The sequence below is a fragment of the Podarcis cretensis genome (genome assembly GCF_951804945.1).
Source record: "Podarcis cretensis genome assembly, chromosome: 5".
NCBI classification, from domain to species: domain Eukaryota; kingdom Metazoa; phylum Chordata; class Lepidosauria; order Squamata; family Lacertidae; genus Podarcis; species Podarcis cretensis.
The window spans coordinates 80,677,366-80,749,454 of NC_137174.1; the positions used below are offsets into that span (position 1 = coordinate 80,677,366).

Here is a 72,089-nt window from a genome sequence, read left to right on the forward strand (position 1 = left end):
ACCCCCTGAAATGCAGAAATCTCAGCTAAAGCATCCATGGCAGTTGACCATCCAACCTCTGCTTGGAAACCTCCAAGGAAGGAGAGCCTTCCAAGGGAGACCGTTCCACTGTCCAACAGGTCCGTCAGAAAGTTATTCCAGATGCTTCATCAGAATCTCCTTTCTTGTAACTTGAAGCCATTGGTATGGGTCCTAAATTCCACAGCAGGAGAAAACAAGCTTCTTCCCCATGTGACAGCCCTTGAGATATATCTCCTCTCATAACTCAGAACCTTTTTCGGCTCAAGGGTTCCCTTCTGGGCTCCCTTCCAAGAACCACATAGCAGTGATAAACAGGGCCAGAGGCCAAAGCAGCCAAAGCAATGAATGCTCGTTTCTACAGAAGGCTCATTTCTGCGCACTTTGCACATCCTCTCTGTATCTTCCATCCAGGCTAGCCAGAGGCATAGTCAGGGTTCAATGACAGATTCCAGCCTTGGGGGGAAACACTTAGGGTGTGAAGCAGGTTTGGGGAGATGTGTGGCCTGGCCAGAATTCTGAGGGCCAGATGGCGAGATCTGGAGGGCCACCTGCCTGAGGTTCCCCACCTCTGATGTAACTGGTGGCCAGTGTGTTACAGATCTCAGGGAAGGATGAGTCAGGTTCAAATCCCCACTCAATCCTGAAGCTCCCTAACTTACCTTGGGCGTGGCACTATCTCCCAATCTCACAAACCTTACCAGGGTTGTTGTGAGCATAACATGGGGCGGTGAAAACCTTAGAGGAAGGGTGGAATAAAATTGTAATAAATTTCAGCAATAATCGTAAGGATTCAAGCTGCTTCTTTTTTTTCATTTCCATCTATTTCTCATCAGCATCCTCAGTTTTCTAGATGCCATCTTTCCAAGGTAAGCAATGCCCAAAACGCTTCTCATAAACATCAGAGCAAAGCACAGCAATGAGGTAATCTTAAGGCTTCAAGGTTTGTTTCCTTGGCTGCATAGGCAACACTTATAACAGTTTTGTTTCAGTTTATTTAGTATCATCATCATTCAGCGGGGGGTGGGGGGGGGAGAGAGAGATGCCACCTTTCCAAATAAACCATGCCCAAATCACCTCTCATAAACATAAAAGCCCTGTAATAAGATGATTATGCATCACAAAACATATTAGTAACCTTCCAAACCAATTAATTAACAATTCAATCCAGATCTATCTGCAAAAAAGGGGGGTGGAATGTTGAATCAACATTTCAAATAGGCCCATCTTGTTCTGAGAGATTCAACATTATACAATACAGTATATTAATTATATTCTGTTCTTACCCGGAGGTTGCATGTATCCTCTTATCCAAGGATCCAGCCCTTCTTTGCTTCAGCCTCAGAAACTTGAAGATGATTCACCAGACCCTAATGGTTCAAAGTATCTGTTGCTGTTTATAAATGGCCATATTTTATGTACAATTTTTGCTATCTTAAGCATGCAGGAGAACTTTGGCATTTTGGTGCACAACCCCATATTTTCTGACATCCAAATTTCCTGCCAAAGGAACTGGCAAGCTGGGTGTGTCATGTGACCAATGGTCTTGACTTTATTAGTCAGCTGTGCACAATTGACTCATTCAAGGGTGTTAATTACCAAGATGTGCGGAATTATGTTAACTCTCGGTTCACTTAAAATCGACAGGACAAGGAACCTCACCTTCCGCTGAAGACTACTAATCAAATGCAAGTCTGTGACTCACACACACACAAGCATCTTTGCCAATGGCACCGCCATGTTTAATTAACCCACCATGTTCTGGCATGCACACGCAAAGCACACATGTACACACACAGCATACTGCGGCAAAGATGACAGTGTGATTAGCAAGCAGCTGCTGCGGCAAAGCAAAATTAATAACAGTTTCTTTAAAAACCACACACATACACACAGATCTATGCACAGTCAGTGGGAAAAACCGGTGACTGAAACATGCCCAAAACAGAATAAACTGCCGTGTGCACTGGAATAAATGCAATGTTGCTTTGAGAGTACTTTATAGGCACGAGCCCATGTTCAAAGGCTGCATATTTCTTAGCAGCAAAAAGTAGAGGCTGGTTGTTCGAAGTGCTGCTCAGTTTGCACCATAGGCTGACATACTTTCAAGTGAAGGGTAGACAGAGAGGAACCTCTGATCTTCCCAGACTGTCCTTGCACAGACCTATTGATATTCTTTCGCTTTCGGGCTGATACTGTCATAAAAAGAGCCTTCTGAAATCAGGCCAGGGGCCCATCCTGTTCTCACAAAAGCCAAAGGAGATGCCTGTGGGAAACCCGCAAGTGAGACTTGAGTGCGAGAGCACTCTCCTCTCCTGCAGTTTTCAGCAAACAGTATTTACAAGCATGTGGTCTCTTGACCGAAGATAGCCATTGTGGCTAGTAGCCGTTGAGAAGCCTTATCCTCCAAGAATCTGTCTAATCCTCTTTTAAAGCCACTCAGGTTGGTGGCCACCACTGCCTCTTGTGGCAGGGAGTTCCATAGTTTAACCAAACACTGTGTGAAGAAGTTCTTTCTTTTCTCTGAATGTATCTCCCAGCATTCAACTTTGTTAGATGTCTATGAGTTCTAGTGTTATGGGGGGGGGACTTTTCTCTATCTGCGTTCTCCATGCCATGTATAATTTTATAATTTCCTGCCATGCCACCTTTTACTCACCATTTCTCTAAGTGAAAAAGTCCCAAATGCTGTTGCCTTTCCTCCTGCAGGACTTGCTCCACCCCTTGATCATTCTGCTTGCTCTTTTCCTGCTTCATTTCCTGCTTCCTGCTTCATCATCCTCACCTTGAGGAAGGAGACTGCTCTATGTGTGTAAGAGCAAGCATGTCTCAAACGCCTTAGTTAGATAGAACTAGGATCTATTTTTCTATGAAGGATCTACTTCCTGCAGTAAACAAAAAGCTTTGTTAGTCTCCTAAATTTGGGAATCTGAGTGAGATTATATGTAAGGTAAAAAGGTGCTCCTTCAACAAGGATCCAGTGTGCTCTGTTCAGCTTTTTTGAGCACGGCAACACCAAACACCAACACTGTTAAACGCTGGTGATTTCATGCCCAGCTTGGAAGCTTTGCAAAGGAAATGCCTAACCACTGTCAGAAACAAAATGGTGGCCAATATGGCGCCTTTGAAATCAACTCCCATCATCCCTGACTGTTGACCATACCGGCTGGGGCTGATGGGAATTATAGTCCATGGCCTCTGAAAGGCAGCATGCTGGCTAACTCTTCTACAGTGGCACCTCAGGTTACAGATGCTTCAGGTTACATACGCTTCAGATTACAGACTCCGCTAACCCAGAAATAGTACCTCGGGTTAAGAACTTTGCTTCAGGATGAGAACAGAAATTGTGCTCCGGCGGCGCGGCAGCAGCAGGAGGCCCCATTAGCTAAAGTGGTGCTTCAGGTTAAGAACAGTTTCAGGTTAAGAACAGACCTCCGGAACGAATTAAATACTTAACTTGAGGTACCACTGTACTGCATAGAGTTTTGGTCCAATTCACCAGAGTGTTTTTTTCTTTTTTAATGAACTCTTATCACCAGTTCTTATCCACAGACACAATGTTCTATGCCGTGCCTTTAATAACAGCTTGATGTGCAGGCATTAGCAGGGAAGAATGTTGATTTCCGTGCTATGAAAAGCATCCCCTGCTTATTTCTGCGGTTCTGGCTGCTGTTAAAAGCACAGGGATAGGCCAGGTGGCAACCCTACCTGTTTTGCTACAAAGCCATGCTTCCCGCTCCAGTCTGTTTTCCTGCAGCCTTTAAGGAAAGAGCAGGAGATGCCTTCGGCACAGTTCAAGTAGTGAGGAGCATGTTGTCAGCAAATTTGCCATTGACGCATCATTGCTATGCTTGTGAAGCGACTCCTGGGCACATCCACTGGAATGTATCAGGAGAAACACCTTAAAGCATGGGTAGGCAAACTAAGGCCCAGGGGCCAGATCCGGCCCAATCGCCTTCTCAATCCAACCCGCGGACAGTCCGGGAATCAGCATGTTTTTACATGAGTAGAATGTGTCCTTTTATTTAAAAAGCACCTCTGGGTTATTTGTGGGGCCTGCCTGGTGTTTTTACATGAGTAGAATGTGTGCTTTTATTTAAAATGCATCTCTGGGTTATTTGTGGAGCATAGGAATTCGTTCTTCTTTTTTTTTCAGAATATAGTCCGGCCCCCCACAAGTTCTAAGGGACAGTGGACAGGCCCCCTGCTGAAAAAGTTTGCTGACTGTGATGGCCTGGGAATCCGATTCAGAGGCTGAACCGGAGGAATCCCAGCCTGCACAGGAGTCCCCGCCTCCAGGGCCAGCTAAACTGGAGCAGGGCCTTGATTCTGAAGCGCCTGCACCTGTGCCGGATCCTCAGGAGCAGGCACCAGGTGAATCCACTCTGGCTCCGGAGGTGGTTGAGGACTCAGTGCCTACAGGTGAGTCTCCCCCTGGGTCCAGTAACCCTTCAGCCTCTCCTGAACTGCAGAGGCGAAGGGCAGAAGGCGAAGGGAACTGGTTTCTCCCAGGAGGAGTGCTCGCCTTAAGGCCAGGAGAGGTGGGTCTCCTGGGGGCCGGGACCGCCCCTGGCCTCAGAGAAGATAAAGGCCAGTCAGCCCGGTCCCAGGTTGCGGGAGCAACGTCGTTGATGAGCTGTTTCGGCCAGCATCCAGTCCTGTTTCCCCCAGAGTTCCTGTCCTTGCCCGGCTTCCCTCTGTGGACCCTGCTTCGCCCGAGGAGGACTGTCTGCCGACCCTCAACTCAGGTCCTGGACCTCGTCCCACGGTAACCTCCCCCCCCCCCGGACCAGCACACTGACCCCTGCCTTAAAGGAAGGTGGGTTAAGGAATATTTTGTTGTGAAAGTTTAGGAGGTCTCATGCTGGCCAGTAACATGACTTTTCCATTACAGTTTCGACACAAGAACATTTATTAAATGAACAATGAATTGCTACCATGGGGTATAACTACTGGATGCAATAATTTGCCATCTTGGGATGTGCCTCCTGTAGCTCATTGGCAGAGCACAGGCTGTGTGGGATGTAACATCACTGATGCACTCAAATACAACATGTCCTGTTTGCCCACAGTGGACACACAGGGGAATGTTGCTCCAGCCAGGAGGACTTCCTGTCACACCTGGTCTGGAGCATCCTCCCCCTGGGTGTGACCAGGTAGATGGGAGTGACCCTGGCAGACCCTATAAAGGGGCTAGTCACGTAGCCATCTTCCTCTTGACTCCCTTGATCCCTTCTCTCCATTTTGCCTTTTGCTGTCTGCTGGCTCTCGGCCAGCAGCACATGGGCTCATCCCTCACAAAGGATGAACCCACACTTTTCTCTGTAACTGTCAACAACAAGTCTGCCTTCAGTACCATACTGTGAACTGAATGTAAGTAAACCTTATCATTACTTTTAAAAGAAGACTGTTGTGTCATGATTGTTTTTAAGAGGGAACTAAAGGAGATATACCAAGAACAATCCAATCTGGACAAACCAGACTGGATTGCTTAAATCAAATGATTCTCACTAATCCATCAACTAGCTTCTTGCAGTGTACAAGGGAATGTGCTCTGCTACTAGCTCACTAGCATGAGTGAGGAAGGATAATATTTAATCAATATATCCTCTCCTGCTATTGTCAACATTCACACAGGCTGTATATGGGGAATATCCAAGGTTTGATCTCCAGCATATCCAAATAGGACTGAGAAAGACCCCATTCCAAAACTGTGGAGACCTAAGACCAGTCAGTGCAGATAATGCTGAACTGTATGAACCAGTGGTCCGATTCAGTATCTTTTCCTTTATTCCATTCATAGGAGAGTACAGGAGAGTGCTCAGATCAGAAGGCTGAAAGGTATGGAAGCACTATATAGATGTTACCCAGCATGTAAACAGTATTTAGATACGGACATTTCAGCGAATGTGTTAGCTCAGCCCCACGTTCCACCCTTGCGAAAACACCAGACTGCAAGGATCTTGGAAGCCTCTCTCTGTTTCATTCCTCTTGCTGATTTTGTTTCTGTGCTTTGGTGGTAGAAAACCACATCAGTGCACGGCGCTTGCATGTTCACAGGCAGACAGGAGCAGCTGCTAATGTTTTGCGGGGGAGGAGGAAGCTTGCTTTCTGATATACAGTTCGGATGACTGTCTCTTGTGAATCATGGCCGGTGTATTGTTTTCCTCCTGAAGTCATTCCCTAGCTGAAGGTCGTCTCCAAGTGCACGTCTGCCCATACACACAGCCTTGCATGGTGGGTGAGACAGACGGATCTTGAGGGCTGCAATGCAGGAACGGATGTGGGTCTTATCTCTCTGGTTCCATTTCCAGAGGCTTGCTCTGCCACCAAGTCTTCCAACTGATTAGGTCAAGATGATGAATAAGCCTGCAAAACATAACATCGAACTCCCCTGAGATGCCTCGCTGTTTCCAGCCAGGACAAAAGCATCTGTGTTTTTAAATAGTGAGACCGATGGTGCAGGAAGTTTTGAAACATGCTTCTTCCTCTTAGTGGTTCACAGGACATACACACAGAAGCTTTTGCCTTCCACCCTCCAGAAATAAATTACACAGGTGATTTCCATCCCAAATGAGGGGCACTTCTAAAATACAGTGGTACCTCTGGTTGCGAACGGGATCCGTTCAGGAGGCCCGTTCGCAACCTGAAAAGAACGCAACCCATGTCTATGCGTGTGCGGGTTGTGATTAGCCACTTCTTCTTCTTTTTTTTAATAATATTTATTAAATTTTTAACAAAAAGAAGAAAAAGAATAAACAATTAACAAAAAACACACAAAGAAAATCCAAATACAATACAAAAACCGAGATTTAACATAAAAAGAAAAAAGAAAAAGAAAAATCCCTTTCTGATATCTTACAATCATTTACTTATTTTCCTGACTTCCTCACACCTCCCTTTTTTGTCTTCCATTTAAGAATTTGTTCAGCAAATTCATACCCTCTTAATTTATCCTTAATTATTTGTCCTCACATATTCTAACTTCAAATTTTCATCTGATATCAATCCCTTCATACATATTCTTATTTTTCCTTATTGCTAGAACCACTTCGTTTCATTCCAACGTCCTTAACATTCAATAATTTTACAGTATTTCTGTAAATAGATTTTAAATTTCTTCCAATCTTCTTCCACCGACTCTTCTCCCTGGTCTCGGATTCTGCCGGTCATTTCCGCCCGCGATTCGCCACTTCTGCACATGCGTGTGACGTTATGCGCATGCGCGAGCAGTGAAGCCTGGAAGCAACCTGTTCCGTCACCATGGGACGCAACCAGAAAACACGCAACCTGAAGCAAACGTAACATGAGTTATGACTGTACCTTTTGCAATTCTGATATGTTAGCCAACTGCCACCAATCTCTCAGATGATGGGTTTTTAATCTGCAGTATAGGTTTTCCTTCTCATGCAGGTATTCTTCAGACGATACGTAGGAAGTTTGTCATGGTCTCCTTTTAGATGTGGTCAGGATTGACTATACAAATGCTGTATCCATCGAGTTTCAGGTTGTTGGCTCTCATCCAGTCCTTTACCGAGGCAAGGCAACAGTCCAGAACATCTACTGCCACACCCGCAGGTGTAAAGGAGAAGCAGAGCTATGCCAAAAGACAGTTTAAGAACCTAAGTTTAAGAACTGCTGGATCAAGCCAATGGCCCATTTGGTCAGGCATCATGTTCTCACGGAGGCTAACCAAATGCTTGTGGGAAACCTGCAAGCAGGAACAAGGCCGAACTCTCCTGTGGTTTCCAGCAACTAGAATTCAGAAGCAGGTGGGCTCTGGTGGTGGAGCACAGCCATCGAGCCAGTAGATGTTATCCTCCATGAATTTGTCTAGCCTTCTTTTAAACCTGTCCAGGTTGGTGGCCCCTGCTGCCTCTTGTGGGAGAGAGTTCCACAGACTGCGTGAATAAGTACTTTCTGTTATCTGTCCCAAGTTTTCCAATGCTCAGCTTGGCTGGATATCCACGAGTTCTGGCGTTACAAGAGAGAAAAACATTTCCCTATCTGCTTTCTCCATGCATAATTGTCAACACTTCTTTTGTGCCGCTGCTTTTGCCCCTCCTTTAAACAGAAAAGTCCAAAATGCCACAACCTTTCCTCCAAGGGAAGTTGTTGCTCCATACCCTGTATCAGTTTCCCGAACCTTTTCCCAGCTCTACAATATCCTTTCCAGAAGACTTGGTTAAGTATTCTGCCTGTAAGTCATCTTGAGAGAGAGGCAGAGAATGGATAATGATAAGGCCACGAATTCTTAACAGCCCCCTTGACAGACAGCAGCAGAAATAGTTTTCCACCTCTCTCCCGCCCAGCTTGTAGCTGAATAGCTGCCTTTCCCCAGAAGCTTACAGGTGAATTGCCTTTTTTCAAAGCCGCCTGACAGCTACCTTTCTGCCAAGTACTCAGCAGTGTTCTTGACAGGGCCATGTGAACAAATGTGTCACATCTCCTTGCTTGCCTCTCCATACAGCCTGACAGTTCATAAGGGTAAAATGCCAGGTAGACCTGACATATTTGTTCAAATGTCACTGCCGAGCATAATGTTCAGAACAGAGGATGCTAGAAGCATGCAGAAGGGAGGGACAACAAGCTGGTCACAGCACGCAAAAGGAGCATGATGGAAAGGTGGCAGTTAAAGGGGAAAAAGAACACACTATTTGCCTTCCTCAGTCATAAAAGCAGAGGAAATATGTACACCATGTTTTTTTTTTAAAAAAAAAACGAGGAAGGGCCTCGTGGTGGCGAAAGCGAGCAAACACAAGTGTCGCATGGACTGGCATGGTAAAAATGCTAACTTCATTCTTAATAAATGCAATCAAAATGTTGACTTCAAAATGTGGCCTTTCTTTTCTTTTCTTTTTTTTTACCACCCAGAATCAACAGACATTGTTTGCAGGTAAAAATTTAATGCACAAATTAAATATACAGTACAGTGGTACCTCGGGTTAAGTACTTAATTCGTTCCAGAGGTCTGTACTTAACCTGAAACTGTTCTTAAACTGAAGCACCACTTTAGCTAGTGGGGCCTCCCGCTGCCGCCACGCCGCTGGAACATGATTTCTGTTCTCATCCTGAAGCAAAGTTCTTAACCCGAGGTACTATTTCTGGGTTAGCGGAGTCTGTAACCTGAAGTGTATGTAACCTGAATGTACCACTGTAGAGCAAAGCCTGTAAAGAATTGGAAAGGGGGTGGCAGAAGTATGCAACCTGTTCAGTTATAGGGTTGCCATTTTCCATTTGGCTAGGGGGGCTTTGCCTTTAAAAGCTGTGTTAGGAGTAGCAGCAGGAGTCAGAGGCTAGCACCTCCACCAGCGCCCAAGGTGAGTGTGCGCGCATGTTCGCCAGGCCCTCATCGCCAGGTGGGGCATGAGCTTCACCCTCCACTAGCCTGTCCCTCGCCCCTGACGAGCAGGCCCTTGCGTGCCAGATCTCTGCTGGGAAGGCGCCTGTTTTAGCCCCCCCCCCCCAAGTGCGCCCAGGGCAACAGCCCACCTGATACCCCCACTATGCATATGTTTGCTACAAGAGCGGGAAACCTAATTTTAAGAAACTGTATTCAATTAAAGTAATTCGGTTTGATTTGTAATAATTTGGAAAATTAATAAAGTTTTTTATATAATATACTGGTGTGTGTGTGTGTGTGTGTGTGTGTGTGTGTTTATATATACATATATATGTAATACTGGTCTGTGGGAGTTGTTCTCATTTTTATGAGGTATTTTGAACCACCCTGAGGTCTATGGATGAATTTAATTCCTACAAATTTAATTATTTATTTAATAATTAGCAATAATTGAATTTATACTGTAACTCATGCTGAAGGCTATCCTCGAATGTTGGGTCTTACTCCCAAGTACTCCCTTACAGTGCAAACCTATACATATTTACTTAGAAGTAAACCCCACCGGGTCCAATGGAATTTACAGGGAAATACACCTGCAATCCTCTAGTTTCCCTCTCTGTAAAATGGGGATTCTGTAGGCTTCCAGCACAGGGATTTTGTGCGAGGGAAATTCAATGGCAATCCCAGAGATACTTTGCCGATTAAAGCAATAGCAACCCCGCAGCTTTCTCTATGCAAATAGTACGAGATGAATGAGACGGGAAGGTGCGTTGAGTAAATAACGATCAAATTACCCCTTTCGTATTTGCACCTCGATACTTCCCAACAGGACAAGGCAACTAGTCATCAGTGCTCGGGGGGTTCTTTGTGTGCCAAAAGCGAATATGAAATCTGCTCATTCATTTCTCACGAACAACTTCCTTGCACGGAATCGCTTTTCTCCAAGCCGTTTCTCAGCTTCGACTTTCGTCCCCACCCTCTTTGGCCCGGCTCCTTGCCTTATTGCGACGGCAATACAAAGATTTAACTTGGGGGGGAATGGGTGGGTGGTTAGGTGGGGAGATAGCTTTCTGCTAAGCCAGCTCCTCCTATGTCAAGGTGACAGCGACAACCCGTCGCTCGCTCCAATTCTCCGTTTCCCATTTCCCCCTCGCCAGCTCGAAGACAGAAACTAACATGCTTCACTCTCGTTTCCCCCGAAATCCGACCCGGGGCTGTTGCTCGGCAAGTTCAGATTGCCCAATCGCGGCGCAGGACGATGCGGCCTCCCGTTCCCACGCCCAGTTTCCTCGCAGTGCTCGGTTCAAAGGCGCCTCTCGGGTTACCGCAGGGTGTGTGCGCGCGCGGGGGGGGGGGGAGGTTAGGAAGAAGAGGGGCGGGTGCGTGGGGGGTGGGCGACGAGGGTGTGAGTGTGTTTGCACGTGTCTGCAGCGCCTCTTGCCGTGCAACAACTTCGCCCTGCCCGGAACAAAGTGCCCCTTTTTTCTTGCAATGCAAGCGGTCCCGGTTCTCCAGGGCGCTCCTGGTGTGCGTGAGAACGCGCACAAGTGCACGCGCCTCGCTTCCTTCCCCCCCTCCCCACCCACAGAGATTAGAATCCCAGCTATGCAAATAAGCGAAGCAGCCAGTCCCTCCTCCGCGCCCGACCTTGATTGGGTGGGCTTGGCTTAAGGCGAGGCAGCAAAGCGAAGGGAAAGAGGAGGAGGCGGAGCCGGGCTTGGAATGCGAGTCAGGGAGAGCTTTGCAAATAAAAGCAGGGGGGAGGGGAAGGGGAAGGAAGGCAGGCGAGGCTTGGCTTCGCATGCAAAGCTCCACCCCCCGACGGTGCAGCTGCCCGGGCTGAGGGCTTTTCAGGAAGCGGTACTTAAAACGGCTCCAGAGGAACATGTGAGAAGCAGTCGCCGCTGGAATCCGAAGGGCGAGGAGGAGGAGGAGGAGGAGGAGGAGAGGAGCTGCAAGGGGAATGGGCGCCGCTGGGTCACATGCGGGAAGGGGCCGAGCGAGCGCCGCTGCCCGAGCCTGAGGTGCGCCGCCGTCGGGGGCAGAGCGGGCTGAACGCGGGGAAGGAGGGACGCCGGGGCTCCTGCTCCTGCCGCCGCCTCCGCCTCCTCTTCTGCCGGCTTTTCTTGCTCCGTCGACGCCGGACCAGCAGCTGCCCTTTGGCTCGGGCTGGGCTGCTTCGCCTTGGGGTCGGTCGCCTTTGCTGCAGTCGGCCAGCGGAGAGGCGAAGCGAAGAACAGACTCCGGTAACTTCCTTCGAAGCTTTTGCTTCCTTGCTTGCTTGCTTAAAAAATGAAAGGAAGAAGCTACTTGTCGAGGGGCGCTGAATTAAAGAGGATTTGGTGCTCCTTCGCATGTTAATTTTTTTTTTTAAAAGGGGGAAAGTCCTTTCTTGCTGAGATGATTATTTTTTCTTTATGCGCATTTAACTTGGAAGCGAGCGCTCTTGTATGCAAGTGCGGCTGGGCTTCTGAACAAGGACCGGGTTGCAGAGCAAACGGGCGAGCAAGGTGAAAAGTGCTTCCCCCCCCCCCAAAAAAAAGAAAAAAAAACTCGCAAATTCCAAAATTAAGGACTGGGTTGCGATACTGCGGGTCCTACTTCCGAGGAAATAGTGGGCGATCCTAGACGTGTTTTTCCCCCGAAGTGGGAGTCCCGCGGACTTCCACGGGACGTGCTTCGGAGTTGGTGTGCATTGCAGTCCCCTGGGGGCTTCTCTGTCCGGGGAGGTGGGGTGAGTACATCGGGCTGGGGGGGAGGGGAGGACTTAAAGGGCCGGGCCGAAGCAGACGGAGGGGAGGGGGTGTCGATCCCAGCCGTAGAGTCAACTCTTCAAAAAACGGAAGAGCTGTCGACTCCCCCTCTGGGCTTCCTGGCCAGTGAATGAAACCAAAGCGCCTTGCGCAGGAATTGGAGCGGAGCCTTCGGCTCATTGCAGGCTTGCCAAGAGTTTTTTCCACGCTTTCAGTATTGTGCATTCATTAATCTGGAAGGGTCGCCCACTGCTCCGCTGCCAGGATTAGGCCCTCTACCACTGCCACATCGCAGTATCCAGATCGCCACTGTTGCACCATTCGGGGCAATTGTGTGCGAGGGTGACTAATCCGCGTTACGTTTCTGTCCTCTGCAAACAATAGAGCTTCTCGGAAGGTGGTGCCCCTCCTATAGCTTGGGCAAAAACCTCTCGATGACCTTCCTCGATCCTGGTGTTGCAAAGCAGGGAAGGGAAGTGAGTGACCGTTGAGCTCAAGGAACTGGTGACAGTCTCTTTTCTGCACTTCCTTTTTTGCTGGAGTCATCCTTGGCTTTAAGCGCCACACGGACTGCCAGGCTGTGGGATTTGCACTGAAGGGGGATGGGGAGGCAGGCTAAACTGCAGTCCTAATCGGAATTCAATAGGACCTACTTCTGAGTAGACAAATGGAGAAAGATTTGACTTGGCCGTAACTGGCTTGAGAACATTCTTGTATGTCTGGACCCATTTACCTGGCGCAGAGTAAGCTTCTCATGAAAAAAATGCTGTTTATCTGGGCAGAATTTCAAGTAAATAAAGGCTGGCTTGTTCCACGATGAAAACGGAAGAATAGGTAGACCTTCACCCAGATGCTTAGGGAAGTTTTTAATGTTTGATATATTGTTGTGCTTTTAATATTTTGTTGGGGGCTGCTCAGAGTGGCTGGGGCAACCCAGTCAGTCAGAAGGGCGGCGTATGCCTAATAAAATCATTATTAGTTTTATTAGATGTGTATAAAGCAAACCTTGGCTTCACGAGCAGTAAGAAGTCCCGATTCTGAATATTGCACCAGTTTAACAGATGTTCCTTTGTAGAAGCCAGACTAAATCTGTTTCAAATATATATTCATACATTTCTGTATCCCTCAACTCTCTGTGCACACATTATATAACTTGTAAGGGTCCTATCTAGCAATGTAGATACCCCAAACCGAGAGTTGTCTTAACCACCTGGAAATGCGGCTCTTGATCTTCCAATTAAAATATTCCCAGGCGCTGGAGCATCGTGGCTTCTGTGTACAGTGTGTGTGCCCAACCCCATAGAAAAAAACTTTTTTTTACCCTTTTGGAAGCTGCAGTGCCGGAGAAAGTCCTGCAGGTGGCAGGGCAGCTTGTCGGCTCCTTCGCTGCTTAGTCAGAAGCGGCTGGTGCGTGTGATTCAGGCGGGATGACTGGCTGTTTGTGGGAATGCGAAACTACCTCAGAGGCTGGGGAGAGGGAATGACGAGGCAGTTCCCAACCCGCAAGTGGGGCGGCGGCGGCGGCGGCGGCGCGCAGGGCGACCCGAGGGATGTGCGTTTCTCCTAAGGTCTCTCCTGAGGAATCCGCCCTTCTGGGGAGGAGCCGCTGCAAGGACAGTTTCGCATTCTCACATGCTCTTCTTACTCATTCGGTTCCGAGCTGCACACGGAATCTGGTCAACTTCCAGTGACTTGGGTGCCGGGAGGGGGAGAGATCTCCCTGCGTTTCCCTGAGGGAGAGTCTGTGTATGTATCTGTGGGCACGGGGTTTGGGAAGTCAGTTGGCATAGGTGTGTGTGTGGGGTGTGTGTGTGTGTGTGTGCCATGGGAACCAACTCCTAGGGGCAGAGGTCCCTTTGCCCCTGCCCCAATAAAATATTTGAGGCGGCCAGCCCCCCACCCCCCACCCCCCGCCAAAATTGATGGGCATTGCCAATCAAATGGTGTTCATGTGTTGCATCTTGTGCACTCCGGGTGTGTGTGTGTGTGTGTGAGAGAGAGAGAGAGAGAGTCTGTTTGCATGGGTCTTTGGGAGACAGAAAAGAGATCAAGACTTCCATCTGTGTGAATAGGAAGGAGCCACAGTCTTTTGCCAGTAAACAAGAAAAGGTAGATCCCACCCTGTTCCAAGGATGTAAGTGAGGTAGGGCGAAACAAATGTTGGTGTTTTTAGGTAATGATGTTTACTTGGCTTCAGTCTTCGTATTTACTAAGGACTGCTCACATGCTGTAAACGGTTGTGTTGTGTTTTTTGGGGGGTGTGGGAGATGTGATTTTTGTGTCAACCCTGATCCCGGCTAGAAGGGAGAGGTTAACCTCTTTCTTTCTTTCTTTCTTTCTTTCTTTCTTTCTTTCTTTCCTACCCATCCTTCTTCTGCCCTAGGCACCTGTGTGACTCGGAAGGAGACCCTCAAAACGATGGAAGCCGAACTGGGACCTCCCTGCGCAGTTCAGCCGGCCTGCTGCCAGGAGGTGCCGGGCTCTGCTCCTTCAGAGGCCTTTGCTATGCCGGCAAGGATCTCTGGAAAGATCCCGCCGGTCAGGCCTTGCTTCAAAAAGAAGGACGTGCAGAAGCTGCTGGACACAGGGGCACTGAGGGCTCTGCGGCCCATCATCACCACCTTGCTGGGGTCTGGCGCCCTGGATGCATTCCTCCGGCGCAGAGGACAGAAGAGCAGCCGTAGCAACTTGCATGGACCTGTTGCAAAGAAGGTCTTGGGGATCGCGGCTCCCTGTGCTCAGCCAGACAGCAGCATGGCGGTTCTGGTGGCAGGGACTTCGGACATTCAAGGACAAATATCAGACGGGTCTCCTGACCAGGAGGCCCAGCCTGGGGAGCAGAGTTTCCCCTCCGTTACCTCTTCTGCAAGCGAGCCATTCCAGGACCACTCCTTGCATGCTGCCTCCAGCGATGCTGCTGCCTTTCTTTCCTGCCCTGACAAGATACTTGAAGGTTATCCTGTGGTGCTCCAGGACAACAACAGCTTCATGGGTCAATGCCACTTGAATCCAGTGGACAAGTTTGGAGATGGGCTTTTCCAGGACAAAAGCGAGGAGGCGTCCCTCGACCTTGTGTTTGAACTCTTGAACCAGCTGCAATATCACACCCACCAGAAGGACGGGGTGGACATCTGCGTGGATTTTCTGCAGGGAGTCTGCCTCCTCGGCAGCGATTGTCCCAGGCACCACACGGTCTTGCCCTACCACTGGCAGGTCAGGAGGACAGCCACACAAGTGTGGCAGAGTGTGACCACTGACTCCCAGGAGCAAATGGAAAGGCTCTACTGCAATCCGGACAACGACAAAGTCAAAATGAGATACCGGTGAGTGATAAGATGCCCTTCTTGCCTTAACTGTCATTGTGTTAAATGTAAAGGAATCTTAGCCAAGACTGGGGAACCCTTTTCTCGAAAGTGCATTCTTGCATATAGCCTCTATTACCTTGAATTATTGACCTACTATAATTCTTTTGTCTGACTTTTAATTAGTAGCTTTTTAGGTGGCACGCCTTTAATCTCTTCAAAAGTACCCATGTAATCTCAGGTGAGCTGATAACTGAACAGTCCAATTTAAACATGCTTTCATTTAAAACAGGGCTGGGGGGCCATCTACGTTTTGGGATTTCCACCTCTCAGCAGCCCCTACCCAGCATGACCAAAGTTCAAGAATGCTTGGAGTTGTAGGTTAAACAGCATAGTTGGGGGTTTTTTCATTGTGTCCAGCACCCAGCATTCATGGACCTCAGTGGAAACTGCCCAGCTAGATTTGAGAGGGTGCTTCTAAACCACAGCATGTGGATGCACATCTGATAAAGGGTTATTGGCCTATGTGCTTGAACTGTAAGAAGGCTGAGTAGACAGTAGGAAATAGAAGAACAAGTAAGTGGTGTGTTTTTTCTGTGTTACAATCTTGCTAAAACTTAGGGGCAGTAGAAGTGTGCTTTTGATGCATGTAAACAGCCATGGCGTTTGGACTTTAATCTTGGGTATTGACTAGTCCAGAGTAACTACAGACCCTTGGTATCCACACTTGCCACAAGAGAAGTGAACTAAACTTAACGCACTGGAATAGTAGTCTACAGGGGAAGGGGAGAATCCACACATTACTTTTGAGTGAATCTTGTCCTATATGAAGAAAAGGAGAGCCCGCTGGGTCGGTCCAGTGGCCCATCCCAATCCCAGTATCACAATGGCCAAACGGATGTCTATGAGAAGCCCCAAAGCAGAAGCTAAACCCAACAGCACTCTCTGACTTTGATACCTGGAAACTTAGTGGAGATAGAACCTAGTCACCATCACTAGTAGCCACTGAGACTGTTATTCCTCATGAATTCAAAATTCACTTTTAAGACAGTCAGTGGCTCTTGTTGGGATCAAATTCCATAGTTCATATGCCGTATAAAAAGGGGGAAAGTATTTTGTCATCACTGCATCTTCCAGCATTCAGCTTCACTGGGTTTTCCTGACTTCTAGTATTAGGAGAAAAACTCAACCAGGCTGATCAAAGAGAGCTGGCCCATGTTACATGTTTTTAAAGGCGTAGTGAATCTGTTCCCTTGATTCCAAAGGATATATGGCTATTTTCAGACCCAGCCGAGTTGGTGATTGACACATACAGCTCCGTGTAAATGGAGTACATCCTTGAGAAGAGCCAAGCGGGAGGAGGTCGCACCATATTTTCAAGGTGGTCCCATAACATCTGTAAAGCGAGCTCAACCACCTCGATCCACAGCCAAGCCACCAACCCAAAAGATGTGTGTTTGGAAAACACCACCACCCCTAGGAGCACTCACTCCACCATTTGGGGTCTGGCTGGCACGGTTGTGTTTTGGAAACAGAATAATAAACATTGCTTGGATTTCTTCCTTTTTTTGTGCCACTTGCTGCTGCACACAGGATGGAAGAAAATGTCAACGGAGCAGTTGTTCCTTTTATCTTGCAGAGCTGAAAGAATTGTGGAATGTCCTCTTTTTAGCCAGCCTGCAAAGGCTGCCAGTGGAAGCCCTTGGAAGCTAAACTTTATGCCTTCTCTTTCTCCCTCTCTCCCTCCCCTGCTGCCTTCCTGTCAAGGTGGCATTGCTGCATCTCGTTGATTACTGCACATGCCTGGGCTCTTGCGAAGGAACACACAGTGTTCCGGATTCAGTCTGTGTACCTGCATCGTTCCAAAGGAACTGTGCCAATTAGGGTGTTCTGGCACTTTTGAAATATGAACCAATTCCTTGTCACGCAAAGTAGTTGCAACTAGAGCAAATGGGTGGGGGTTGGGAGGCGTAAGGCAGGTTCTACAAGCATTCAGCCCTAGCCCTGGGCTCCTTGCCATTCAAAGTAACTCGAGTGGACGCCCTGGTATCCTTTGTGACATCACAAGGACTCCTGGGGCATCCTGCTGGGATTGCCTCATTGGCATCTGTAAAGAAACCACTGTTGCCCCAAGCAACTGGCTGCGTTGCTTGTGCTGTCAGGCTGGTCCTTCAGGCGCTGCCTGCAAATTCCAGACTCTGGCATGTGCTGCTGAACTGAGGCAGCAAGGGAACTCCTACAGGACTTGTGCTAACAAGGGAGGGAGGCAGCAGTGGGTTTTAAGTTGCAAGCAGTGCAGAGTTTAGAGTTGGGAGGTGGGGGGGAGGCCTGTCTAATAGCAGGAACAGCTGGGTGGTTGAACAGTTGCCTGAGGATGTTGTGGAATTTCTCAATCTGGCATCAAGGAGAAGCTGGATGAACTTCTGTTGGGGATGGCTTGGGTCTGAGGAATCCATAATGTACATGTTGTAAATAATGAGCCTGATAATCTCGCCATCTCCCTTCAGACTGTGCAGTACTAAACCTGAATAAGTGGTTCAAGTAGCATTTTTGTTTGTGTGCCAAAAGCATTCTTCTTAATGCTTCAGAGCTGTTTCATTGTGGTTATCCAGAGTTTGGAACTTTTGCTTTGAAATCTGGGAGCAGGAGGAGTAGATCTAAAAACCTTCATTCTGTTTTGTCACAACCTAGATAAAACGCTGTTCTTTCTTGCAAGTCAGCACCTGGTGCTAATCTTCCCTAGTCCTTTATCTGAACACAAGGGCTCGTTCTGCAGCAAAGTGTAGTCACTTTGGATTTATTACTTTTCCAAGTTGTGTAAATTACTACTTTTGCTGTTGCTTAAATTGTAGCCAGGACATTGCTTCAACAGTTGCAGTTTCCCTGTGTGGAAAGACCTTCCATGTAAAGATCATCATGAAAGCTACAGGCAGTGCCCAACATTAGTCATATTTGGAATGGACTCATTGAAATCAGTGGACTGAAGTTCATTGATTGCGGCTTCTCACCCACCCACCCACCCATCCATTCATTGATTGACACCCACAGAAATCTGCCTCCAAAGAAAACTTGTGCCTGTGATGTTTTATAATCACAAGTTGCAAGTCAGCATCAAGGCCATGTGTGAGGTACTGTAGAAACACCCACATGATTTTACACTTAACTGTGGCAACGTTCTAATTAGTTTCTTTCTAGCCCAACATTTATCATCATTTGCAGGGAAGACAAAATGTCACAGAAGTTCCCTTTTAAGATTTCATCATACCAATAAATATTGCATTGCATCAACTAATTTTCTTCTCAATTTCCTATGTGTAAGATGGCAAAGCTGCCATCTTACACTAGGACTTCAGTGACTTTTTCTGCTCTTAGGCTTTCTTTCAGGAAAAATCCCATTTCCCACATACTCCTTGCGCTTGTAGTATTTGTTGTTGTAAGAGAATTTTTAAACATAATTCAGACTTGGTGTTCAAGACTGCCTTTAATAGGCATAGGCAAACTCGGCCCTCAAGATGTTTTGGGACTACAACTCCCATCATCCCTGATCACTGGTCCTGTTAGCGAGGGATGGTGGGAGTTGTAGTCCCAAAATGTCTGGAGGGCCAAGTTTGCCAAATGCCTGGCCTTTAACCTCTTTTACAGGGTTGTATGTTTTCCTGAGGTGAGGCAAGAGAACTTCAGCTCCTGAGGTGATTCTTTGGTATCTAGATCAAGGGTTGGGAACTTTTGTTTATTTTTATATTAAACTTGTATACCCACATATCCCAGGCCGGTTCACAACATAAAACTACAACACAAACAACTTTTGGCCTTTGGCTCCACCAGACTTTCCTGTTTGGAGCAAGTCATAGTCACCCATCCTACACCTGATGTCATACAGGTAATGTGTGAGGAGCATGATTGAAGGGATGGGCAGCAAGATTTGGCTTTAAAAGGATGCTAACTAATGCAAGCCTGACCCAAGTGAGACCCGTTATGCACAATGGCTCACTAGTCATTAAAGCAAAACCTGAAAGGAGAGAACTATCGGCACTTGGGGGGGGAACCAAATACTGGAATAAAAAGCCACACCCTGGGTGATGAATCAGAATGGTTTTCTGTTTCTCCAGAGGGTAGTAGGATGTGAACCAGTCAGTTCAAATGAAAAAAGGATGTAGGCTAAACATTAGGAGCAACAGTAGAGCAGACACTTCTTTGGTTTGAGGTTTTTTAAGCAAAGCCTGGATTTGGCCACCTGTTGCAGATGTTGTTTCAGAATGCTCTTATTAGCAGAGGCTTAGGCTGGGCTACTTCTGAGATCCTTTGTGAACTCTGGATGTTTGATCAATCCAGGCAGCCCGGCTACTTCTGACTTAAAATGACTTAGGAATCTTGTAACTCTCAGAGGCCCCTGCAAGTCTTTGCCCTTTGGTCAATGCAACTTGGCTTTCCCTTCTCCTCCTCAGATGTTGTGTCTCCTGGCAACTGGGTGCAGATAGTGGCCTGTTGCACCTGGCCACCTTGAGTGCCTGAGTTTGTTTTGCCAGAGCCTCCTGGTTCACATGGTTACCACCCCTGTTGGGCTAAAGCTATTAATCTCTCTTGGTCAGCCTAGCTTTAGAAGCTGAGCGATAAAGCTTGCATGCAACAAGGAAATGTCTGTTTCAGCAGTTCCAGGAGAGGACAAGCTGCAGCCAGTCTCGGATAGTAACCAGCAGGGGGGTTCTTTTTTTTTTTATCCCTTCCTTTGTTTTGAATACAGCTTACATGGCACAGTGACCCATCATTATGCTCTGTGTCCATAATATTGTCATTGTTTTGTGCTCCTAAGTAAGTTCGTAGGTCCTAAGCCATTGGCTCCCCTGGGGACTAAAGTACTTCTCTGTGGCTCACAAATGGCTTCTTTTTCAATAAGTATTGCCCCCTGCTTGTTCTAAAATGCGCATTTACTTATAGAGTGTTTGTGCCCTGCCCTTCAGCCAAAAAGGGCTCCCTTGAATGGCTTGTGTACAGTCAGTTAAAAAAACGGCAGAGTCCCTGCCTGCAGGTTTACACTCTGGAAAACACGACACACAAGGTAAAAGGGACAGGGAGGGAAGAGGGGGGAAAGCAAACCCAGGTACTAGTTCTTAAATAGTAGTTTTTACAATGACCAACTGGCATAGAAACAGTTCAGGATAGATTGTGTGATACCTGCTCCCTCTCCCCCTTAATTTCAGGATTCCATCCATTTTTTTAAATTTTTTATTTTTTGCTGTCTACCATGGAGTAAAGATGGAATACTGCCATATAAGCTCGCTGTGATGGAATGCAGGCATGTGTGCCCCTATTGTTGCTTAACACCTCATTTCCATGGGGCCCTTACAAAAGAAGTTCCTGTTTTGATAAATAGGTAAGGGTAATGGGACCCCTGACCATTAGGTCCAGTTGTGGCTGACTCTGGGGTTGCGGCACTCATCTCGCTTTATTGGCCGAGGGAGCTGGCGTACAGCTTCCGGGTCATGTGGCCAGCATGACTAAGCCGCTTCTGGCGAACCAGATTAGCGCACGGAAATGCCATTTACCTTCCCGTCGGAGTGGTACCTATTTATCTACTTGCACTTTGAGGTGCTTTTGAACTGCTAGGTTGGCAGGAGCTGGGACCGAGCAATGGGAGCTCACCCCGCCGTGGGGATTCGAACCGCTAACCTTGTGATCGGGTAAAGAACCTTCGGGCTGTAGTCCACTTACCTGGAAGTAAGACCCTGCAAACAAAGTGGGGCTTGCTTTTGTGTTTATAGTTTGCACTATAATGGGGTTCTAAAATACCCGCCATATTGAAGGACCTGAGGAAAAATACCTAGGGTAGATACTGTTCTTCAAATGCAGAGTGCCATTGTTCTATTTCTTTTCTTATAAATTTAGTTTTCAGAAATTCAGAGTTATTTTGGGGGGCCAGCACTTGGCTGTAGTGCTGTTTGGTCCCCATGCTCATCTCAAGACAGATAACAAACATGCAGCAGAATTGAGATTTCCTGAGTTGGTAGGACAGAAAGCACTCGCCTGCAGGTAGAAAGCTAGCACATAGTGAACCACACTGTCTTTGCTGCACTAATTCTCTGCTTAGCGGGACTTCTCATATTCTTATACAGAGGAACATTTTTTTAAAATGCACTTGGAGTGATAAAGTCCATTTTCTACAACCTTAAGATTTTTTCACCTGTATGTCCACTTCCCTGTGAAACACTTATTGGTTTCGTTTTCCTGCATTGGAAGAAGTTCAAACAGGTTTTGTTTTATTCCACTCTGCCAATTAGCTTTTCCAAACTGTATTCATTGCTGTTCTAGAAACATAAGGTACATAGAACTACTGTCCAGGTGATGAGTTTGAGGTGTCCTCAAAACTTCCATGAAAAGAAGTGGGTAATAATATTGCCCAATATTATCAAGTTCATGCACTATGAATCTCTCCCCCCTCCCTTTCCAACACAGCTCACGTTCTAAGTGGGAGAAAGTGGTTCTTAAATCTGTAGCATCTTGTTTTAAGTCTGCATGTTTTTCCGCTCCAAACACACTTCCTGGAGATGGGAGTTTGGCTTTGCTTTTGAAAGTTACAACTGAGTGATCTGCACAGCTGTCGAAATGAAGGAGAACAACCCCTTATGAATAAGAACAGATGAATTTTGTGATGTTTTCTCTATCCACTCAGCTGTTTACTTTTGCTGGGTGCGTGTATGGAGGGGGGTGGAAGCAAAATATCTAAACAAGAAAGAGGTGAATGACTGCTGATCGAATTCTTGGTATCCTCCCCACCACCCCTTTCAAAGCCTGTATTTACATATGAAGCAAGTCTATTGGCTTTTTATCTTGTGTGGATCTGGGGAAGCTGTAGAAGAGGAGTTTCAGGGGAATTGTCAGCAGACTCCTGTTTACTCCTGTTACTATGCAGATAAGATTGAGGGGGGAAGCAGCTGTCACCTGGCTCCAGGTCTAGGTCATCCTGTACCTTCCGTGCCATTCTCACAGGAAAGGAAACTGCACATAGGTAAACCTAATAGCAGCAGCCAATCAGGCTTATTAACCCTTGATTAATAGTACTCCGAAGCAGTCTCTGCAGTTTCCCTCCCATATCCCCGGTTGCTGCAGAACCATCATAGCCCCATCCCACAAGCGTTTCTCAACCAGGGCAGGTGTCTCCTTGCTGCTGTTGTTGTTGAAGCTTAGCTGTGGAGAAAAGTGCTCGGAAAATAAGCGAGAGGTAGGGAGGAACATTTCTGTGCTCCTCAATCTTTTGGGAGTAAAATGGGAGTTTCTGCCTGCTCACTTTCTATGCAGTCGGGGTGGTTTTCCATTGTGTGTGTTTAAAGCACCTAGAGACTGTCACTGCAGTGAGTTCAGTGCAGAAGCAGGCAGTAGTTATGTTCAGATGCTTTAAAAAAAAACCATACTTTCCATTATTGCAAGACACTGTGCTTGTGGTAAATGGTTTCCTAGTGTTGTTATTTATTAAATTTGTATACCGCCCTATACCCACAGGTCTTGGTACAGATGGACTTTAATTAAGGGTGAGAAAAATCAGGCAAGTATTTGCAAAGGTATTTGTGCTAAGAGTTCTCGTCAGCCTCTCTGCTACTTCTGTCCCGGCTCCAGTAGCCTTTGGATGGAAAAGTCAAATGCGTGGCACACCTGTGGACCAAGAATATACAGATTCTGTGCCAGTTGCATTGAGGTTTCTGGAAATTGAGAAGGTTAAGAGGGGTGACTGTGGAGAGCGGGCAACAGGAGGAGGAAACTGAAAGAGTGCTCTGTAAGGCAGAGGAGTGCAGCCTTTTGATCCCCCAAAGAGCCAAGCCAGAGGCTTACACTGGCCATGGGTGAAAAGGAATGGCGCTTCTGCCTCTGCCAGAATGGCCAGCTGTGCAAGTAGTCTGTCACCACTCCCCTTTCCCCATAGGCTCTGGCTGGGAGGGAAAAACTAGGGCTATGAGCCAGTTATTTTGTATGGGGCGAGGGAGCATCCACAAACACTTCTCCATCCTTGTGAGAACAGGATGCTTTCCTAGTAGGCACACATCTTGTACCATTAAAGCAGAAAGGCCTAAGTGCATGGAAGGAATGCAGTCCCTTAGCCCTGTTGCAGAATCCACACTCCAACCTCAAACTTGAACGTAGGAAGATTTTATTGAGAATAAGAAACCAAAGGGGAAAGATGGAACTGTACTTTTAAGACAGGGATGGCCCTCCAGATGTTTTTATGGGTCCAACCAACAACTCCCATAAGCGCCAACCAGTGTTGGGGTTGCAGTTCAACCATGTATGGAGTGCAGCCCACTGGCTACCCCTGTTTTAGGAAGCTGAGTGAGTGTTGAAAGATCTAGCTAACCTATGGAAGAATCATTGTGAGAGTTCACTACCCACCCAGCCTAGGTAGGATCAGCTTGCTCAGGTTGTAGACTCAGCACTTAGCATTTGTCAACGGTCAAAGGTGTAAGGGACACAGCAATAAAGGCATCACTGTTCTGTATTTATGGTGTTTGCAGCCAGGTGGCTTTGACTGACAGGTTGGGTGCCTGGCACAGCTCAAGGGCTTGGCTGTGCATATGTGGGAAAGATAGACTAAGACACGGTTTGAGAAGTTAAGAGATAAGCGGCCAGCATGTTTATTAACACAGAAGTTTCCCAGCTTTGGCAATAGACATAATCTTAAAGGAGGCCTTCGGACAGTTTGTGCGAAAGTAGTGGGAGGTTGTGAAATGGGGAAAGGCTGGGTAATTTGTATGCCTTAAATGCGATCCCCAAGCAGGATAAATCCATGTCAGTTGGGAGAGTTGGGAGCCTAGGGAAGGCTTCTCTTGCCTTCTGTATGAGGTTCTATAGCAGATCCTGCATCACACAAAAAGTGCATCCTTAATGGTGATGTCTGTGAAGCTCAGCCTAAATCTGGGCATGAGCTGGTAATGTGAGGAACTAGCTCCATTTTGATTCTGATACAAGTGTGTTCCTGCCATTATGAATTCCTTGGGCAGATAAATAGTTTGTATATTTCTTTCAGCTTGACTAACCAGCCTGTTGGATAATCATTAGAATAAAACATTTTATTATTGGATTGGAGACTACTTGAAAAGTGACTTTATATTATAGAGAGGCTATAAAACCAAAGTTGTCAGTGTTTGCCAGATTTGGATTTGAACGAATGAAATGTATTAACACCTTCCTGTTCCTTTTGTGTTTCTGATTTTGGGAATCCTTGATTTCTTTTTTTAAAAAGATACTCACTTTTTAAGCACTCTTTTCATTTTGAAGAACACAAGTTAGGTTTGGGAAGCCAGAAACTTTGGGAAACTGCCTTTTCAGTACCCTGTGATCAGGACTGTGCACTGTGGCTTAAATAAAATCTTATGCCAAGAAAAGATGGATTTTGCGTCCTATGTAAATAATGTACATTTCCACAAATGGAAGGCCTTCTGCTTTTTCAAAGGCTGCAAGCAATTCTGTGATCTTTGAGTAGAAACAAGGTCTTGGCCATTTGAAATCTTCCTGAGCTCTCCCCTGGCTATGAAGCCATTGTCAGGTACTGGCCAGTCTCTCAGGTTTATCTGTGGAAATGTATACACCATGAAGACTAAAAATGTGCATTAAAAAAAGATAAATTTAGCGGGTAATTCTGTACCTGGTATCCGTCTGTTTTTCTGTGGCTTTGTGTAAACTATCAGAAAACATGCTACTCTGCCCAATGAAGCATTCTTTTCTGAAAATTGCTGCATAGCCATGAAAAACCAACATCCTTTCGGTTAGGCCCAACTCTCTTGCTTTTTGGAATGATGAATATCGACAACAACCTATTATAGCAAAGAAGAGTTTTGACTTTGCTGTTATGCAAGGAGCTCCGTTTTGTGCACTCTGGTTGCAAAACCTAGTTTTCCACTGGCCCACTCCTGCTGGAGCGGGAACTCTTATAGAAATTTCCTTTGCTAGCGCAACAAAGCATGCATGTCACTTCACGCAGAGAGGTGCCAGTGCCCTGCCTAGTGTTTACCAGTGCCCTGGAAGCTAAAACTGACTCTAGCCCGTTTTTCCTCCTCTCCCTATCCGAGATGATCACAGCCAGGAGTTGCACTGGCGGTGGGGACTTCTTTGACTTGTATTTTTGCCGCATATAAATAGTTACTGTTGGTAGGCGAAAAGGGGAACAAAGGGCTTTGTGAATCAGTTTCCAAGAGTGATTAAGCAAAACTTCACACTGTGTGTTGTGCATGGGGTGTTTTTCCTCCCTTCCCTCAGAACTGCGGTCTGTTTACTCCAGGCACACACTGCTTGACCAATGCTGATGAATCAATGCAGAGTCACCAGAGGAAGGGAACAGTTGTTGGACTGTAGCTGATGAGACATGATGCCCTTTTCGTCCCACGTCAGGAGCATTCTGACCGGGAGACGGCAGCTAAACATTCTGTGCGCCTAAGAGATCCATGTGACGGTGGCCTGACTTTGACTTCACTGACTTGGCAAGGCCTTTAATGAGTTCAAACTTTAATGAAAGTTCAAACACGTTTGCTCCTTGTCTGTCTCTGCCGCCGCCCAGAATTTGCAGATCAGGAGTCATCTTGGTCACAATTTTAAGCACTGTGATGCCACTTCAAGCAGCCATGACCCCCCCCCCAAAGAATTCTGGGAGCTGTAGGGACTTCCTGTTCACCTCACAGTGGTACAGTTCTTCTTTCCCAGGGAACTCTGGGAAAGATAGCTCTGCTAAGCGGAATAGGAGTCTCTGAACAACTCTCAGCACCCATTGCAAGCTGCAGCTCCCAGAATCCTTTGGGGAGAAGCCATTGCTGTTTGAAGTGGAACCATAGTGCTTTAAAAGTATGGCGTGAACATGGCCCTTCAATGCACCTTGCTTAATGGGAGGTTCTGTATATGGAAGGTCAGATAGATCCAGTCTTGTTGCAGTCGGTGTGTGGTGGTCAGAGCCCAGGTCACAAAATGCGGTTGAATAAATGAATGGCGCAAGCAGACATACATGGCTAAAAGAACTTGGATGCCCCTCCATAAATCGGTTTATATCTTTATGACTCCTATGGCATTGAGCTCTTACGATGCTGCCAAAAAAAATTCCTTTTCTCCCTCCTTTCTGAAATCATTCTTCCCTCTCAGAAGCTGCTGATTGTTTCTCCATTAATTTTGATGTTGGCTGGCAAGCATTTTTCATTTTAAACTGTATAATAAATGGCGATGAGTACAAACTCTACGTGCCATAATTCCCTGGGGAAAAAGGGATTGGTTGTTAGGGCACTCTAGGAATTGTAGCTCTGTGAGGCGAGGAGGTGGTCTCCCTAACAACTACCAGCACCATTAACAAACTCCAGCTCCCAGGATTCTTTGGGGAGAAGCCATGACCGTTCAAAGTGGTATCGCAGTGCTTTGACTGTATAATGCAGATGGGGCCTTTGTTGACTATAGCCCCTTGAGTTTGGGCTACTTGCTAGCAGAAGGGAATTCCCTACCAGCTGGAGGAGTCACAGTGAAGGAATCTCTCCACTGCCAACTTCATTTGACAGCCCAGGTGAAACCAAGTGGGTGTTCTTGGTTGATCTTTGAGATCGTAGTGAGGCATGAGGAAGGAAGTAGTTTTCTTAAGTAGGCTAGGTAGGGCTTCAGAAGCCGAAGCCACTTATTTCAAATGTGGCTACTCCCGGATGAGTTGTTTCTTGCTTCCCAGAACTTGCAGCCGTATTGAATATTTTCTGCTACGACACACTATGGCAGGGAGAACATTTCCTTCCCCAGCCAACCTCGTTTCCAAGTGGGTTGAACCCCTCTTGGCTCCTGTTTTGCTTTTAATTTCCAATTGGGAAGAAACAGGCTCTCCTGAGCACTAGTGTGCCTGCTGACTAACATGTACTGACACAACGCTTTTTCCTGACTTTAGTGTTTTTCGTTTTTCGCTTGTTCCTCGGCTTCTATTTTCTTTCCCCCACCCCCTCTTTCCCCATCCAAGCAAACATCCATAGTGTCAGCGGAAGCTCATTCCAAAACATTGGTGCAGCTTCGGCTATTTTAAAACGGCAAACATGCTGGTAATATTTGTACCACAAATCTTGGTACCCCTTTGGTTCAAGTCAGGTACAGATATGTCATGGGATGGGGGCCAAGAGGAGTGTCTTCTTAGCGCTGTGCCAGAGTTACTTACATGTGCCTAAAATTAGATGAGCATAAAACATGTGGCAACCGCTTGTGGAGGTTTTTTAAGTGAGTGGGTGAACTTCAGTACAAAATACAAGTAAGCAAAGTTCTTTGCCTTTGCATAGAGGCCAACAGCTAATGTGAGATTTTCTTGGATGTCATTTCCTTACGGCGGCTGCTCTGACAAACCCATGGCTTTGTGACTCTTTCCAGACCCGATATTCAGTAGGGCACATCATTTTAACTTTTCCCGCCCCATAGCCCACTGCAGACCTTTGCACTTGTGGCGTTCAAGAGTTCTGCCTAAAGCTATGCAAGCAAATGCTTAAGAACTGCAGTAGGAAATGCAAAGTTCATCCTCAACTAGTCAAGTTCATCCTGTCTGCTAATCTCTTCTACTTAGAAAGGCATATGGAAACAGCCTTCCTTCAGAAGTGCTTGTGTGTCCCACGTAGCACCGCTGACAATTCCATTTTGTTAGGACAGGCACCCCCCAAACTCTGCCCTCTAGCTGTTTTGGGACTACAATTCCCATCATCCCTGACCCACTGGTCCTATTAGCTAGGGATGATGGGAGTTGTAGTCCCAAAACAGCTGGAGGGCCGAGTTTAGGGGTGCCTATGTTAGGACATTTGAGGTGTATTCATGCAGCCCATGCCCCCAACATGCCTCTGTGTGCTTCCCTCTCCACCTTACGCTGAACTTGTCCATGCTACATATACATGAGTAGAACTCCCATGACCAGGAACCTGGGCAAACCAATCTCGGCTTGCTCAGGATTCACACAATGCACCTCTTTGAAAGGGCACCACATCATTGCAGTGCACTGAGGATGGGGGATGGGGATCCTTGCAGTCACAAAAGGAACTTCCCAGGCAGAATGGCCACCCCCATGGCAAGTCTTCTCCAGCTGATCTCAATTGTGCTGAAAGGTGAGCGCACAATTTTAAATAAAGCTGACATCTACTCTTGTGCAGTTAGGCTTCCTTGTTCATCCTCCTCTGTCTAAAACAAGTTCTTCCTGGCAAAAGGAAAAGGGAAAGTCTTAATCTTACATGTTTCTGCTCTCTTCTAAAATCCCTTGACTATCTAGAAAGTACTTAATAAATTTTGCTACGGGCACACAGACAAAACAACAGTCCAGGCGCCCAAAGGTTGGAATTGTAGGTGAGTTTCCAAAGAGGCTGTTGCATTGGCTGTAATATTAAGAGATGATAAACCTGGACTCAAACCCCCTGGGGATCCGAAGCATAAATTGCAAGAGTACAATATAAACCACAGTTGTTCCCTTGGAATGTGCAAGCAAATCAATATTTATCAAGTCTCACTAATGCACTTGTCAGATTAAATTCTCAAATATCCCGTTGAACATGCAGTGGGCTTATAAAATATGTAGACTTGGGCTATTTCTCCATCTCAACCGGCTGCCAACAAATGAGACAATAACATCCCAGTATGCTTTCTGTTTTAATATTCCGAACAGCTTTATTGAGGTTGCGAGCGCTTCATATCGAAGCAAGCATAGGAATAATTTTATTAAATCAGAAATATAATACTGAAAGAGAGGCCTGGTGGAATAGGCTCCTCCTGGTGATTTTCAATAATAATACTAAATCATTTATGAATTGGGTGGTTTGGTAATGTGGAAGTACCTCTGCAAAGTCACTAGGGGATTTATTAATCTTTGGCCCCCACCTTTCTTTGAAGGATCTTATATCACGACCCCTTTATCCACCCAACAACCCTGTAAGGTAGGTCAGCTTGCTGCCCTATCTCTTCAGACTATGTCTGGAACCTTTGGGGAATATTCATCTCCATACCTGTATTTATTGGATGCAGGCTTGTAAATAGCCACTCATCCAGCTGCCTACGATTAAGGGCAACCCTCAGGCAGAAAGGGTGGCATTGCTAATTGTTTTCATTCTGACACTCAAATGTTAGCCTTGTTTCACTTTCAAACCTAAACTGCTGCTACTCATTTTAGGAGCACTTGAGCTTGGCTCACACTCAGGACTCAAGGCAGTGTGTGTGCAAGAAAACTCCCAAGCAATTTTGCAGCACATTTGAGGGGCACAGGTGTGCATGATTTTTTTTTTTGGGGGGGGTGTCACAGGTGTGAGGTGGTGGGTTGGGGAGAAACTTGATGCCAATTATACTTGGAGAATTCAGTGTGGTGTGATCCTTAAGACATTGGTCTAGATCCCCACTTAGCCATGCAGGTTACTGGATGACCTTTGGCCAATTACAGCCTTCTAGCCTAACCTACATTGCAGGGTGTTTTTTTAGGTGAGATGGAAAGATAAAATGAACAAGAAAGAACCATCTGTGCACTCTCTGGAGCAAGGATAGGATCAAAACATAATCAGATGGCAGCATGCAGGGCAAGCTGTCTGCATAACACCAATGTGCTTGTTGCTTTTTAAATTCTCGGTAGCATTGTGTAAAAAAAATCGGTTTGTTGAGTAGCTAGCATGAACCCTGTACCTATCTACATTTTGTAGGTACCGAATTAATGATACTTAAACCTCTTGCATGGTGCTTTGTTTATCAGAGCTGAGCAGAAATGCCGTGTTGCTGAAATATGTAGGGGCTCCCAGGTCTGTCCAGTGTTGACTGCTTCTACCCACAAAGCTTTGCAACCGGTGCTTGTAAAAGAAGACATGGCACTTTCAATTCCCCTAGCGTGGGAACGGGATGCTCCCATAGAGCTAATACTCAGCAAGCCTAAACAGAGCAAAGGTTTTCTGCAAAACTAAAATAAGCCTTGGAAACAGCTTAAAATAGCCTGAAAATGGATAGTGGGACTGTAGTAAAGTTAGTGTCTGTTTAGAAGCTGTTCCTTGGTCAAGCAACAAGAGTGAGGCCTTGTGGGTAACCAACAAGCCACAAGGACCATGGGAAATAAGTCTTGTCCCTTTAACCTCAGACTAACAGGCTCCCAGGTTGTGAGAGGTTTACTATGGGAAAGGAAATCCCTGATTTAATGAAAGCTTTGACACCTGGGTCCGAAGTTATGTGCATTCCCTCAGTGATGTTTTATGTGCATTCCCTCAGTGATGTTATCTGGCCTTGATTACCTAGGAATGTGCATCTGCATAAACTCCACGGAAGGGAGGAAACCCCTTTGATTTAGGCTCTGGGTTCTTAATGAGACCAGCTGCCAGAAGTTAGATTGATTAGCCCACAGACTGGTCATTGGAGAATTTGAAAATAATCAGGAGTTATGATTGGTTTCGGGGTTCCGACGCTACGTGCAAATTGGGGATAAAAGATCTTGGGAATGGCTGAGAAAGCGGCTCTGCAATCCGCAAATCCGCAAATCGCCCGGCTGCTGATGTTCCATCTAAGTAGCCGTCCTTTCATTCTTTGTGATGGAGAATTGCGAAAGCCTCTGAATGTGGAACATTGAAAGGACTTTAACTATTCTATCTGTGTCTTAGTCGTGAGTATGTAAGTCAGTTAGATTTTACAATGTTCTTATTTTTTTGCTTGTAACTTACCAAAGAAGTGCCTGCTATTTTAGCATGTTTTCTTATGTTCTTTTAAAATAATTTGTGTGCCTTTCCGGGGGGAAAAGCTAATTCCTAGCCTTACGCTTGGTTACGCTCTACTGTAGAATTTCTGTCTGCAAGTCTGTGGATACAACTTGTGGAGTGGGGATAACTAGTAATAACTGGGCACAGCCTTCTCCCTGGGTTGTGGCTCTGAGTTCCCCGGACCAAAGGGAGTGGTGGCAGCCTTACCGGTTCTAGTTTGTTCTGTTTTTGTAAATGTAAACGTGCCTGCCAGTCCTGCTCAAGAAACCTGGTCTGGCCGGAGAGCAAAGACAGGTGAGGGAGGGGCGAGCGGTTGGGGGCAAGTTTACCTCAGGGACCCTCGCTTCTTAAAGGCCTTGTTTGTTTGCAAATTCCCAAAGGTGATTCCAACATGTTTTGTATACTGGGGGGGGGGGGGGTCTTTTTGAAACTGTATCTGCATCTGTTCAAACAGCCACATGCAAAACTACTCGCTTACGAAAGCTTTTCTATAACATGGACCTGGGTGCAGAATGTTAAAGGTGAAAGAGGTCCATTGCTGTTGGTTCCCTGTTTGTAGCTTACTTCCCATCGCCAGTGTTCTATGTGCCTTGGAAAATCTTTGCTTGACTTTCCATAGTTCCAGCGCAAAAATCAGTGTGAAACTGTTTATAACCAGTCAGATGACATTCGTTCCGCAACCTGAATTTGGCCTCATTTGGCTTGTGTTTCTCAACACTTGAGACTAAATTAAAACTATGTCGGGAATGCTGTTTTCACCTAAGCTGTGCTGAACCGTGTTCCAAAACTTAACTACCAAGTAAGAACATAAAAAGCACCTGTTGGGTCAGGCCCAGCATCTTGTTTTTCTCACTGAGGAACCAGATGCCCTGAAAAACCCACAAGCACAGGACCTGAGCATCTTAGCACTCTTCCCCATTTACATTTGCAGACATCTGCAGCACCTTTCTGCTCACCTGGGATTCTTAGCGACAGGTCTTCAGAGGCATAGTGCCTTAGACAGTGGCGGGGGTAGAAGAAAGCAACTGTGGCTGATAGCCATTGATTTTTTATTTTTATTTTTGGAAAGGATTACCAATTTTAATTCTGTTTCAAATTCCAAAAACACTTTGAAGGACTCACATTCCTCCTCAACTCTCTTTGCATATACCAAATAATTCATTCAGTTTAATAAACAGGCAGTCTTGAATAAATAGATAATGTTGAATAATATGTTGCCCAGAGCCAGTCTGAAACAGTGACAAAGTTTAATCAGTATAACAAGTGGAGGTTGCAAATCTACAACTAAGTCTACCATGGTGGAAGAAACTGGGCAATTTACCCCTTCTGGCCTGAACCTATGGCCTTTGCCTGTCTTTAAATTCAGATGCTGTTTTGCCATATCTAAGTCCGTCAGTGACGGTACAGAACGCAGTCTGGGTTTTCTCTGCATGTCGCAACAGAGCTGTATGCAGTATCATACATGACCACCAAGCTGCTGCTAGAATGCTCACACCTGTTACTGCACAGGGCAGACCCCAAAAAAGGAGGCTGCCAGGTTTTCATCTAGGGCAAGCTGATAGCCATTGATAACTGTTTGTCTAATACTCTTTTAAAGCCATCCAAGTTGGTGGCCATCACTGCCTCTTGTAGGAGCAAATTCCATAGGTTATTTTTATTTTTATTAAGGATTTTCCATAGTTAACTATGTGTTGTGTGAAGAGGTGCACTTCTTTTCCCTTTCCTTGAATCTTCCAAAATTCAGCTTCATTGAATGTTCATTCATTCGTTCATTAAAATTTATATACCGCCCTATACCTGGGGGTCTCAGTTCACAGAATAAAAGCAAGATATAAAAGCACAACATGCCTAATAGAAATAAAAACAGCAACTCAATACCCCCCCACCAAAGAAAGAAACATGTTAAAAGGGCATAGGATGTAAATCGGATCAACCAAAGGCCTGATTAAAGAGGAACGTTTTTGCCTGGCACCTAAAGGTGTATAATGAAGGCACCCAGGTGAACTTCCCTGGGGAGAGCATTCCACAGACTTACTGTGATAGATGTGCCTGCTCTTGTTGCACCGTGAAGTCAAGAACTACGTACTTAATACCCATTCCAGCATCTGATTCTGGACTTCTCTCTGTCACTGCCTCCCCCTCAGCCGTAGGGCAGTTGTAAGTGCCCCCCCATGGTGTTTCACCCAGTGTGCCCCCCCCCAGCTACACCTCTGACCCATTCAAAAATCCTACAAATAGCATCCCTGAAGTTGCAGGCTTATAGGGAATGCGGCTTGTAACTGGGGAAAAATCAATAGCTTTTGCTTATCTTTTCATCTTTATCTTTTCACCTCCCTTCTTCCTGCACAGGTGACTGAAAGAGAAGTTTTAGCAGGTGACTTGGCAACAGGTGCGCGGCACCTAATCGAGCTTGCACTTCCCCATTTGCAAAGCAGTTTCCTTGATAGCGGAGCTAAGTTGCCGCAAAGAAGTAAAGTCCACCAGTAATTACAGATTACACATTAACATGTCGTAATCTGGAGCTCGATGATCTCTGCCTGCCTGTGTGTGGAGTGCTCTCTTATTAAATGTCATGGCACAAATGGTTCTGTTTAACTTTAGGAAAAGTAGCTTCTTTGCTGGTTTTATGCATCTGATGACGTAGGCTGTTGAATAGAAAGGTTTGTGCCACAGCTAGCGTGTTGCTTACTCAGAGGTGCCAGATTACTTATTCCTCCTCGCATATTGTAAGCATTCCCTCCCCTCAGTACAGCAGCCTATTTCTCTTCTTCCAAAACACAAACAATATTGGCTTTCTTCTCTGTCAGCAATTTAACACTTTTTCTTAATAGAGCTCCCCACTGGGTTATTGCAGAAGTGCAGCAAGGAATGTGGCGCTCTGCTCTGTTTATCCTTTACAAACCACCTGCTTTTTTTTGGAGAAAATATGTAGCAGTTGAGGGGATATGGCAATCTCATTTACTGCGGTTTCTGTTCTTTTGAGGGGTGGGTATTGTTTTTATTGTTAAACTTGGTGGTGCTTTTCTTCAGTTGCATGTGCAAGTCACCTCGAGGTGTCTTGCATCGGATGGCAAGCGTATGGTCATAAATTTGGGGGAGAGCGTTGGCCGCTGCCCTGAACTAGAGAACAGCTGCAGTGCAAGGAATCGAGCATGATTTCTTTGCCCCCCGTTTTTGTTGCGCCAGAGACCACGTGCCCTGTTTAACTTTGGCCGCAGGGAAGAAGTACAGTGGTACCTCAGGTTACATATGCTTCAGGTTACAGACTCCACTAACCCAGAAATAGTACCTCGGGTTAAGAACTTTGCTTCAGGATAAGAACAGAAATCGTGCTCTGGCGGCGCGGCAGCAGCAGCAGGCCCCATTAGTGGTGCTTCAGGTTAAGAACAGTTTCAGGTTAAGAACAGACCTCCGGAATGAATTAAGTACTTAACCCGAGGTACCGCTGTACTAAATGGTGGCAACATAAATGAATTGGAGCATTTGACTCGCAAGGGGTTTTTTGGGGGATGGGAGCGTGCACCTGGTTCCTGTCTGATTAGCATTTTGTATCCAACTGATAGCCTAAGTAGGTGTGTAGCCTCTCAGCAAAAATTATGCATGATTGCAGAGTGAGGGGGAGGAAGGTGTTGTCCTAGAACTGATGCAAGGAAAATCCATCTTGCACAGGAATGTTCTCCCTGATGTGGGGCAAGGACATGCAGATCCTACAACGCCTGCGTTCTGTTTTGTATTCATTCTTCTGGCTTGTATTGCTTGCTCCTAATACTTCACTGCTTTTATTATATATATATATGTCTCTCCCTGCACAAAACCCAGTCAGTCAGGTTATGCAATTGACATGCATGCTCTTAAAATGTAAATAACTCCTGCTGTGGTGTGCAGGGAGGTGTTTGACCCCATTCCTACACACACACACACACACACACACACACACACACACACACACCGTGGTCCCAGATTTGAAGCAGCCGTCCTCCCGAAAAAGCAGCAGCTGTTGGGGGAAGAGGGTGATTATTTGCAACAGTGCTGTGGAATGAAAGGATGGAGCCCAGTTGCTTTTGTCCTGATCTTCCACTAGTCACTTTTAAAAAGTGGATGGTTAATTTATTAATAAATTGCTTATATACCCCTGGCTTTTTCCCAAGGAGATTGAGCTGATATGCATCATTCTCCTCTTCCTCCTATTACATCCTCACAAGAACATTGTGAGGTTCGTTAGGCTGAGAGGTTGTGTTTGCGGAACTGTGGGTCGCATTTGGTTTGCCTCCCAGTCTGTAGAACAGGCATGGCCAAACTTGGCCCTCCAGCTGTTTGGGGACTACAATTCCCATCATCCCTGACCCCTGGTCCTGTTAGCTAGGGATGATGGGCGTTGTAGTCCCAAAACAGCTGGAGGGCAAAGTTTGGCCATGCCTGCTGTAGAAAGAAGTATTGGCAAAGCTTTGCAACTGCTGAAACGTCATAACTTCTAGTCGCTTCTTGAATGGATAGAGAAAACTGAATTGTTTTCCTTTTCTCTTCTCTCTCCCCACAGGGGCCACGAATTTTTAGTTGACTTGAATGGTTTGGCACTCTATGACACGACTGAATTTGACCAGCTGAGGAGGCTTTCTACGCCTGTGTGTACAGGTTCCAACTCCAACTACTACACCATCTGGAAGTATTTCTGCAGGGATCATTTTGGCTGGAGAGAATATTCAGAGGTATTTCACCATCACCCTTAAATTTCAGGAAAAATGTTGGGGGATATGGATGCGGGAAGCCTTGGTTCATAATGCCCCCCACGGCGGGGTCTTTGTTATAAATCACCGTTAACTAGCCTAACCTGCTTTGCAAGATGCTCGAGGATAAATGAAAAGGCTTTGCGTAAACTGGTAGCCTTTTCCGTATCCAGAAAAATAGCTATGCGTGCAAAGTTTTGCAAGCTCAGTGGGACTATCCAAATCTACTTAGCCCCCCAAACGGCTCTTGGGTTTCTCCAGACTTTCCGGGGCAGATTTGGCAGCAGGGCACAGGTGGGTGAGGAAGAGGAGAGGAAGTATCCATTGACCAGTTCAGGGCTAGTCAATGTTATGCACTCCAGATGTGGCTGGACTCCCAAGTCGCCCCAGCTTCAACCAGTATAGCCAATGATCAGGGATGATGGGAGTTGCAATCTAGCAACAGTCAGATCTTGGGGAGTGCTGGGTTGACAGGAAAACTCTTGACATGTTCGCAGAAATAAGACCTTACGCAACTGCTCACTGGTGGCCCTTCAAGGAACACCCAAATGATGCTTAATACCCTTAACATTCATGAGAGAGGTTTAAATACACGTGTCCTTTCCTTCTGGAAGCTGAAGACTGCAAAGGCCATTCAATTTAATCAGCTTCTGCTCAGTTGTTCCAACTTTCATTTCAGTGTGGCGGAAAGGTGGAGGGGGGGGGGTAGTTGCGAACCATAATCCTTCAGGATAATGCTTAGCACTATCTTTAATGACAGCAGAACTGGAAAACCCTGCCATAAAAAAAAAAACCAGTGGGGGAAACCAAAGTATATTTGCACCGGTGGTGTGGATTATTAAATATTTACTTAGGTTTGTTTTTGTTTTTTTAAAAAAGCCCGTTGTGCGATTGATAGAAGAAGCCAACTACCGAGGGCTGGCAGAGGTCCGGTTTGTTACATGGCACAACCGTTACGTCCTGAACATTAAAGATGGCTTCCAGCAGAATTCGTGCATTCGAAGAGAAATCAAGAGGAGACCTTTCTTCCGCTCCTGTGTGATCCTCATGCCATACTTGCAGTAAGTGATGGGACTCCCCTTCGGCAGCGACCGTTGTTGTGGGGCAAATGGACATGGGTGAACCCCCTACAACCCCTTTCCTAACGCTGGAGTGCCCATGTTTCTTTACTGAGATGTCTTGACTTACCCAAATGTTAATGAATGGTGACCTCCTGGTTTTTTTCAGAGGGCTTAACTGCATAGGATCATGCTTTAGGTGCACCTAACCCCCATCTATTACAGCTCCCCCTGACTTCGTAGGTGTCCTTGCAATCAGTTGTTCTGGATTCCGTTAAGGGAATGCTGAACACCTGCATTTCAGTTGCACTTCTATTTATCCAACTTCTCTGTTTGACCTCTGTGCTTACCATACTCTCTCCTAGGTCCCCTAGCTGTATTAAGGGAATTTCTGTTCTGATATTCCTTGCGTTATTTCCCCAGCATTGTATAGAAGATAGTCAATAAGGGGAGCAGCTCTGGAAATTTTGCATTAGTGGGCAGTAACAGAACCAATCACTATGACAGTTCATCGGGCCTTTTAGGATTGGATAATAATTCCCAGGAGCTGGTGCCTGACCCTGGGGAGGCTCGTGTCCTTTTTGAAATCTGCTTGTTGATGCTCTATTGGTCAGAGGAATGGTATTGGGTGGGGTTCTGCCTTCACCCCACATTTTAGAGGCTTAGGAGCCCTGTTGGTGGTGGGCTGGGCTACCTGGCTAGCTCCCTAAGAGGCGAACCTCCTTTAGGTATGGGTAGTTGCCGCTTCAAAATTAGTTAACGGAGGAGCAGCTATGACAGTCTGTTCATAGGAATCACAAGGTCTTATAGCACCTTTAAGGACCAGCTGTTATTGCAGCTTTTGGGAATATAACCCTTCATCATATGCATCCCTTGGGTTCTGCTCCACAAGACTTTTAGGTCAAAAGACTTGCGTGTGGTTTGAAACTACCAGAAATTCAGCAGGAATAAAACTGATCTAGGGTGCTTCCTGCAACTGGAAGTAGAATGGCAACTTGGATTCCAGGCTTCTAACTAGCCAAGTGGGCATTGCCCCTTCCCCAAATGTTGGAAGGGGAGGTAGTTTCTCCCCCCCCCCCCCCCCGCTTTCTTTCATTGGGCCATTATGCGTTTGGGGGAGAATTAAATACTGCCTTTCCCCTCACTGTACTTCTGGTTGTCCTCTACAGTTTGAGGGAAACAGAACGGAAGGAAATGCTATAAAGGCGCAATGCCATTTGGAAATTGAAAAAATTAGTAGTGAACAGAGTTGCTTCCTAGAGAGGAGAGACAGACCATAGAGAGGAAAGCGGCTAGAGCAATCTGATTGGTCAGAACATCGGCACAGTGGGGCTTTTACACATGGGGAAACTGTGCGGAAATTCCATTGAGCTTTTATATATATATATCTGGGTTTTTTTCTGAACTCTGTGAAGAAGAAAAGGAAAGGGAAACCTGGGGAGGGGGCGAGACACACCTTGTTCACAACTCTGTACAAAGAGCGTGGAAAACATGCCTCTTTCCATTGTTAAGTGCCCAGTACAGTAGCAGCCTTAATGAAGTCCATTGCTGCCAACTGTACCCTGGGTTTGAACACCTAGTGTTCGGGTTTTAAATACACGGAAGTGTGTTCCGTGGTCTGTGCTCATGGGACCTTCGTGATGGCAGCTTAATGTTCCGGGAACTGTGTCTCCTTCAGGTGACACTGTCCATCATAGGAGGGCTAGGATTCCTCACCCGGGACTGGCTTGAGCAGATGCAGGAATGATCACTAGGACAGGTCATACGCATCAAAAACATGCTGTGTTTCTGCAGCCCAGTGAAAAATCGCACGATAACTCCGTCTCCGTGGATCCCAGTAATATTATCATACGAGCTGCTGCTATTCCGATGGCTGGTCCTTTTGCCCCTAGCTTTCTAAATTAAAAACTTAGGCTTGAAGGTATAATGGTATATCATGTGATTGTTCCCAGGTATGACCCGCAACCTAGATAACTATGATGTTCCTCCCCCAGTCCCAAGAGGCAGTGTGCTTCTGAATATCCATTGGCTAGAAACTACTGGAGGGGAGAGTGCTGTTGCACTCATTTATTTTATTTTTATTTGTTGAATTTATATCTTGCCCTATATCTGCAAGTCTCCCGTGGGCATCTGGTTGGCCACTGTGAGAACAGCATGCTGGACTAGATGGGTCATTGGGTCGATCCAGGAGGGTGGTTCTTATAGTGAACAGTTCCCCTGCTCCAAACAAAAGAAATCTTGTTTCCAAATACTTCTAAAAGTACATCTTCAGATTACTATTTTGTTGTTGTTGTTATGTTGATCCAATACCCCAATTTCTCTCCACCCTAGGACTCTTGGTGGCAGCCCCACAGTACCTGTGGCGCCGACAACCGACTCGCAAGTCTTATCCCCGACTGCCGTTACCTCTCCAAACTTCTACCCTGAAACGTGGGTCAGCATGGATCCAGCTCAGGACTTCGTCCAAGTGCCTGTGTCAAAGGAAGACAAAAGCTACAGAACCATTTACAATCTCTTTCATAAGACTGTGCCAGAGACCAAATACAAAATTTTGAAAATACTGCGAGTTCAGAACCAGTTTTTGTGGGAGAAGTATAAGAGGTGAGCCAACACGTATAATAACAGTTCTCCTCCTCCTTATTAATTGGGGAAAACCTCTCCGCTTTCGTTGGGTGAGGATTGTTGAGTTGGAAGGGGGGTCCTCAAACATCATCTGGTCCAACCAGCTGCATATTGCAGGAAATCCAGTACTGCAACGTCCCTGTAAAATGAATTTGCCCAGTTGTGAAGTGCAGTTTTATTGTTAATACAAAGTGTAGGAGGGTCTGCAGATCCAGTTTGTTAAAAATGAGTAGCTGTTTTAGCAAGTTGTGTACCCAATCGAAAACACTCGAGTTGTGGGAGCGTGTTTGATTCTGGCTCTTCATTGTTAGGAATTCTAGCAGAAGCCCAGAAATTCCTCTGAAGCACCCAGAGAGCTGTCACTTCCTGGTCTACCATTTTGGGGTTGGTTGGTGGTTTTTGTTTTGTTTTTTTTTTAGAAAGGAGAAGTCCTTTTGTTGAACCTGGCAGCTCAGGACTTTGAGGAGTAATTGTTCCTTTTGGAGAGCTCTTAAAAGTGATCAGTTTGAATTGAAGTTTGCTGGCCTCTTTCTAAATTTGCTAAACCGGGGACACATTTTGCTGCAAGGGAGACTAAGGCAAAACTATGTGGGGTGGGGAGGCGGCCCATCTTCCAGTCTAGGTGGAGTGTTTTACCTGTGCATCAGAAAACCAACTAAGTTTGTTATTGGTATGAGCTTTCGTGTGCATGCACACTTCTTCAGATACACTGAAACAGAAGTCACCGATCCTTATATATAGTGAGAGGGTGTGGAGGGGTATTACTCAGAAGGGTGGTGGGAATGGGTGATTGGCTGATAGGTGTGGTAAACCTGTTGATAACTGTTAACAGTGACTTCTGTTTTCCCCGCTTCCAGGAAAAAGGAGTACATGTGTAAAAAGATGACAGGACTGGACCGGATTATGAATGAAAGACATTTGTTCCATGGCACCTCGCAGGATGTGGTCGACGGAATCTGCAAGCATAATTTTGACCCCCGGGTCTGTGGGAAGCATGCCACCATGTTTGGGCAAGGCAGCTACTTTGCCCGCAAAGCCAGCTACTCGCACAACTTCTCCAAGCGCTCTCCCAAAGGGATCCACTATATGTTCCTGGCTAAAGTCCTGACGGGGAGGTACACGGTCGGCAACCACACCATGCGAAGGCCTCCACCTGTCAACCCCAACAGCATCACCAGCGACCTCTACGACTCCTGTGTGGACAACTACTTCGAGCCTCAGATCTTCGTCATTTTCAATGACGACCAGAGCTATCCCTATTTCGTAATCCAATATGAAGAAGTTAGTAATGTCGTTGTGATCTGAGAACAGAATGGGGGGGGCGGAGTGTGCGGAAAAAAGAGAGAATTGCTTCATGTTGATTTGTTGTTGTTGTAACAACCTTTTTTTAACCTGATATTTGTAGAATTGGATCCCTTTTGCTGCGGAAGGGGGAAAAGAAACAATTGCGGAACTCTGAATAAAAGATGCTAAGGGGCTAGGGAGGGCGGGGGCAGAAAAAAAAGACATTTTTAAAACTCCTGAAAAAGACCAATTGTGCACTTGCTATATTCTGTGCAAACTGTAAATATTTTTCCATTGTTTATAGTCGAGGGGAGAAAAGAAAAACCTGTGCCTTTTGTTATAAACACTATTTATGTTAGTAAACTTAATGTTTTAAAAAAAGAACCTTGACGTGTGCGTCTTAAATGCTTATTTGTAGTCTTGCTTGCCTGGTTATGCTTGGCACCATTCTCAGGCTGCCAATGTTTGCTCCTTGGCTCCATGCTGCAGAATGTTCTTCCTGCTGTTCAAAGCACAGGGACAGCCTAGCCTAGCTTTCCTTCTTCCTGGGCAGCTGACATTCCATGCAAGCCCAAAGAGCAGAAAAACCCGCAGAGAGGAGTTTTCTTGGTTCAGATGCTGCTGCAAAACAGCCTCTCCTAGCAATCCAAGTTCATATGTCAATGTTAAACCTCTTGCTTATAAAGCATTGCTGCTTCTGTCTTCTGCCGCCTCCTAGCACAAAGATTTCTCAAACTTGAATTTAGGTTGTGGCCACAGCAGTGATATCCCATACAAGTCTCTGCAGGTAACATCTGGGAAACACATCTCCCCCTAGAGCAAGGGTGGGGAAGCTCTTTCCCCGCAAGGCCACTTTCCCCGCAAACCATGCTCAACCCCCCCCCCCCGGGATGTCAGCAGCTGATGGGCTGCGTTCAGCCTGCTTTGTGTGCTCATGTTCTTTGCAGGGAATGTGCTGGTGAAGCAGAACTTGCTCCCGTGCATCAACCTTTGACAGGCGGGCCAGCACTGAAGGTGATCTCGAGTTTGCATGAATGAGCGAGAGCTTGATTTTGGCGCCTTTAACTAGCACCCGTTAAAGCTAGTGAATTGCCAGCATGTAAAAAAGCGGGCATTGGGCTGGAAAAGTCCAGTTTCAGGGTTGGAGGGAAGCTGCATGTGGGCAGCTGATGAGAATGAGAAGTGAGTCCAGAAATGAAGTTGTCGCACAGCCCGCTAGCATGAGGTTGGCATCTTGTTCATCGCCTGAGAGCAGCATAGAGAAGTGGGTGCCTCTTTGCTGTGAGAAAAATGTGGAAGCGGTGCCCTCGACAAGGAGGAGACCCTGTGTGGTCTGCACTCGCTGTTTTTCGCAGGTTCTGCGCCATTTCCCAGGACCAACAGTTGGTTTACATGCAACTCCAATCTTAGATAATGAAGAGCTCGTTTTGGGTTTTGACTTTGGTAACTTAAGAACAATACGCATTGCTCACAGCATGCAGGGAAATTTGTTGCTAGCTGTGTGAGACGGGAGTGCAAATGAAATATGGCCTATGCCACTGAAAATCTATAGCAAAGGGGGTGGTTTGGACCCAGATCTGATGCAATCCAACCAAGAAAAAGCATAGGGCAAGAAAAGAGATTTTTCTTTTTGTGGTTTAATCTTGAAAAAGGAACTGCTTCATTTTGAGTTAATGATTTTAAAATTCATAAAGTGAAAACAATTGCTGCACCTTTAGTAAGTTTTTGATCAGGCTATTTATCATTCTGCTTGGTGTATAACATTAGGTTTTCTTTTGCAATCGGGGAAAAAGAAGATTGTGCAGCTCTTGGCATTGTGGAACTTGTCTCTCTCCAACTGTGCATTAATTATCACTGCTGGTGCTTGGATCAATCCAATTTCAGCAATGCGGGTGCTGAGAGGACGGTTACACAATAATGCAGAGGTGGGCTGAGATACCTTGCTGGCCGAGAACAGAAAATGCTGTCCAAGGCCACCCAAAGTATTTTGGGACCAGATGCATGGAATCCCAGAAGTTCTTTCCCCACTTCTCCCCAGCAGGAAAAATACATTTTTCTGCTCTAATGATACCCAAAATCAGCTGCCAAGAGTGGCAACTTCACTTTTCCTCCATCAAAAGGCCTGTGCTTGCAGAAAAGTATGGGGTTGGTAAAGCAGCGAATTAAGCCCCACCCAAAAACAGAGGATGCAGATTTACATAAAATTTGCACCTTTTCATTGGTATGTGTATATGCAAAATTAGAAATTATCACTACAACCTAAATAAAAATCCAGTGCATACAAGGGTGAAGCTGTGAGCAAGTATACTTAGTCTGCTGCCCAGGAGCTAACAGCTGGCAACTTTCAGGCACCTGTGTTCCCTTCCTGGAATTCTTTATTTTTCAGCCATACACAGAGAAGACTCCTTCAAAGAGAAAATTGCCCTCTGTAAAGCAGGACACATGATCAGTTCCATGACTGGTTGCATTTCAGACCATTTTGATACACATGTCTGATTTTCTAACCCATCCGTAGCAGGCGAAGATTATCTTCTGTTGAAGAGCCCAGAATTTGCATTGTGGTCGTTCAAAGTATGAGGTGAGGCGAGAACTGTTTGCAGCAAGCTGCTATCTCATTCTCGGCTCCACCTCTGCCCATTATCTTCAGTTGAGGAGTTTTACGGGGCAAGTGCAAACTGTTAAAGAGCCAAGCATGGGTTGAAGTTGCCTCCCACACATATCTTTAGAGCAGTGGAAAAATCGCATTGTTGTGGCTCTGGAAAAATGGCATGGCTGGGCATGTGCGGAGCAGAGGTCCCGCCACTTTAACCACAGCACCATTCTCAGCTTTGCAAAGAGCACCCAGGAAGTCCTGTTCGAAACTCCCATTTTTCTAGGCACATTTTGCAACAGGGAATTTCATTAGCTCAAGCAGTTTCTGAGCTCTGGGCACAGTACTGCACCTAAGGTTTCAGATTAAAACTGCAGAGTGGAAGGAAAGGAGGACCTTTTTATGCCTCCCCACTTCCAGCTACTCTCTGAAGGCTGGAGAAGAGACCCTCTTAAGAATATTAGGGGGGTGAGCAGGGGAAGGACTAGACCATGTGAAAAATGAACAGAATACTTTAGCTGCCATTCATTCATTTTCAGCTTGTATTGTTATAAAAAAGCATGCCTGGACATTCCATTGTTGCGCCCATAATCTAGGCATAAGGTGCCATTTAGCTTCTAGCTTTCATATCTCAGTTTCTAACCCTGTCAGGTGCAAGAGAACCCTTCATTTTCATGTCTTGTCACTTCCTGTTTAAGGAGACCAACTAAAGTGGGGGGATGTATCCAAGGACCCTGGAGCCAACAAAGCTTAGAGGTGGGTTGGGTGAGAAGACACACCAAATAAGTATATTATATTTATCTTGCCTTGTCAGCCCCTGCTGCAGTTCTGTTTCTGAGAAGACCTGGCCTTAATCAATAGGCAATTCTGGGTAGCTTCCTACATCAGCACGTTGGGCAAAACGGCTATTCTCTCTGCAGCACTCTCCCGATGAGTGTACTTCAGCTGCTCAAGAACAGCAGGAGGAGCAAGAGAAGGACAACGGGATGGACTCGAGAAGCTCCAGAAGCAAAATAAACAGCACGTCTGGGGAGTTGACTTGCACACGGTACACAGAAAGCTGGACTGGGGAAGCTGTTCCAATCCGAGGGCCACCTTCCCTCCTGGGCAGCTTTCTGGGGGCCACATGCAAGCAGGGTGTGTCTTCTCCTGAGTTCAAAGTGGGCCAGGCCAAAGGTAACAGTGGGCGGAGCAATCTATGTGACTATCAGCTACATTCCAGCTACACAAGTCAGAGGTTTCTATACAGTCATACCGTGGGTTGAATATGCTTCAGGTTGAGCGTTTTCGGGTTGCGCTCCGTGGCGACCAGGAAGTAACAAGAATGCGTTACTTCCGGGTTTCACTGCTCGCGCCTGCACAGATGCTCAAAATGACATCACACGCATACACGGAAGCGGCGAATCGCAACCCATGCATGCGCAGACGCGGGTTGCATTCACTTCAGGATGCGAATGGGGCTCTGGAATGGATCCCGTTCCCATCCAGAGCTACCACTGTACACACAAACACAGGCTCCTCAACACCAAGAGGCATTATAGGAGCATAGTGTTGGGATGCGTCCAAGGGAACGGGCAATTTGCAGGCCCCCCAGCTGGCTCCAGCCCACCGGCCAGCAGCCGGGCAAACTCCAGTCCTTTGGGACAGCATCAGAAGCCTTCAGAAACTTGAGCACGCCTTAACCAGCAGAGTGAATAACACACAACAGAAGTAGCAGACAGAGGCATATGTAAAGCATATTTACAAGCTGTTTATTCAGCATAGTTCAGGACAAAGAAAACATGTCTGCTCTCTTTCATGTCCAAGAGCAGGAAGCACTAAACAAAAGCTATACACAAACGGAAGTTCCCAGCAAGCTGTGCTGGAATGTAAACAGACATGTGACATACAACAATCCACATATCTAATACATAGGATGGGCCCTTGATTCATCTAGCTTAGCAGTGGCTCACCAGAGATTCTGGCAGTGGCTGGCAGTGGCTCACCAGAGATTCAGGCAGAGGTCTCTCGCCCAGCCTTACCTAGAGATGCTGAACCTGGGATCTTTGCATGGAAAGGAGATGTTCTATCCACAAACTACAACCCTTCTTCCCCTGAATCTCAGTTCAAGGATACATTTCAGGCAGGCAAAAGGACTCAAGGAACGTGGGTGATGGACAAGATCCGGGGAGGGCTGGATAGAGACATCTGGAGGGCTGCATATCTCCACACACCCCCAGGCCTGAGGTGCCCCACTCTTGCAGTAAGCAATAGGACAAAGCCCCCCCAAAAAAGTATCTCATGAAGAAAAGAGGGTGTAAAGAGTCTTTCATAAAAGGGAGCATTCCAACTGCTCATTCCATGAGCGTTTTGAAGAGGTGCCATCGGGCAAAAGACTGACCACATGCTACTGCTGCTGATCATGTAGCTCAGCTCATAGGCAAACCAGCTGGAATGTACAGGCTCCCAAGGTGTGGTAGGAGAGACTGACCAAGCAGGACCATTGAGGAAATTAGCTGTAAAGAAAAGGGAAATTGGGGGCGGCGTGGGGGGGGGGAGAAACCAGCAACGAACAAACAAATCCAGCACAAAGTGATGTATTTGGGATGCATTACACTTGTTCTTCATGTATTATACAAACGCACATCTGGAGCTACTAAACTTAATGGATACATCTGTTGATGCAGATGTGTGGCATAAGAGGCCAGGACTTAACTAGAGCAGGATCCGGTCCCATTCCTACACATTTTTCAGATTCTTGCTTCCTCTTGTGTGCACGCACACTTCTTCACGTTAGCTATAGCCCATATTCTTTCAAGCCGCTCTGTTGCCTTTACAGCACCCCCTCCCAATACTTAGAATTATAGAGCTGGAAGGGACCCCAAGGGTCATCTAGTCCAACCCCCTGCAATGCAGAAATCTCAGCTCAAGCATCCATGACAGATGGCCATCCAACCTCTGTTTAAAAAACTCCCAAGGAAGGAGAGTCCACCACCTCTCGTGGGAGTCTGTTCCACTGCCTAACAGCTTACTGTCGGAAGGTTTTAACAAATGATTAGTTGGAATCTCCTTTCTTGCACCTTGAGACCATTGGTTTGAGTCCTATCCTCCAGAGCAGGAGAAAACAAGCATGCTCCCTCTTCCATATGACAGCCCTTAAGACATCTGAAGATGGCAATCATATCTCCACTCAGTCTCCTCTTTTCCAGGCTAAACATACCCAGCTCCTTCAAGCGCCCCTCATAAGGCTTAGTTTCCAGACCCTTGATCCTCTTGGTTGCCCTCCTCTGCACACACTCCAGCTTGTAAACATCCTTCTTAAATTGTGGTTCCCAGAATTGGACACAGTATTGCAAGTAACAGCTCTTTAAAGCCTTCTTAAAGTCCAGGGTGCATGTCCAACTACACTCCCTCTTTCCCTATGAAACCCAAGAGGACACAATCACTTCCTCCCAATAACTTAATAGCTATTGCCATGTTTTGCTGAAGTTAATGAGGGTTGGGGTTGTTTTTTTAATCAGCGCTTTATCTCAGGGTTGTGCTTGTTCCTTAAAATGGGGAAAACTGGTTTGCAATTAATCTTTTTTTACCCCTGAGAACAGCATCAGACATGTGTAGCACTCAGCACAGAACACCTGGCTGATATTTTATTGCATTTCTGTTCAGTTCACCGTTCTGTGCTTTACCCAAATGATAGGTCTCCATTTCCTCCTTACAGAAAACAGATTGTGTGATAGATGGGCAAACCACCATCTGCAATGATTCTTATCTTTATTTCCCGCACACGGAGGGCAGGCTCAACGCCTAGGAGAGGAAACATGTAACTTTCATCGCAAGAATAAGCCGTTTCTCAGTGTTCACAGGACGTGATTTCTGCAAACGTCCAGAGATAAGAGGAGGGATCTGTACTTTTTGTGTGGAAAATATTTATTGTAGCAAAGGTTGTTAAAAGTTTAAGGTAAATTTTAACCAGATGGACTGTGAAAACTCTCTCTCTCTCTCTCTCTGTGTGTGTGTGTGTGTGTAATTGGATAAGCAAAGCACTGGATTTGTTTGTGCAGTAAAATATCTCAGTCAGAACAAATTACAGAAAAATCTATGCATGCCTTTGGGATACAGCTTGTCCATAATGCCACACTTTTATAGAATCACTGTTGGGTATGGTGGGGAAGAGTACTGGGTCTGACCAGGCTCAAATCCCTGCTCAACCATGATGTTTAGTGGGTGATCTTCGAAACACCACTAATTCTCAACCCAGTCTACCTCAGAGATTTATTGTAAGTATAAAATGGGGGAAACCCAGGGTATGCCACCCTGAGCTCTTTAGTGGAAATCCCAAGCTAGATGCTTTCCAGGCGCGATCAAACGTGTTGCTTTTAACCTTTAAAGCCCTAAAGGGTATAGAGTTTGGTTAAGATATCATCTGTCCAGTTATTAAAATCTGGAAGAGAGGCCCATTTAATGGTACCACCACTTGCAGAAGTCCGCTTGACGTCAGACATGAGAGGGCTTTCTCCTGTGTCGCTCCCACACGGTGAAATGTGCTCCCATTAAAGCAGGCATAGGCAAACTCCGGCCCTCCAAATGTTTGGGACTACAACTCCCATCATCCCTAGCTAACAGGGCCAGTGGTCAGGGATGATGGGAATTGTAGTCCCAAACATCTGGTGGGCCAGAGTTTGCCTATGCCTGCATTAGAGTTACAATGGGTCTGTCTGTCTCTCTCCCTCTGCATTAAGAAGAGGTGTCGAGAAGCATCCCTTTAATTTTACCTTTAAATTTGCTTTTAGTAATCATAGAGTTGGAAGGAACCCCAGGGTCATCTAGTCCAACCCTCTGCAGTGCAGGAATCTCAGCTCAAGCATCCATGACAGATGGCCATCCAACCTCTGCTTAGAAACCTCCAAGGAAGGAGAGTTCACCACCTCTCGTGGGAGACTCTTCCGTTGCTGAACAGCTCTTGCTATCAGAAAGTTCTCACTGATGTTTAGTCTGAATCTCCTTTCTTGTAACTTGTTGCTCTTTTGTTGTTGCTGCTTTCTTGTAACTTGTTGCGGGTTTGATTTTATTTTTTTTTAAAAAAAGAAGCGGCTGTATTACTATTTTGAGCTATTGTACTGTACACCGGGATGCGGGTGGCGCTGTGGGTTAAACCACAGAGCCTAGGACTTGCTGATCAGAAGGTCAGCGGTTCGAATCCCTGTGATGGGGTGAGCTCCCATCGCTCAGTCCCAGCTCCTGCCAACCTAGCAGTTTGAAAGCATGTCAAAGTGCAAGTAGATAAATAGGTACCGCAGTGGCGGGAAGGTAAACGGCGTTTCCGTGCGCTGCTCTGGTTCACCAGAAGTGGTTTAGTCATGCTGGCCCCATGACCCAGAAGCTGTACGCCTGCTCCCTCGGCCAATGAAGCGAGATGAGCGTCACAACCTGAGAGTTGGCCACAACTGGACCTAATGGTCAGGGGTCTCTTTACCTTTACCTTTACCTTTACTGTACACCACCTTGGAGGTTTGCAGAAAGGCAGAACAAACATATTGCAAATAAATAATTATCACCAAGCATATAGTGATATATGCCTGGCCTGCATATAGTCATTAGGAGATCTGCTGGCAGGGAGGGTTCCAACCTGTCACCTAAACTGAAGCCTCCCCAGGCAGCTGGGCAGATTTGCATCCCGTGCAAAAATGCAGTCAGTGGGCGGAGCTGCATTTCAAGAAGACTCTCCTTTGCTAGGCCTGCGTCAGATCTGCCAGCTAGGGAGTGACAAGCTTGAGCTTTCCCAGACCGCATATTATCTGCTGTTCCTGACAGTGTCAATTTAGACATTGATCTTGGGGAAAGTTTGTTCCCCTACAAAGAGGAACAAACAGACTTACCCTGCCCTAATCCCAAAGTGGAGCACCGAGGAGCAGCGATTCTGTTTGCTATCTGGTGTGAACAGTGTGAGCTGTTCCCGGAAAATTCTCCTGGGAAACAAGCTACCGTAGTTTGCATGCAGCTCAAGTCACTGGGTGTTCGTTCCGGGGATCAAATGTCCCAGCCAGGGCATAGTCTGAGGACAAATGATGCAGCCACCTTGCTGAAGCTAAGCAGTTCTGGGTCCATTCAGTGCTTGAACAGGCCGAGACCACATACGGTCCTCCATGTGCCTGAGTTCTACAGCAGAAGGAAGAAAATGTACTAGAATAAATGCATGAAATCATTCTGCATGTTTGATCCTCCTAAGCCATGTGTGCTGACACTCAGGGCTGATTCCACAGCAGATGGTAATGGTAATATTGCAGGTATGGGGCTCTCTCTTGCCTCACCAACAGACACATTTTGAGGGACCGTCTCCCATGCTTTCAGTCTGGACACAGTCTTCCCCTTGGCAAAACTGAAATGGTAACTCTAGAGGCTGCTGCTGGGTTATCTGGCACACAGACACGCTGTGGGTGGTTGCTGAGATGGACAGAGGAGGAAAGAGGATGGATGAGCTTTGCACAAGACTGCTATAACAGCATCGTATTTCCCGCATAAGCTACTTGGGGCATACCACATCCAGATAACGCACACACTGCAATCGCTCTGCGGTGCTCAGCCCAGACAGTTTCTGGAGAGTGAATTCATTTACAGAGGAAACCTGCAGTCTTTCCCCAATTGCATCTTAGACTTCTCTAGAACCTCAGCCCAAGTCAGCCCTGCCAACCAAGGTTGGACAGGGGACTTCAAATCCCTAGGTGCCAATGTCAAATGCATACGTAGGATAGCACTCCTTCTTGAGGAAATCAGCCCTGAGTGCTCACTGGAAGGACAGATCCTGAAGCTGAGGCTCCAATACTTTGGCCACCTCATGAGAAGACTCCCTGGAAAAGACCCTGATGTTGGGAAAGATGGAGGGCACAAGGAGAAGGGGACGACAGAGGACGAGATGGCTGGATAGTGTTCTCGAAGCTACCAGCATGCGGGAGGCAGTGGAAGACAGGAGTGCCTGGCGTGCTCTGGTCCATGGGGTCACGAAGAGTCAGACACGACTAAATGACTAAACAACAAGGATAGCCCTCGTGCCTTTGGAATTCCTGCTGGGCTAAAAGTGAGCCTATAATTTTACCAGTCAGGAAGAATCATGCAAATACACATAATGCCTTGAACGCATCTTATTAAATATATAGCTCTGAGTTTTCCACGAATACTTTTTCCCCCAGCTCGTGCAGTCTGCTTGACTCCCTACACATTGCCCACCAGCTATTGTGCAGCTTGATCTCATGTCCCTTATATCATCCTGAGTTTGGGAACTCTAAAAAACTGTACTTTCTTTCCACTCCCCTCTTAAAACCCCATCTTCAGGACCTTCCTGGGTCAAACAACTCATATAGGGACATGCTTCTCAAAATTCCAAGGTATTTCCCTGTGAGGAGCTGTGTGTTAATCCAAATTTATGATATGGTTTATCTCTGTAGATCATGGCATAAGTGGAAGATTGACTTAACTCTATTATGACATGAGACTCTTCATGATGAGCTTGGGTGACCATAGAACAAGCCAGATTCCAGCCCCCTGCTGAAAGGCATTCAGGAATACCCTCAGTTCACACACAACTGATTTAAGGATTAACACATGCAAAATTAGTTGTCAAGTACAGGATATTCAGCTCCTCAATGGGATCCACCCACACAATGGTAAGGTGGTTTGAAGGCAGATCGCAGACAGAGATGGCCCGGTGCAGATAATAATGGTTCACTATTTCAAGTCTGTTAAGCAAACAGGATGGCCACTTCTGCTTTGCTTTAAGGGCAGGTATACTTTCCTCTCCCGCCCCCCTTCTAGTGTAGTTTTATAGCTAAATTGTCATGCCCATGCTTCTGTAGGCCCTCTAAAATAGTTAGGGAATCTTTTACTCTTTAATCAATGTATGTGTTGTAATTTGCTATCTGCTTAGATTGTAACTTTGCTGTCTAAAGCAGCATGTCTTTTTATAGATACCGGTAGATGGATGATAGATAATAAAACTAGCTTTCTTTATTTCTTTGTGTGACAGCTTCCTGTGGGCATCAGATTAAAGATTAACATGCATCCATAACAAGCACACATCAAAACTCCAGCAAAAGATCCTAAACATCTCAGTGGTGTGCATATGAACACACATGTGAGTTCAGGTACACACTTGTAACATTCCTGCAGCTGCTAAGCTTCCAACTTAGCAATAAAGATGTGGTCTTTCTTTCTCCCTCCCTCTCTTTCCCCTCCTCTCTCCCTGGCAAATCTACAAGGGGAGTTTGCTGCACCTTGTAGATCAAACCCAAGGTTATATATATGGGGAGAGAGGGTCTCAGTGGGGAGGGGACTCTAGACTGCACTTTGATGTTGGCTGCAAAAAGAAAGGGAACCTGGAGGGCAAAGCAAATACTCCCTTTTGGAATATGCCTTAGGTTAGCTGGTTGAGACAGAAGTGCAGGGAGGACTTGAGAAAGAACAGCAAAGTTGGGACAGGGTATTCCTGCTGCTTGAGCAATACAGTGCTTAGGGTTTAATAACCCCAACTCTTCAGAGCAATGGCACACAAAGAGGCTCTGAAAGGTCAGGATTAAGTGGAGAAAGAAGGTAAAGACTACAATCATTTGGCTGGAGTAACTTAGCCATTATTGGAGGAACCAACGAATTCATGTGCTGTCTTGCATCAGCTTTTGTTGGGAATGGGAAAGAAGGGGGTGGGGGTGGGGAGTTAAATATCAGAGGTCTGTTGATAACTTCCTTATGCAAAATTCTTTGTTCCAGGCTGGGTCTATAGAAGCCTTAAAGTATACAGACAATTTCTGAATATATTCTAAATCTCAGCTAATTTACAGTTCTCACCAATCTCCTGTGTGCCTGTGGTTTTCCCTATCTTTTTAGAATTCTCTTTTTAGCGAAAATATCAGCAGGACCTGACGCAAAAGCCTTGCAAAATAGTGGCAGTGTTGGTGCTGTTTCCATACCAACGGCTCCGGAATGTACAGAGCATCTTGCAAAAGTGTTATCAAATTAGCAGCTCCGTACCATATGGCGACCAAGTTCCACCCCTGCATCCAAACGGGGAGATGAAGTTTCCTCTTGAACAGTTATATCGGCAGTAAGAGTTGCTGCGGTGTGAATTGGGGCCCTCACACAACTGCAGCCATAAATCTTTTGACGCTCCTAGCCTTTATGACTTCTTTGGGAAATCTGGTTTCAGGAAACATTTGCATGCGCCAAACTGTAGGAAATAGCTTGTTGACTCAGGAATGGATGTAAGGGTTCAGCGCTTTGTGGAGGCGACATTCTATCACTGATCAACATGGGCAACACTCCATATGTTGAGGGATGCTTTTCCATCAAGATCCAGTGCGATCTGGAACATCCACAGAGAACCAAATGTCTATATGCACAATTTGCAGAGGTTTCTGGCCAGCACTCAATAACAGTGGATTCATACATGTCTAGAACATCCAAAAACCATAGCTTATTGTACACATAGTGCCTTATGTGGCAGATATTGTAGGGGCTCGGGTGGCGCTGTGGTATAAGCCACTGAGCCTCTTGGGCTTGCCGATTAGATGGTCAGCAGTTTGAATCCCTGTGATGGAGTGAGCTTCCGTTGCTCTGTCCCAGCTCCTGCCAACCTAGCAGTTTGAAAGCATGCCACTGCAAATGGATAAATAGGTACCGCTGCGGCGGGAAGGTAAACGGCGTTTCTGTGCGCTCTGGTTTCCATCACGGTGTTCCGTTGTGCCAGAAGCAATTTAGTCCTGCTGGCCACATGACCTGGAAAGCTGTCTGTGGACAAACACTGGCTCCCTCGGCCTGAAGTAAGATGAGCGCCGCAACCTCATAGTTGCCTTTGACTGGACTTAGCCGTCCAGGGGTCCTTTACCTTTACCTATACCTTTTTACATACTGTATATCCATACTGAAACTAAGCCAATACACACTGTTACCATGGATTAAATTGTCTTCCATAAAATACCCAGATTGACTCCTTTACGGATATGTCTGCATGCACTCTGGGTGCATCGCAAATAAGAAAGACTATGGGTTTCAGGACAGTGAATTCACCCTGAGAGCCATTCAAAGGAATGGCTCTTCTTATTATTACAATAAACTTTAACTACTATGCAATCAACATGGGGATTTTTTCACAGCAGGGCAAGACTTGGTCCCAGTTAAATCTTTATGATCACAGCAAATCTTTATATGAGAGCAGTGGAAAAGCTGGCTGTGATAATATGGGTGAGAAAGGGACAGGTGAAAGGAAGACTATTTAGAGATGTCGGTCAGTGTTTCTTTCATCTGAGATAACAATCGCTGTAGAGTTTCTATGCTGCTTGTCGTTTTGTGTTTCGCAACTCAGCTAGTACAGTATTTTCATTTTCATTTCTCTCTGAATTCAGGGAGAGAGAAACAAATGCGCACTCCCAAAGGAGACAAAGGGAAAATGAGTAGGAAGAAAGGAATGAGAAAATGCTTAAGAGCGTGGAATGTATAAGAGCTTTGGAATGACGCAGTTAAAAATGCCGTCGCCATATTGGGAAGTTCTGTCGGAGGACTTAAGTCTGAGAGGAGAAATAGAGAAATAGAGCTATTTTTATATTGTGGGTGAAACTCCTCAGTGGGACTTAAGAATGACAGTTCTGTAATTAATAATGGAAAGAGCGCTGTTATCTATGAAGGTGATGATATATGGAAACCATCTCGATTTGAGGATTGGAAGAACGGAAAATTCACACAGGATTATTATTGGTGTTTATCGGCTTAAGGAGACTATCAGAAGAGATCATAAAGAAAAAAGAGAAAATATATGAACAAGATGTGATGTGGAAACAGCAAGATAAGACTGGATAGAATTATGAACTCTGTTTGGACTGATTTGGATTGATTTGGTCATTAACACAGTAGCAAGAAGATGATCAGAATCCCCCTTCGGATCTTGAAATATGGGTCCCCCCAACAAAATTTAAAATTCGGCTTTGTAATTCGGAATTTATGTGATGTGATTTAATTTGATTTGATTGGCTGGTTAATAAAAATTATTTAAAAAAGAGAAAATGCTTAAGAGCACTTGTGAGGAAACAGCAGCTGAGACCTAGCTCATTCCTTAATAGTTGTCTGGAGGTGGTGGGAGATCATCTACATCATCTTCCCTCTAGATGGATGCAGCAATCTCTTTGGCTATGTGCAGGCAGGTCCAAAGTCTGTTTATTTCCTGGGGTAAAATCCTAAAAAAAACTCAACAACTTCAACCCTAAAAAAGGTCAACAAACTTTGGTTGGCCCTTTGGTCGGCCCTCACAGCCCTTTACTTCATCAAATCTGGCCCTCTTTGAAAAAAGTTTGAGCACCACTGCTAAGGCCTCAGCATTTGGCACTGGTGTTTGTGATTTAATACGCACATTTTGTGGTCCCAAAATTGTACTGACACAAAACCAATACATGGCCCTATTGATGTAAATAAGATTGTGCAGAGTGCCCTGCTACCATACAACCCATCCTCCCTTTGCTGAGCCCTTCCTCCTTTGCTCACCTCATGACCTCTGTCATGGGGATCAGTATCCCAACAGAAGTTGGTATCTTTGTAGCGAATTTTCCATCTTCTTACCTCTCCATCCGAACCCATTGCATGAGCTAAACCATGTAGTTAGTTTCCTTACAAACACTGATAGCAGTGTTAGCGGTTTTAGGGAGGGATCACTCGCTGGATCATCACCTTGTTGTGGTGAGTGGGCTTGCACGTTCCTATGACCCTTGTGAGCAAAGCTGTCAAGAGTCTTGTACTCCCAGCAGGGTCACCCAAGACGGTAAGGTCAAAGGGGAGGAGCTAGACAAAGAATGATCCAAAAAGTCCTCAACAGCAGAACAGGCAGGTGATAACAAGCAGTATGTTTACAACAGCTGTGAAGGCAGGTAAGGGCTGCGGCAGATAAGAATCAATCTCTTTGAAAAATGTGATAGAACCGATTGCAGAAACTATTGAGGCATCTCTTTATTAGCTGCATCCGGCAAAATTCCTGCAAGGATCTTAGCAAACCATCTCCTAACAATATCGGAGGTTACCCTTCCTGATTTTCAAAATGGTTTTTGACCTTCTAGGGAGAAAGTGGACATGATTTTTTCATCGCTCATCAGCTTCAAGAAAAATGCAGAGAGCACAACCTCTGGCGGGAGATATGTCATACTCCTTCTGGGGTAGTGTCAGGAATGCATGCAGGAGCCAGGCCCTGTGACCGGTAGGGCTTTGCAGGACTGGGGCCTTCCTAAGTTTGTTCTGAAGAGGCAAGGTGCGGCCACACAGGTTAGGCCGATTGGTAACTCACAACACCTGGTGGCAAGAGCCGGGAAGGGATATAAGGTCAGCATTTCGCTTTGGCTCTTTGCCGCAGCAACACGCTTCCTGCCTTGTTGCGTTTGGCTTCTTGACTCCTTGCTTCCTGATCCTCGGACCCTTGGCTTCCTGACTCCTGGTTTCTGGACTCCCGTTCCTGCTCCCACCCTGCCGTTTTTCACCCGGTCCCACGGTCCTCCACCAGGACTTTTACCACCCATAAACCGGACCATGACAGGTAGTTTGTCCACCTTTGTTCCCCAGCTTGCACTCAGCTCACCTGTGGCCAACCCCCAGGAATGGCTTTGATTGGCTGGCCAAACCAGGTGAGGGTAGCCAAAGAGTATCAAACTCTTGGGGCGTTATAGACAGGCTCTGGTGGACTGAGTGGACAAGACCAATTGTGGGTTCAAAAGTCAAGAAGGCATTTTCTGCACATGCTAAAGAGGGAAGTGAGGGGCAGATGGGGCTCATCCACCAAGACCCATTATCTTGGAGAAGGAAAACTCTTATCCCAAACCTCCACTGCCTTGCAGGTTGTCTTCGGGAGAAGAAAAGGCTATTCTTGGTAATGGGCTCCATCTTTGCAGTATTAGAATTCATCACACCACACAGATGCTAGGGCTCTTGTACCTGAGACTACCCACCTTTTGCCTTGCATGGAGGGTAGGTTACGAGACTAAAACCACAGACTCAAAAATCAGGAAGCACCCAAAGGAAAAGAGAACTGGAAGTTGCAAAGGTGGAACTGGGTACAATTAAGTAATGATAGCCATGATTGCTAGAAAGTTGTTAGCTTTATCAGCCCCATTGACGTCTGGAAGATGTAATCATTGTAGGCTTCAGTAATAAGCATGTGCTCAAGGCTTTCCAGGAAGGTGGGGCTATAGAATAGGCTTCAGTAGCTATTTATGGCCTTGTGGGAAACTTTGCAAAAACTGAAGAGCTCTGTGTACACTTGGCCGAGGGTTTGGTCCCCAGAGAATATGAATGAATTGCAGCTGACAGGGCCATACTGTGTATCCAGTAGCTGGGATGATGGCATTGAGCCGGTGTTTTGGCTTTCCTTTTTTGGAAACCAAAATTGAAAGCCTGATTTAAGGTCACAAGCAAAAACCCATCTGACAGTCGGAGCTACCACGTTTCCACAAACAATGCGAAATTGCTACCGCTTTCTCCATCATTTAAATGAAAGGCACGGCCTGAATGTACAAAAACGGAGCTATATTCTTGTGAGCACACAAAGATGATAAATGTTAGGAATTCCCCCCCACACCCTTGGATTAGGAAACCTAGAGATGACACCAGTCTAAAGCTGCAATCCAATATACCTTGGGAGGAATTTCAATAGAAATTGGTGGGACTTACTACTGAGTAAGCATGCAAAATGTTAGTGTTCTCATCATAGAATCATATAACTGTAGAGTTGGAAGGCATTCCAAGGGTCTTCTAGTCAAAACCCCTACAATGCAGCAATAGTGAAGTTAAGCATACACCTGAACAGGTTGATGAGGAAGGCAATATTATAAAGTACCAACCAAATTGTTTCCCAGATGCTGATGGAGGGATTGAGGGATAGCTTGCCTTAAAGCAACAGATTTTCTTGTCAGAGCTTAAAAAAATAAAATTGTTCTACTGAATTTATTAGATTACGCGACTTCGTTTGACTGGGGGGGGGAGGGGGGAATGATGGACAGAGTGAAACAAAGATAAAAGGAAAAGGAAACTGGGTGCCAATGCTCTGCTAATCTTTTCTCCCCTGCTGTTCTTTCGTTGTGGCATTTTGTGAAGTTTATTTTGCTAAGGGTCCTGGGCGCTCTTCATTTAGCCTACCTAAGTGATTGTGTGATCTCTCCCAGTCCTAAAATTAATATTGTACAAGATTTTCTTTGCTTCCTTCCTTTCCTTTGAACTGGACCATAATTCGGAGTAGTGACAAGCAGGGCCAATGTTGTAAACCTCAACCAATCAGTCCACACTATCCTATGCACATTTACATGGGAGTTAAACCACAGAGCCTAGGACTTGCCGATCAGAAGGTCGGCAGTTCAAATCCCTGCGATGGGGTGAGCTCCCGTTGCTCAGTCCCTGCTCCTGCCAACCTGGCAGTTCGAAAGCACGTCAAAGTACAAGTAGATAAATAGGTACCGCTCCGGTGGGAAGGTAAAAGGTGTTTCCATGCGCTGCTCTGGTTCGCCAGAAGCGGCTTAGTCCTGCTGGCCTCATGACCCGGAAGCTGTACGCCGGCTCCCTCGGCCAATAAAGCGGGATGAGCGCTGCAACCCCAGAGTCGGCCACGACTGGACCTAATGGTCAGGGGTCCCTTTACCTTTAAGCCCCATTGAAAGAAAAAAGTTTTATTTCTGCTGAACACCCTTAGGGGGCCCACACTCAAATCTATTTATTCCTCTTCGTTGATACTAACACCCAATAAAGCAGCAATGATATCTAGAGGGGGAAATGGGAAGCTGACGGATACAGGGTCGAACTACTGATCCATCTCACTCAATATTATTGCCTACTCTGGCTGGCCGTCATTCTCCAGGGTTTCAGATGGAATTCCTTCCAGCTCTGCTGCGAGATCAAACACAGGCAAAACATGTCCTTCCCCACTGAGCTATGACGCCTCCCTTATCCCTCTCTACTACTGCAGTATGAAAGTTCTTGGCATCATCAAATAAAACCCATGTTAATATTCGGCTTTGTGTATGGGCCTGAAGAACAAAGTTGTGTTTCATGGGTAAGCGAAGGGAATGAACTCTATTAATGGGGAATGGAACAATGACTCTGGCAGAAAAATGTGGAACTGAACAACCTGTGCTATTAAACGCACAGCTTAACACGACTCTTTGGTGTAAGTATTTTGACACTGTGTGGTCTCCATTATCTTGTCAGCAGAAAGAACTGAGCAGGCAGGATAGTTGAGAACAAAGAACACATAGATCCAATAAATACTGGGTTTTAAACCTCCACCCACTGTTGCTAAGGTAACTTATAATTTCACAGAATGATGTCAGAGCAAAAGGTTATGACAAAACCACTTGCCGGTGTTTGCAGCAAAACTTGTAGGTTGCCAAGTCCTCTTTGTTTCTTTTATGCAAGGTTTTCACTGGAATTTCCAGAAGTATAATGTAGAAAAGAATCTGACAATGGCATCAAGCAACTTCTGATGCTCTGCAAGGAGTTGATTCTCAAAGTGGGATGAGGATCTCTCACTGGTTCTGCCTGGCTCCAGCTGCTGCCATGTCTTATGATGTTTCTCTGTATAACAGGCACATGTGAAGCAGCATAGTGAATGACATGACAGTGGTTTATAAAAGAAAGCATCGTATAGAGACAGGAGTGGCCCAGGATTTTTTGCTTCCAGAAACAATTTGGTGCCCTTTTCTATTCCACATGCAGAAGCCAATGTTCCACATGCAGACTGTATCACACCTGGGACAGCAGGCTAGTTTAGGCCTCTATGAAAGGCTGGGTAGCATATACTGTTGTAATATACAATTACCAACTCACACTTATATGCATGAAAGGGTTAACCTGAGCCTTGAGCTCAAGTTACCAGTGTGGGTGTGGCTTAGTAGCCTCTCAGCAGCCTCTCCCCTCCATTTTCTTTTCTTTTCCTCCTTCATGCTTTCTGGAACAAGCAGAGAAGAAGCCATGCAGCTTTGGTTCCCAACTCAGCAAATGCTGCACATGAATGAATATTCTCTCTAAAAGGAGATTTGACAGCCTGTATCTTTGCTAACCCAAAGACTGCATGATCTTTTTGTAAGGAAACCCAGTACTTTTCTCTTAAAGTTGTTTGGAACTGTTTTTCTTCTTTGGGCTGTGGACTTGTTTGCTGTGACTTCTGGAAACTATGAGTAAAACATTCACTTAATTGCAAAGCTAGGTGTCGTGATTTATTCTAGCCTAAGTGGGGAACATTTGATTAAAAGTAGATGGTTGCAGATGGAAATCCAACCAAGTTTTAATGGGCTTGAAGCACTTGCCATTGTGTTTAACTCTGATACAAGAGAGAAAGGATTTCTCTCCCAAGCCTCTCTCTCCAACATACACAACTCTTACCTAACTGATCAATTACATCGGTTCTGCCCCTCCCTAACAAAAATCCTGCCACCCCCCTAAGAAAAATCCAGCTACGCCCATGCTGTCAGCAGCTCTCCAAGGTCTTGCACAGAGGTCTTTCCCAGTCTTCTCAATTGGTGATGCCGGGGATTGAACCTAGAACTTTTTGCATGCAAAGCCTAGGCTCTTCCAGGAAGCTATGACCCTTTCTTGCTTGCCCTTGTATTTGCAGCAGAATTATGGATCAGACTGTACGCCAGATTGCTGGTCCCGCACAACGAGAATTACAGACCAAAGCGAGCTAATGACTTTTATTGAATTTCACGTTACAGAGAGCTCTTCTGCAGAAGTGCTCAAAGGGAAAATAGGATAAATATAACTTCCTCCATATTGATCCTGGTCCTGAAGATTTCAAAAGTCTCTGACTTGGCAGTCTCGCTTCAGATGGCAGGGTCACCTGGAAGGAAGCTTGACGACCTCAGCACATTGCCAGCTTGATATGAGAACAGTCCAGACAACCTGGTCCTCATAACAAAGAATTATTTTTCAGAAAGGCAACTTTACCAATCATGAGGTGAGATAGGTAACTGCTTTCCGGAAAAGCCACCCATTGTGACCCATCATTGGCAAGTCCAGTGAGGAATGGATACCTACTAATTACCACGGTCCTGGATGGAGTGCTTGTTTGTTTAGCTCTTTTGTCCAAAGCCCTTTTCATCAGCAAATGGACTCCTGAACAACACAGAGAGAATCCTGCCAGTCTCCTTGCTAATCAGAAATCTGTGCTTCGTTAGACGAGGGCCAATTCACCCGAGCCCTTTTCAACTACTGATTACTTGGCTTTGTAGGTCCAGATTTCAAGTGGCTGATGAGTCCCTGTGAGTTGCTGTTCTTGACGTCTATTGCAAAGCATGAGTCTGTATTCTCTGGCGATCACTCGTAGCCGAGTAAGATTGTCTTCCATAAACACGGTTTTAACAATGAGTCCGTAAGTGACTGTGGAGGCCAATTCTGGATCCACACGTCCTTCCACAGTGGGGACATTGGTTTCTGGGCAGGAGTTAATCATGGGACTTTGGGGTTTGGGTTTGGGATGGGTTTTTGGAAGACGCCTGTGCGTGAATTTGTTTTATGTGTGTAGATCAGTGCACGCTGACCAATGCACAGGGGAAACTGATGGATGCAGCCATCCTGCACCTGCAGAGAGATCTCTAGTACCTTAAACAGGCACAATGTCATCAATTAATGCCTTGGACTTCATGTGCAGCATGGGTACGCACCTATACATCCTGGTGGTTGCACTGCCCTTGTTACTACATCTGTGTATTTCCTTCAACTCAGTTTGATAGGAGTGTGTATGGCAGGGAAACAGTGCAAGTGGAAAAGTTTATGAAGCTCCTCCCTACCTCCCCCAGTCTTTGGGGAGGGACCATAACACAGTGCTCCTTTGCAGGCAGAAGGTTCCAGGTTTAATCCCTAGTACAGCAGTACCTCGGGTTACATATGCTTCAGGTTACATACGCTTCAGGTTACAGACTCCACTAACCCAGAAATAGTACCTCAGGTTAAGAACTTTGCTTCAGGATGAGAACAGAAATCGTGCTCCAGCGGCGCGGCAGCAGCAGGAGGCCCCATTAGCTAAAGTGGTGCTTCAGGTTAAGAACAGTTTCAGGTTAAGAACGGACCTCCAGAATGAATTAAGTTCTTAACCCGAGGTACCACTGTACATATCTCCAGGTAGTGGAGCAGGGTAATGAGGAGGACATCCACCTGAGATCCTGGAGAAGGGCTGTCAGTAAGAGTAGACAGAACTAGGCTAGATGGGCTAATAGTCTGACCTGGCATACAGCAGTTTCCTATGTTGTCTGCAGTGACTGCAGATAGAGAGATATGAAACACAGAGCAGTATGCAACATGTAGTGTGCCTTGAGCATGAAGCAACATTCTGTCACAGGACCAAATGGTGATTTAGCACGTTGCCACAAACAAAAGTGTTTGCAGTGGTAGCTTGACAGCTTGCCATTTTGACACGTGACTGAGAAAAAACAAAATGGTTGACTACCATTGGGACTGGTAGGCAGAGGAGTAGTGAGAGGCACCAATTGAGGAATCCCCAAGTGAAGAAGGCTCAGAGCCCAGGGACTGGTGGTGGGACGGCAATGAGTGGTTATAGGGAGAAGCCTGGGGGGTGGGGAGGAGGTGTTGGAAGCTGAAGATGGAACTGGATTTTGTGGTGAGTCTGGCAATCCAGAGTTAGAAGAGGAGGCAGGCCAAGAGGCAGAGTGGAGGCAGGCTGCTGAAGAAGCAAGGGCCCACTCTCCTGGTGTGACCAGGTCCCGTGCCTGCTGGTCTCCCAGAACCCACAGAGAGCTCTTTGCAGGAAATTGTGGTATGTAAATGTAATGAAATAAACAAGTAAAGGGAGTCAGCCACCCAGAGGCTGGCTGATGGGAGAATGTGTTTGGTGGGGCAGTACCCTTCGCCCTAATAAACCACCCTCCATTAGCTTTTGGAGTGGTCTTGGGAGCCAGGATGAGGCACAAGAAGTGTCAGAGCAAGTCTGTCCCTTCCCCGCTCACATCTCATGAAATGATAAGCTTGCTTAGGATGGCCAGTGAGTCCTACAGTGTGGGGGGGGGGGGTTGGGGGGGAGGTGGGGCAGGAATCCAGAACAATGCAAGTACTGCATCCATTAGATTTTGGCCCAGCCCGACCTTGGGAACTATCTCCATTCTGAAAGTTACAAAAGGGAGCTTGTCTTTTACATAATCAAAAGGAGTGCTCAGGCAGTTGAAATCAAACATTTAATATGCCAAGCTCTTGTTTGAGTCAGGCTTCAGATGATTTAAATAAGTGTCATGCTGTCCCAGCTCCCCAAAAACTGTGGGAATAGGTCAAGACGATCTGGACATACTTTCCTCTGTTGGCACAAATACCCTGACCACAAGGTAGCTTTGTTCCTGACAACTTCTCGGCAGTGACTCACTCAGCTGCTGCCCTCCAGGCGAGACTTCAACAGGGTTATCCTTTCATCAAACAAGAGCTGGCAAGCAGCCCTGCCTCGCTTTCCCCTCCTCCCCTCCTTCCTTTGCAGAGGCTCAGGATGCAACCAGCATCACCCATGATGAAACAGGTTCCTTCGGTCCAAGGTTTTTCTATTTATTTGTGTTGTGTGTGTTTTTTTGTGTGTGTGTGTTTTACAAAGAAGGTATTTACAAGGGAAAGCTGAATTTCCGGCTATGCTGAGCTCAAGTGTTATTCCCTGCAGGTATTTGGAAAGGCGCAAGCTTAAGGTTTGGCAAGCTCCTGCAATGCTCCTCATCTGCTTTTCGCCTAATTAAAAAGAACATAAAGTGTGGAGCCCATGGCCCTCCAGATGTTGTGGAACTCCATCTCCCATCAGTCCCTGCCAGCACTGGACGATGCTCAGGGATGGTGGAAGTTGGAGTCCTGCAACAGCTTCCCCACCCTTGTTAAAGAGAGTCGGTGTGGTGTATGAAGAATGTTGGACTATGACCTGGGAGACAAGGGCTGGAAGAGGGCAGTCATGAAGTCCATTGGGTGACCTTGGGCCAGCCACTGTCCCTCAGAGTTGCTGTGAGGATGAAAGGGAGAACCACGTACACCACCTCAAGCTCCTTGGAGGAAAAGGAAAATACATGAGGCTTCTACATACAGTGGATGCTCAGGTAGCGAACGTGATCTGTGTGGGAGGCACATTCGCAACCTGCAGTGTTCGCAACCCACAGCGCCACATCTGCACAAGCGCGGGTCGCGATTTAGCGCTTCTGCACATGCACGAGCGCCATAACCCGTTCCGGTACTTCCGCGTTCGGTGCAGTGAGCAACCCAAAAACACACAACCTGAAGTGTCTGTAACCCAAGGTATGACTGTATATTTGTAAATATGTTTAACTGCGTATGTAGACATGTTTGTTTATAAATATCTAGCCAACCTAGATAGCTTAGTTGGTTAGAGCATGGTGCTGATAATGCCAAGGCTGCAGGTTCAATCCCCGTATGGGACAGCTGCATATTCTTGCATTGAAGGGGGTTGGACTAGAGCATGGGTAGGCAAACTAAGGCCCGGGGGCTGGATGCGGCCCAATCGCCTTCTAAATCCAGCCCACAGATGGTCCGGGAATCAGCGTGTTTCTACATGAGTAGAATGTGTCCTTTTATTTAAAATGCATCTCTGGGTTATTTGTGGGGCATAGGAATTCGTTCATTTCCCCCCAAAAAATATAGTCCGGCCCCCAACAAGGTCTGAGAGACAGTGCTGAAAAAGTTTGCTAAGCCCTGGACTAGAGGACATAGCTGTCAACCTTCCCTCTTTTTTTGCAGGAAATTCCCTTATTCCAGCACCGTTTCCCGCTGCTTCCCACTGCTATCCCGGATTGTTAGATATCCCGTAGACTGTCCCTGGGACAAGTGAGGCTGCTGATCCCTGATTTTCAAATCTGAAAGTTGACAGCTATGCTAGAGGATCCTCAGAGTCCCTTCCAGCTCTATGATTCTATGATCTATATGTTGTTTTTGGAGATTCCTGTAGTTTTTTCGTGCCTTTCCTTTGTTTTGGTTCTGACTTGGTATAAGGTTGTTTCTTTCCTATGCAGGAAGGGGCTTTTTCTACACATATATAGCTAAAGGTGGGGAGGGTGGAGTGGATGGTGACATGAAGGCTGGAGGCGGGACCAGCAAACACAGATTCTCTTTGCTATTTGCATGCTCAGTATATAAACAGAGGGATGATGTGAGTGGGGCCTTTGTGCCATGGAATCACAGAAGAGTTGGAAGGGACCCCAGGGGTCATCTAGTCCAACCCCCTGCAATCCAGGAATCCTGCCCGCAGCCATCCCTGGGTGGGGTCAAACCACTAACCTTCTGGCTAAGAGCCAGACACGCTGCCTCCTCTCACCTGTGATAACGATGGGCATTTCTGAAATTTCTGAAAAACACATCTGTTTTTAATGCTTCCTAATGAAGTGAATGATGGGATCTGCTGCTTATCGAGAAATTCTGGGAAATAATGCCCCTTTTGCAGTTCACTTTTATTGCTGACACGTTCCCTGGGTGAGGCTTTGCACATATACATGCACACCCAAACACACACACACACACACACACACACACACACACACACACACACTGCTTTCTGAACTTTGATCTAAGTCATTAAACCACTGAGGCTAATAAAAGTCCCTTTGCCATATTTGCTTTTGGAGGCATAATTGTTCAAAATTTGAGGACCTCTCTGCGAATTTACTGGCAGTTGAAATAAATGTTGACCTTTGAATTATTCTTATTTTGTTTAAGGAAACATCATAATAGACTGAGTTCTCTGTTTGCAGGTCTGTGTTTTGTCTCACCATGGCAACACAACATGATAATAATTTTACAAGGGGCTGTTCTCCTTAAAGATCTCTTGCCTGGTGCAGGCTGCTTATCTCTGCAATGTCACAGAGCATACCAATGGGAAATGGAACCAAGGCTCCGTAGGAAGCAGTGGAAACACCTTGACAATAATGGAAATTCCCTCCGTTCAAATAGAGCTTTCTTTACACTACAGGGTTTCTATGCCCAACTATGCAATGGGCATGTGGACAGCACTTTGCCACAGTGCTAAGAACACAAGAAGATCCTGCAGGATCAAGTTAATTGTCCATCTCATCCAGGTTCCTTCTTTCCCAGTGGCCAACCACATGCTTCTGAGAAGGCCTCAAACAGGAACTGACTGCTCTTCCCAATTCCAAATCATAGCAACTAGTAGATAGAACATGGCCAATATCTAGTCTTATCCTTCATGAATTTGTCTAATCCTCTTTTAAACCCATATCGTACCTTTTAAAGCCAGACACAGGTTTTAGGGTCACATTCAAAACCTTTACACATGGGTTATCATGGATAATTAGCCAGGGAGAATAGCATACGGTGGGTTTATTTGGGAAAGAAGAAAGGCCAACCCACAGTAAACCAAAACCACAGTAAACCAAAATCAAGCCATTCTCACCCAGCAGATTCCTTTTACCCTCCAACCCAATTCCATCCATAGCTGTCAACCTTCCCTTTTTTTGTGGGAAATTCCCTTATTCCAGTGCCGTTTCCCGCTGCTATCCCAGATTGTTAGATATCCCGTAGACTGTCCCGAGGGCAGATGAGGCTGCTGATCCCTTATTTTCGAGGCTGCTGATCCCTTATTTTCGAGGCTGCTGATCCTTTATTTTCAAATCTGAAAGTTGACAGCTATGTTTCCAACTGTGAACTGACAAAACTCCCACAGCCATGCCATATCTCCTACAGCTTCCCCTTTCTCATCCAGTGCTCCAAGCGATCTCCTTTCCCCCTCCCTCCAAACACAAACGCCAAAGTAGTTCATTACAACCAGAAGCCAACAAACTGCTACACTTAACCTAGAAGCTTCTGCCTGCCATTCAAAGCACACCACCCAACCCCTTGTCTGTCTGCCGGGCCTCAGAATAAGCCACATTTCCTCCAGTTTTTCAGAGCGAGACAAAATGGCTGCCGGTTTTACCTCAAGCCTTTGTAGAACCACAACGCCCACCTGAGAATGTGAAGGAGGACAAGCATGGGGAAGAACCACAGAGGCCACCTTAAGCTTGGAAGAAAGGTGAGATATAAATGTAATAATAATAAATACATGGCTGCTTCATCGTATCTCTAGGGTCAGTGGCTTGGCATCTTGGAATACCATACACTGGGGGAACATTGATGGAAGAGGAATACTGTGCTCCTGTCTTGCTTTGCATAAGCTTCTGGTTAGTCTGACCTAACAAGGTCGTCTTATGTTACTTTCATTAAATGCCACAAAGTTCTTTAAAAAATAAAACAAAATCTAATTTAAAGATTTATCCTGCTTCACTCTGGGTTTGTGTATTGAGGCCAGGAAATTTGTCTATAGCATTTATATTTGATCAGGCAGTTTCAAGAATTCCGCTTCTGGCGTGCTCAAAAACGAGTTCAGCTTGTACACAGCACCTAATTAGCCTATGAAATTAATTTTAATGGGATTCTGAGAAATGCATTAGCATGTGGAGCTTCTAAAAGGATTGGATTCTTTTTTTAGAGGCTTGGTCTTTGGGGGACTTCTAGCGCAGATAGCCAAAAAAGAAAGAAAGAAAAGGAACCTCTGTGATCAGAGAGGTAGGGATATGTGAGTATGAATATGAGATACCAGCAACAAACCATGTGAGATTATGGATAATGCTGTCTCGCTTTGCTTCTGAAACCTCCCATGGTCATTTAACAGGCCACTGTGGAGAGAGGATCTGCTACTCTCTAACTGGTGTCGAGAAGCCTGATCAAATCATTAGACCCCACCAAATCCAAGCCCCTTTTAGCCATTTAATGTGTGCTTTCAATGAAAATGTATCATGTAAAAGATGGGAGTGGAAAACACCACTTTCCCTCCATTGCAGGGCCGGTGCAAGCGGCCCATAGGGTGGGGCCTCCGGAGTCTGCCTGTCTCCTCCCACTCAACCACCACCCTACAGTTGGGGCGGGGGGAGGCAGTGGGCAGACCGTTTGGGGTAGCACGGAGCCTGCACATGCCGAAGCCACAGCGTCTTTCCCAGGAGAGACACATGGCTCAGGCATGCTGCAGGCCCCGCGGTGAATGCTGCCTGGCATTTTGTCACCCCGGTCAGTGGTGACACTCGGGGCGGCCCGCAACCCACCGCACCCCCCCTTCCTCCGCCCCTGGGTGCAATTAGGTAATTTTAGGCTCTGGTGTATAAAACCAATGCATGCATGTAATGTAGATATAAACCTGAGATTATTCATTGACCTGATCTTAATGGCAGTTGACACCAGGGGTGTGAAAATAATGTCATTGTAAGGGGAGGATTTATTCTCTTGGCTCTTTTATGGTGATGTTCACGTTTGAGCCATTTCCCTCTCTCCCCCTTGTACTGAAGGAGCCTGTTTGTACGATGCCGATTAATCTCCCCCGTGCAATGCGTTCAGTTCATTTTTCAAAGACAGGCCTTTAGCAGATCCCATCACCAGGCGTGGAATTATCACGGAACTTCTTTCCCTATCTAAGTTCTCTCCGCATATCTGAGGGAATTAATGACCATTAATGTTGCATATCTTTTTGGCAAGAACACGAAAGATTCCAGCAGGGAAGTGAGGCATGACATTCTTCTTTGCAAATTTCATGAGTGACTCCCAACTGGAGTGCATTCCCCCCACAAGAAGCCAAGTTATATGGAGCCACTTTACTCAGCTGTTAACAAATTTGGAAATGGCTGGCTAGATGCTAGTCAATAAAGATTGGCTTCATAGGGGAAGAAAGGGAAATATTTGGAGATTTTAAATGCAGAATGTGAAGCAGAACATGCCTTGGACAAGCTCAATCTAACAGAGGCTCTATTTCTGTCTGTCTATTTCTGTACCTGGATGGACTAAGGTGATGAACACACTTCTGTTTACATCCAGTATGCTCTCACTACTTGTTTGGGAAGCACTGTACACATAACATTAGCCAGAATTCGTATCTATCCTGTACAGTATGTGTCCTCTTGTCGCATTTTTTTTTTTTTGATCCGAATTAAGAAAAAGAACCACCTAGCTGCATTGTTTTAAGTTGGTAATGAGCACACAACTTAGCTGCATTGTTTTAAGTTGGTAATGAGCACACAACTTCAGTTTTGCTGTGACAGAACTAATAATGGTAGCGCAGTGATTAGTGAACACAGCGTTATGGTCCTCAGATAAAGGTACAAACTTTCCCACTAGGCTTTTATGAAGGTTAATAGTTTCTCCCTGTCCCTTTAGCTAATTAGAAATGCAAACAAGCATTCTGTTACCACGGAAACTGCTAGTGGTTGGCAAAGGCGCCAGATCCTAGGGGTCAAGGCAGTTCCCCCCACCAAAAAAGGTGGGTTTTTTTTGAGGGGGTTGGAGCCCCTCAATATTTAGAGGGTGTTTAGCTCCCCCCCTCACTTCTTGAGATGTCAGGATGTCATGTCAGGCTCCTTCAATCAACTTGGGAAGATGGCGCCCATTGTGTTAAGTGTGAATGCCATCAGTGGAATGAAAAGAGGATACCAGTTTCTGGAAACTACAAGAGTAGAGAGTGCAGTTGTGCTCAGTTTCTCACTTGCGGGTTTCCCACAGGGATCTGGTTGGCCACTGTGAGACCAGGATGCTGGACTAGACGGGCCACTGGCCTGATCCAGCACCAAAGAGTGAAGGCAGTTGCCTTCAAGCCCTGCCTGCGGACTTCCTGGTGTCATCTACTGGACCACTGGTAAGAACAGCAGACTGGATTAGGTGGGCCATTGGCCTGGTCTACGAGGGCCCTCTTATGTTCTTCAGTATCGAGCCTCTGCTTGCTTATTCTCCCCATTCTGATTTTGTCTATGCTAATCCGCCCCACACCAATTTGAAACGCCGCTCCTTTGGCTTGCCGCTGAAAGGAGGATCTGTCAGTCACCCTGGCTCTCCCACAGATGTGCTCCCCTGCCTTCTCCCTCCACTTCTCCACGGTTGCCACGTAATGTACGGCTGCCGCCATGCTAGTGCATTGGCATTTTTACATATTTTTTTTTAGGATGGAGGAGGGCAGCATGGCAGCACTTCCAAGTGCAGCTGGAAGTTCAAGCGACAGAGTGAGTGGGAGAAATCGCTGGACGGTTGGAGAGGGAAGAAGAAGAAGAGAAGAGTTTGGATTTGATATCCCGCTTTATCACTACCCGAAGGAATCTCAAAGCAGCTCACATTCTCCTTTCCCTTCCTCCCCCACAACAAACACTCTGTGAGGTGAGTGAGGCTGAGAGACTTCAGAGAAGTGTGACTAGCCCAAGGTCACCCAGGAGCTGCATGTGGAGGAGCGGAGATGCAAACCCTGTTCCCCAGATTATGAGTCTTCCACGCTTAACCACTACACCACACTGGCTCTCAGCTTCCTCAGCTTTGATGCTGTTAATTGTCCCACCCCTGGTGGGTTGTTGTGCAAAAGGCAACAACAGGGTGGGTTGTGCCTGGTGGGTTGTTGTGCAAAAGGCAACAACAGGGTGGGTTGTGCCGTGCCCTGAAGCAACGGCAAGAGTACATGGAAGCTTCTTTGCCTCACTACATGAATTGCAAACTGCTGCTGGTGCTCTCCGACAGCGCCATTTGGGACGATATGGCAGTAGAGATGGTGAAGTGGGAATCCTGCAGATTTTAGAAACTAGGTTATAGGTGAAAGGGACAAACCAGATATGACACGGGAGATCCAGCCTAAAAGCAATCTTGGAAGAGAGGGAGAATTGAATCCAGGTTGTGGCACTGAATTTAAAATATTAATCGGTCTGCATATTGTTTCCTCAAACATCTGGGCTGTAATGTTTCTCTGTGTTTCAAAGTTTCTTACTATCACTCAGGCTATGTGCACACTATAGATTATCACTTACTCCAGCTCCGGCACACTTCCATCACGGGTGTTTGAAGCAGCATGCAAACCATGTTAGTGACGATCCATAGGTATCCTGTGTCATGAACTAGCAGGACGATGGGGAGGAGGAAGAAGAGTTAGGTGGTCCTGGTGAGGGGTGTAGCTGGGACTGGGACACACTGGGGCAAGCAGGGGATGGGGAAGGAAGCACTCACAGGATGACAGAGGATGGCGAGGGGATGGAGGTCAGTGAACAGGAACCAGAGGAGCAGGACCATCACCAGAGCCAGAGGGGCCCCTGTCTCCCTGAACACGGCAGGCTCTGAGGCATAGAGAGCAGTGGGCTCCAGGAGGCTGTGGCAGGCCTCACTAGCCAGCCAGGTGGGGCTCACTAGCTCTGGAGGAGGGGTGTAATTCCTCAGCTAGAGTAGGCTAACAGGTGAGGGTCACCTGCCTCATCAAGCCCAGATGCTGCAATCAGCATGCAAAGTACAAAAGGGCAGCAGAACTGAGGTGCTGTGTCTGCTCAACTGCCCACGTTGAAAGACCTCAGCTGAGATGCTCCTGGACTGTTCTTTGGGTTGGAGTCTAGACTGTATCTTGGCTCCTAGACTTCAGATTTGGCATACTTGGGTTGACCCTGAACTATGTTTCCTGGCCTTTGGACTCTGCTTGCATGGATTGAACCCTGGAGTTTGAACTTTGGACTTGACTTGCTGCCAGGTAAGCCCAGGGCATCAGGACATCCTGTAGCTCCTTGAGAAACACTCCTGTTTGATGTGTTGTCCCTCAAACCAGCTTCCATCAAATTGGAAAATGGAAGGTGAGGTTAAGCTGAGGTGTGTACAGTTCAGGGGGTCATTGCACATGCCAAGATGACAGCTTCAGTGAACTGGAGTTCTGCATGGCGAAACAAATCACGTAATGGGTCTTGGGTGAAGACATCTCTGCCTCTCTCTGCTCTGTACATCAGTGTAAGAGTGTGACTTGAAACCTTGCAGAGGGGAGAGGAGCTGGCTGCCTTTCGAGCCGCTAATGTGTACATAGCCTCTTTCCTTCCTCTTCCTCCTCTATTGATACCTCCTCGTGCGAAGCAATTTGCTTTTTTTTGCCAAGGCTGCTGCTAATTTCATCCCAGTAGACCCCATGTAACTTCACAGTGACAAATAGCTCTGTATTAAGAAATAAAGTGCTGCAGAAATGGATGGCAAACAAGGGGAGGCACAGCTGGAAGCAGCACTCCCAGCAAGCTGGAAGTGGCCTGCCTGCTCAGATGTGTTTTGCTGGGAGACTCTCAGGATATTTTTTCCATCTGAAATGTGACCTGTAAAAAGCAGAAGCCAACAAGAACTGCTCCCTGTTTACCATCAGAAGCAGGGACAAAAACACAGGGCTGGGTTTTTGTTTTTTGAACATGGCAGGAGTGGGGGGAGGTAGGAGGCCGTGGTAGTTTGGGTCTCAAATTTCCAAGCCACCTCGATTAACCACAAGCTGTTCTCCATAGCACAGCACTTTGCCTCTCCTTTGTAAACAGCAGCAGAGTCCTGCCATTTGATAAAGGGAAAAAATGATCCTTTGTTTTTATCTTAAGTGCACAGGGGTTGGGTGGGTGTCCAGCAGCATATAATGCCAGATAAATGTTAGCTTACAAATTGCAATGCATGTTGTCACATGGACTCGGCATAAATTTGTACATCTTTGCAGTTATAGTAACATAGGGCCCCTCCAGACATCCTTTTCTTCTTGTGCATTCATGATGATTTGTGCTCATGATTTGTGCTATCAGCGTGGCAGACGAAATTCCCGTTTCAAGGCCATTTGTGCCTGCAATAGTTTTTGGAGCAGTCCTGCGACTTTTATTTCCAATTGGTGCGTATCCTGTACTTTCCTGCTGAAATTCCGTAACTTTTCTTTTTTCTTTCTTTTTTTTTATAAAATTTTTATTGAGTTTTCACATTTTATA

At 46.2% G+C, this 72,089-nt stretch overlaps 1 protein-coding gene across 1 annotated transcript; it reads left to right on the top strand.

Annotated features, from left to right (window-relative positions):
• The first annotated feature begins 11,138 nt into the window (after window positions 1-11,138).
• Window positions 11,139-41,162, top strand: TIPARP (TCDD inducible poly(ADP-ribose) polymerase). The gene is given in 7 exon segments (XM_079977848.1): window positions 11,139-11,482; window positions 11,485-11,607; window positions 14,498-15,437; window positions 35,628-35,796; window positions 36,694-36,875; window positions 39,204-39,473; window positions 40,352-41,162. Coding segments are annotated over 7 exon segments (2,271 nt in total). The 5' UTR covers window positions 11,139-11,343; the 3' UTR covers window positions 40,800-41,162.
• The last annotated feature ends 30,927 nt before the right edge of the window (window positions 41,163-72,089 follow it).